Below are 55,321 nucleotides of genomic sequence, written 5' to 3'. Positions count from 1 at the left end.
CCACGTCACTTTGGCGGATTTCCAAATATATGTAGGAGGTGGGGACAGCCTGAGAAGGCAGTGTTTCAATATGTTTTAAAGGGATAGTTCACAGTTGGGTGCAGTTTGATGGAACATCCAAAAATTAAGCTATACTAGGGTAATGTCACCATCCAAAATACCTTCAAAATGCATGCAGACACCTAAAATACAAGAAGAAATTGCTCAGAAATGAATCCATCCCTCTGACCACTGGCTTAGTTTGCACCTCCAACCCTCACCTGCTTTGATGTGGATGCTGGGGCTACGAATCTTGCCCGCTTGGTTCTCCGCAGTGCAGAAGTACTCGTTGTCGTGAATAATGCTGTTATAGGCAGAGGGGGAGAACGGGTAGAGCTGAAGGGTGCCGTTGGCATGCACGTGGCGGATATGGGGCACGTCGTAAATGTCGTCTCCGGCGGCCAGGTACCAGCGCAGGACGGCATGGGGGGCGCCGCCCGCAGGGCAGGGCAGGGACACCCCCACCGAGCTGGAGAAGGTCACCCGCTGCAGGGAGGCGTTCACAAAGTACAGCCGCGTGGAGACAACATCCTCACTGTTGACTGTCAGGATAGAAAAGGAGACAGAGTCAGTCAGTTGGTCGGTGTCAGATCTACAGGTAACATTCACATATCAGACAAGTATGAGGAGCATAAGCACAAAGTGCATCGCTGAGGAACAACTGACATCGTCAACGTTTCAGCAACACTTCAAACTGATTCATTTGAACACTGAATGAAAAAGCATAGTGTAAAAAAAATGTATGAAAATCATTTAGAAGCTGTTAACGCATGTGTGTACATCCACTATACAAACAACTTACAACAAGTATTAACGAAGGATGTGCAAAAATGCAGCAATTACTCACTAAAAGCAGTGTTTGAAGTGCTTCTGTCTCTACTTAAAACATGTTGAAGCGACTGCTGAGGTAATAACATATGGGATCATGATATAAATGGTGCATATTTGCCAACTAGTTGGTTGCCAAAAAGCTTTAAAAATGGATAAATTGATTTTAGAAAAGCATATTTTTGGCCAAAAAACATGAACTTGCTTGAATTCCCCTTTTAAGACAGCTTCAAAATTAATCATTTGTTCAGTAATTTTTAATGAAATGCCTTGAAAATAGCTTACTATTTCATATAAAGCAGAGAATGCAAATATCAATTGCTAATTAAAAAAGAAAAACAAATTTCCCATTTTTCCATGTTCCATATTTGATCTGTCCTTCTAGTTATTTTTTAGGCACAGTGTGTTCTAGAGATTAATGTGCAACATTTTCCATGAGTCAAATCACTATTTCACTGGAAAAAGGCTATTTTAAGGTGGGCATGACTCACTTTGAAACATCACCGAAAACACCACCTGATCTAATACCAGCTCACACAGACATCCACAAACAGTATACGAGCTGGATCTGCAGGCATTCAGGTCACCTCAATCCCAACAACTCCCTCCCTGTGTGCCAAACTGGAGCCAACCATCCTATCCCATATGCATTATCCTAATATCTCTAATCTAATATATGTGTCCGGCGAGCCCTTTGGAAATCTGCCTGTCAATAGCAGGAAAAAATGGGACATGCGGCTCAACCCCTCCGCCACCCTCATCTTTCCTGTCGACATCTTCCGTCATTCAGGAAAACGAAGTATTCACACAGGCGCGATAGTGAAATGCTGCGCTCCTCAGGCGTGCTCAGGTCTGTCATTTTTACTGTAGGTAGTTCTCCATCTGCAGCCGTACAAGCCCGAGGAGCTGGATACTGTAGATGTTTGCTGTAAAACAATGGTACTGTGGCACAGATGAAGAGCTGCTGCCAGATAAGTTGTCCCAGGGGAGACAGACCACCATATATCCTCTCTCTCAAACGCCCTCTTCCCGTTTAGAACCAGGTAGCGAGGCGTCTTTTAAGATCTGCGTGTTTCTCTGTGCATTTGCTGTTGGGTGGGGGGTGGTGGTGGTGGTGGGTGTAGAGGAGTGTAAAGAAGTGCTGAGCTCAGCTTGGCTGGAGGCCAGGGGAAGACGCTTTGCCCCGAGCCAGAGAAGTTTCTGCTCAGACAATGATACTTAATTAATCCCTTTTCCCGGATTGTGTCAACAATGCCTGGATTAGCCCTATCTCTTAAACTCTCTCTGCGCTGTGAGGAAATGGGGTCTTGGTTTAGACACATCAATGGAGATAGAAAGACGCTATCAGATGTCATTTAGGCTCTAATTTCTACAGATCCCTCACATCAATGGATATCATTAGTAACTAGCTATTAAAGGAGATACAGAAGCCGACTGGATGTCTTTTTAAGATCTTAATACATGGTGAGATGGATGAATGCTTGATACAAAAGGGAATTTTTTTATATCTGTCTGGTATAAATGGTAACAGGCAATGACATAATGACATTAATAACATGACATGAATGGGATGAATCACATCAGAGGTAAAATGCAGGGATTAGGGATAAAACCCATACTGACATAAGGTGATTTTCACTCTCTCCTCCATTGTCTGCCACTTTATGCGTCTATCTGCATCCCTCTATCTTATCTTTCTTCTTCTTCTGAGTTTCCCATCTGCCACCATTCTTTCACCCTTAGCAGACACCCCTCCAAGACACAAGCACGCTTCCCTCTTTTCTTTTCCTGCCACACTAGAGACAGGCAATGTTATGCGATTGGAATTTGTATGCCAGACGCAGAGAGTTAAACCCACATAATCTCCCCTCGCATTTAACACACACGGTCTATCCACTCTGTAATCACACTGCTGTGGGAGGCCGATGTCCGACTTCCCCGGTTCTCATGTACGTGTGGGTGTGAAGCGGAAGGAGCGATATTGTAGACAGGACACGGGTGGCTGGTTTGGGGGGAAAGGTGCTCAGGTGCAAAGGTGTTTGGATACAAGCGAGCGAGCGGGTAAGCGTGCGCATGCGTGAGCGTCCGTGTGTGTGTGCGTGTGTGTGGTAAGGTCAGAAGGATAGAGGTTAATGTTAAACGACTGCCTCAGTTCTTGATGTCGACCTCAGCCAACAAGCAGAGGCTGAGGCGTGCGGGAGAGAGATGCAGCTCGGCAGAGATGCTGAAGAGGTAGAGAGTCATTGTTCTCCTGCCTGCCAGCAGAAAAAATGGAGCAGATCCTCTGTGTTTAAAAAAATCTGAATTCAGGTCAAGTTCAATCCACGCTACCGTTCGAATCCGTGTCAATCACCCTCACAGGTTGCTAGGCTGACTGATGTGCACTTTCAGCACCGCGGAGAGTGCCGCAATGTACAGCTGGGCGAGGAACACACGGGAAGAGTTTCCACGGCGAGCACACGATGAGGAAACTATGAGCAGATGATACCAGTGACAGTGACCTGCTTCTCTCTGATGACAAATGCTATTTTTAGAAGCTGAATATTTTCATGACAAAAACTATTTATTCAAACTGTAAAAGCCCTCGCAAAAGAAACATCACACCATGAGAACTTGTATTCAGAGCAACATCATCCTTTCACACACTGGCACTGTTCTCCTCGTCGGACGAGTGGTTTCCAACCTTTTTTTTTGGCCAATGCAGCCCTACAAAATGGTCTCAAGTACCCTTAAATTTCACACTGTTCAGAGATGAGACAGCCTTTGTGGTGTTTTGCATTTCGCCACAGAGAAAACGGTGGTTGCAGTGGATCTGTGGCTGCACATACAAGAACAAGTGATCCTGAAGATTTTTTCTTTTTTTAAAACAGGGTAGGTCAAGTTTCATACACACTATGAGATTTTGCCCCTTTAAAATGAAGCAACATCTTCTTACTACCCCTCTTCAAGCAGTTGTAACCAATTTAATAAAACAGGATTTTTTCCCTTGTCTTATCTGAACATTTGCAAAAGGCCAGAAGAGGTTAATTTATCCAGAAATAAAGAGATTAGAGGAAAATCTGAATGAATAAACATCAATTTGTGCAGGAGAAATATGCCTTTTCTCCTTTCCTAGACCTGTCAATCATCTCCCATCCCCTCAGATTTGTTCTGTGATCCCCGGTAGGGGTCCTGTTCCCCAGGTTGGGAAACCACTGCTTATTCAAAATATGCTCTAAAACCGGATAATCTGTTCAAAAACAAACAAACCTTAATCATCATGTGATATCATTAAAAATGGCCACAAACAACTTCAAATCATGCTCAGATGCAACAACTCAAACTCAGAGGGAAAACCTCTAAAAGGCAGCAGCTTATGATGCGATGGCTAATTGCTTTGTCCTATGCTATGAATTCAGGTCACTGAGTTCACACACACACACAGATGCACGCAAAGACACATGTGTACAAACACACGAAGCCGGCCCCACGCTGCACAGATTACCGCCTCCAGTGGTAAAGACCATCATGACGATGCCGACCATGTGTCTTATCGCAGTAACCGTTCAGAATTTGATGTCAGAACATCAAAATGGAATGAGGAAGGACGAGAGTGCGGAAGAACGGTTAAGATGATGAAGCCTCTGAGGGGTTCCCAGGCTGCAGCTGCAGGTCATGTGTGATATGATATAGACATAGGAGAGCTGTCATGTGCTGTTGGACAATAGCGGAGTTCCTATTTTCTTGACTTCCCTGGAGTCTTGGCCTCTTTACGATATCTGACAGTTGAGGTGTGCAAATGGGACAGCAATCACAGACATTATCTTCATCTGAGAACGCAGTAAGATGCATTAAGGAGCATGATTAGGGACATCGGCCAATTATCTGACCCAGACCTTGAGTGAAATTGGGATGAACTGTATAGATGACCACAGGGAAACTAAAGAAACGTTGCTATCGTTCAAATATCATAATCAACTGTAAACATCTCAAACAAACAACATCAAGCACAATAACTTAGTTTTTCCTCTGTTTGGGCAACATCTAACCTCAGATGGTTATCAGAGTCCTGTAGCCGCAGGCTCCCTTACCACCCTTTCCCCAGCAGAGAAAGAAGGAGCAGAGGAGCAGCACTCATCCGATCATGAACTGTATTTTGATTTCCTTCTTCAAGCTCGGATGCATTGATTAAAATGAGGAAGGTCAGAGTGATTTGGGGTGAAACACCCAGAAACATCTTTTCCTGTCGGCTGAGCCCTTCACAGTCTTTCTCTATATTTCTTCCTTTTTTCCTCCCTCTTTTTTTAACCTTCACTTTTCTTTCTGCTTGTGTTTCCTTTTCAGTTTTTCTTTTGACTCAAATCTTTTTTTTTTTTGCTGTTCACTCAAATACATTTGCACTTTCTTCCTGTTCTTGCAGTGGATATGAAAATGGAGTATGAATATGTATGCTGGAGAAGCAAGGATATTGCCTATGGTGAACCGCTATGCATAATGCAGCTTTTTCTGTCTCATCTACATTCATTCAGACACACACACACACACACACACACTGAGATTCATACCATCACGTGCATAGAAAAACAGGGCTATAAATCCCTCTCCTTCTCCCTCCCCAACACACACTCTCTCTCTCTCTCCTTCAAACACACACAAAGTCACATAAACACATTTCAGATTGCACATATACGTTCATAATAGCAAGTAGATTTTCTATGTGGTGAACCATGTAGTACTACAGATAACAGCACACAAAACACATTCAGGCCAAATAACAGCTGAAGCATTGAAGTCGGTGGCAATACAGCCTTTGCAGTGATGCTACAAAAAAAATGGCAGAACATAAAAGCCAAAAGATATGATCATGTTTGAAAGAGGGTGCTTCTCATTTACCATACAATGACTCCAGATTGAGATATGCATAACGGGTTGCATGACAATGTGTCTCTGCTTTTGTGCGCAGTCAGAAAGGAAATCATTTCTAACATGGTGCAATTTCACTGGGAGAAACTGTAGTCAAGACAGAAAAACTGCATGGCATGATACCAGGGATGTGAATACAGTATGCATGCAGAGGCACATACAGGGGAGGGGGGTAGGTGGTGGTAAATAAATCCTTTGCACAGTTTTATGCAGTGTCAGTAAAATATTAGGCAGCCATTTCAGCATTTGAAAATTGACATCTTCCACTTCAAAAGGATGATTTCCGCTGTTGAAGTGAGTGTTGGATTTGTAGAGGTGTTTTTTTCTCTTCCTATTCTCCCGCAGAGACAGCGCCATAAATTGCTTGATAATAAGCAGAGCAAGAGAGAGCGAGAGAAGGAGAAGCTGAGTGAAAGACAAGAGGTGATTGTGAGACGTTGAAGTTTGATTGTTGGATCCTTTTGTCATTCAAGAAATGACCGTCAATCTTTCTCCGTGCGTAATGGAGAGGGCACCGGGCTACCGGACACTACAGCTGTGCGTAAAACCTGTTGAGTGAGCGGTGAAAATCCACTTCTCTGGGTGCCAGTTTAATGCAGTTAACAATGCTGTTGCTATGGACTACTTTGTTGTTTGTTTTGAGTGTGTGTGGAAAGTGAATGGGCTGTGTATGATTATTCCAAAGCAAGACCTTCCGTGCACTACTGTTCATTTTTTCTTTTTCCTTAAGCGAAAATATAAACTCGCCAAATCATATTATGAGGAGAATTCCCTGTTTTGATTAGAGTGCAAAGATCTGCAGAAATGTTCGTACTGAATTTGTGAGACCGATGGTCGTGTTTGCGCCGCGTGGTTCAAACGCCAAAAGCAGAGCGCCAACACTTGACAATAAAAACAGGCTTTGCTCGCCGGAGCACAACGAGGGAGGCGAGTTAACCTAAAAGTGACATGTAGATATTACACCGTGGAGCTGTCGCTCCCCAAGAAAACTGACAGGTCGTGCAGGCGCAGCGGTTCTCGGAGCCGGAGAAATTAGACATGTAGTGGCCCCTTTCATGTTGTCACATCATGTGACTTTTTTGGAAACGATCGTGCGTTGTTGGGGATATGCGCAATGGGTAGATAGGGGGTGAATTCCATCCAAAATACCCATTCCTGTTTCCTATGACTGTGTGAGCTGATTGCAAACAAATCTTTATATGGAGGTTAATTATATAGGATAATTACGCTGAGCCACTTTATTGAATACGTGGAATTAAAAGAAAAAAAATCCTGCGCTCGGACACTCTGCACAAATCGCTTTTACTTTGCATCATCCATCCATCCATTATCTATACACCGCTGAATCCTTTACTTTGCATCAAATAGACCAAAATAGTAAATGTGGAAGTACGTGTCACACAGCACTCTTCACGGTCCCCAAATGAGAACAAATTCAGCAGGACTTTACACCGTGACAGATAAAGAGAGAGACAGAGAGAGAACTCCGAAGTTGTTGTCATACTACTTCCATCATCCACTGAAGCCTCGGTTGTCCAATCCAGACGCAACATCTCTGAGTGGATCGTGCGGGTGTAGCCTAGTAGCCACCAGACTCTGACTCATACCGCAATTACTGGGCTCCCCCTCCAAGCACTTCTCCTCTATTCGGTATCTGTTTTGATTCCAAATTTACACTCAGCCCGTGGTCTGCAACGCCGCAGATCGGCGGCTCAGGCCGGTCTCAGGAATACACAGGTGTCCCTTAGGGACGAGAAAAGACACCGTACAGGTGGTGTAACCGAGGATGAGATTGGCAAACTATCCCACTATCCATTCCCCCCTATTACACTTCATATGTGTGTAGAAATGCTCGTGAAACTTGGTGAATTATCCACTAAAATCAAGAAAAAAAAAGCAGTGACACTGAATTACATAGGTGGTAACATTTCATCTGATCACATAGTACACAGTATAAACAGGTCAGACTCAGGCACAGACACACACAGTCGAAATATATGAAAACAGGAGAAACGAGATGCTTAGTTCACCAAATGCACAAATAAAGTCATGCATAATATAGAAGGCAAAGTGCTTTACGTCTATGCAGGACGTCTCAACAATGTAACACAGTCAATATTCTGTTTAACGTCGAGTATGTGTTGCAGGGGGCCTGTCGACCGAAACTGGATAAAACCGGAATCACATTAATTGATGAAATAATTATAGCAAGAGCTCTCACTCCATCTCGGTCACTCCATGGCATTTTATCCCCCTCGAAATTCGTACAATTACTGATTGAGTCTCCTTAAATCCGCCACCAGAACCACTGTCGCTTTTCTGACTGATTTAAAAAAATAAATTAATTGTTTTATTATTTAAGCCTTGTCCAATTTCTCAGGCCCTGTTCTGGCCTATCAGGCCTAAAAGCAGATTCCCACACAGCCCTCAGCTGAGTTCGTCTCAATTTTATTTCCATAAAATGACAAGCAAGCTCCCAAATCATGACAAAGAAGAATGAATGTATCCTCTTCCCCTCCCCTCCTCTCCTCTCCCTCTATCCATCCATCTATCCATCCCTCTCTTCTCCCCCTCCTCTCCGCACTCATGGGTGCAGGTGTGCTGATATGCAGCCAAACCAAAGTAACAAACGGACAGTATTAACCTAATGAACGTCGAGTTAATGACAAGGAACGGCTAGAGAAAAAGACTAAATTCTCTTAAAAATTTGGAGTGGTGTGATCTGTAACGTGTTTTCACACTGGTGTAAAAATTTAAGAAAAATGAACAGATAATCGTGTGCCATTCTAGGAGGCGCGGCCAAGCCAGGAAAATACGCAGTACTAATGCATATGCATGTATGATAATAGACCTACCTTTCCCCCTAAAAATAAAGTTTATTAAAAAATCACACAGCCCTACAATAAACAGCGGCCACACGAGACAGCAAACCACAGCTGACTCGTGCAAAATGAGCGGAACATGGCGTTGAAAAACAACGGAAAATGGAAGTTTGTTTTCCACTGCGTTATCTACATCTCTCCCATCTCAAGCACTCTTTCCGCTCCAGTAGCTGTTTGCCTGCTCCCCCCCTCTCCTTCCCTCACCACACACACACACACACACACACACACACACACACACACACACACAGAGTACATCTCGTTCAGTCACGGGACAGGGGGGGTGTACAGTGTGTATAATCGAAATAGACCCTGTAATCCAATTACATACAACAAAAACAGCACAGAAGTCCTCGCCGCAGCTGCAGCCTGGCAGAGGGCACTGCCAAGGCCAGTGATGGAGACCAGGAGCGCGAAACACACCCACAAATCGAAACAAATGCTTAAGATGATGTCAGATGTGTTAACTGATAAGGTTTTTAATCAGGTATCTTCAGGTCCCCCGTGCGTAAAGAAAGCGCATGAAAACGAAGTGAAAATAAAACCTTGGCCATTTTTGCCATTTGTGTGGTTGTAATATAACTTATAGGAATTCATTTGCAGGCAAACAGGATCACTCTCTCCCGTCTGCAGCATTTACAGCGAAGCCAATCAGTGGAATCTGGTGCCACAGAAAATGGTGGATGAATAATTAGACCAGGGGTGATGATAACAACTGAGCCTGCACGCACCGATACTCCTACATTTTACCAAAGAAAATAAACTGTAATATATGGCCTGGGCTTTTAAATGTCCAACTGGGGCACATTATCTACAAATTAAAGGCCAGCGCTCAATACCCTCAGCATCAGTTCACACGTCTCTCATAAAATGTATTGACCCTTGCTGCCACACACACACACACACACACACACACAAACAGGCACATCTTATTTGTGCTGCTCCAGGACAGAAAGTCAGCATATACATTCAACTCTTCTGCCCCCTTGGACTTTTGCGAGTAAACAGCCGACAGCTGTGGCCAGCATCAGCGCTCGAGGTCGCCACGTCTATCCGTGCGCGCGCCTGCAGATCCTTATCAGCCTCTCCTTCTATTCAACAGTCTCCATATTCACGACACCTCCACATATTCATCATGCAAAATGCAAATGCCGTTGTCTCATCCTAACGCACGCAGCGTGCACTTCTGGGACCTCTGCGCCTTTTCCTCACTGTTCATCCAAACGAAGTGCGCACTGATTTTGATGCTTGTGATAAGCTTTTTTTTTACAAAAAAAATCCTTTTATCAGCTCATCATAGTGAGACAGAACGAACGAGAGATCCGGGCTCTCCGGGTAGGAGGGAAATGAACGGGATCAGGGAAGCATTATTTCAAAACATTAGGAAAAAAGTTACCGGTCATCTTCCAAAAGGTAATTTAGAGTTTGATTTGACATCTCTGCCCCTCCTTTGAGATTATCATCAATCCAGTCCAGCAACATTTATCAATCGGATAAGCTAATAAACACGCACAGCCAAGTTGAGCATTGCACTGGTGAGCGGACAGCATGCAGATAAGCAGCACTTGCAAGAGACGCATTTCCAACCTACCTTCTTGCAAAGAATACAGCAGAAGTAAAGTTACAAGCCACATGCCATTAAAAGCAGTTATATTTCACAGGAATGTTGTGCAGTCCCCCGAGAAGAGTGCACGGCGCAGCGGTCGGCCAGGCGAGGCTCCGTGCTGGACTGGATCTAGTGATGCTCCCCGGCGGTCTCTCCAGCCCTGGTCCCACACTCTTCCAGCGCCGAGAAACGAGCCGCGGAGAAAGTACCGCCTCTGCTCACTGTTCTCTCCTCCCCTTACCGGGACAGGCTGCTGTCGCCCCACCCCCGGTATCCTAATGATGCACCGTGATGGAGAGGTGAGCTCTGCGCGCTAACGTTAACCAGCGGGACCTCTTTTACGCGCACTGGATCGATACTTTTGTCCGGCAGCTTGATGCAGATCCACCGGCAAAGTTCAAAACGCACCGTCGTACAAGTCATTTAAATTTTGTTTTTATGAAAGGAAGTAAAAGGGGGAAAAAAGCCGTTGGAGGAGAATGCCTGTGCGTATTTCCCATGCAAATCAGCTCAAGCATTTCCATAAATCAGTTGTCATTGTCTTAGCAGCGGTGTGGGCAGAGGGTGAAATTGTTCGCACCAACAGACAACACTATTGTAAAGTTAGAACACCTGCAATTGGGAGTGTGAAGGAGGAGGAGGAGGAGGAGCAGCGCAGAGAAGCTGCAGCTCCCGATTCAGTCATGGGGAGAGTGGGGCTGCACTCTGCGCTGCGCACCTGCCGGTCACTGGCAACACTCGTGGCGCTCAAATCACTTTTCTTTAGAACAGACTTAGTAGTTTTGGTGTTGAAACACAACAAGAAGGAATTATCTAAAATCAGCTTCATTAAAAAAGGGTGTATCAGGGTTCCACTTTGATCGAGATGATCAATAAATTCGATCTGTGAATCTCGTCCATCGATTGTCTATCTCTCTCTCTCTCTCTCTCTCTCTCACACACACACACGGGTGACAAGTTAACTGAAAAGCCTGAATAAATGAGTGGAGACACATAATGAAGGCGGATGCTTCCACACAGCACTGCAAGGTACAATTAAGCAATTAACATTCAGTCATGCTCTGTGGCATGTAATACTGAGCAGACTCTGATTTTCTATGGCCAGAGGAGAGAAGTGACTTTGAAAGAGGGTTCATTGTTGGAGCTTCAGTCACAAAGGCTGCTCAACTGGCTACTGCTTCAACAGGACCAGTACAGGGAGATCTGCATTTAGATCTACGGGAAAGACGTCAGTAAATAGGGCCGAAAAATTGTGGTCAACAGCGATGCTTGTGCATTAGTGTGATGTAGTGAAAAACAGATGAGCAACTCTTCCTCAGGTGTCAATGCATGACCAGACCGAGATTTGGTCAGATGAGCCGTCCTGTACCATATTCTTGCCAAGTGGCTGTGTGTGGCTTACACCAAGAGAATAGGCCTGAATGCTTGACCCCTACAGAGGGGATCCGGTGGCTCTCTTATGCTGTGGGGGGAGCACTCTGCTGCCATGGTTTGGCTCCACTCAGAGTGAAGGGTCACTGCAAATCAATAGAAAGTTGTTCTGAGTGATCGCCGTTATCCTGTGATGAAACATCTCTATCCTCGCGGGAGTGGTTTCTTCCAGGTTGTCCCCATCCACAGGGCACGAGGGCTCTGCGAATGCTTTGATGAGCATGGAAATGACATGAATCACTTGCTGATTCACAGCCACCCGCTCTCAACCCAGTAGAACAACATGTGGGTCATTTTGGAACGATGCATCACACGCTCTCCGCCATCATCATCAACACCAAATGAGGGAAGATCTTTTGTTCCATCCTTCCAGTAGAGTTGCAGAGACATGCAGAATTGATGCCAAGGTGCACTGACACTGCAGCTTAGCACCTGACAAGGACGCAGTCTACGTGGGTATGGACGCTCCATCTGATGCAATGTCAGCACCGCTGTACACGCTGATCTACTTACATGTGGGTTTCATGTTTTGGACTCATCTTAAACTTGTTTAACACAATAATTTTCCTCACTGCGGCTCTAAAATCAATCAACCGAACCCCCCTGAGATCATTGATCATTCAGATAAACTCCTGAATGATCAAAACGCACGAAAATAAACAGCGAAGCACAGCTGATTGTTGCTGCCAGCAGCTGTGCTCGTCGTCCACTCAGTCGCGCTACTTATCTGACATCAAACACCTTCTACTTGACGCAACCTCCGTCATCGCTCCTCCTGTGTCTCTCTCTGTAATATAATGTGAGTGTCGTAACCAGAAGTAGTCCTGGTTGTGGAACAGAGGCAAGCTGTGGCCTCTCTCACTCCCACCGAAGAGCCGCTTGTAGTGTGGCAGGCAAGGCAGCACACTCTGCCTCCACTCTCTATTATGTAACAGGTGGAAACACACACACACACCCACGCACTCTCTCCGTCTCTCTCTCGAACAGACCCACAAACGTACGCACACAAACACCACAACGGTGACGGGGACGCGTTGAGAGTGAGCGCAGCACTCAGCATTACACATTCTGTAGATCTGGAAGTGTGCTTTAAAGTGATCTTTACTGATGAACACCTTCGCAGCTGCGCGCACTCTCCCAGCTGCAAACCACAGTCCAGGTTTAAAAGTGCAGCCTGAAGTGCACGGTGAGTGATATGGGCACTCTTGTTCAGAAACCTGACAGCCCTCTGGGAATATAATCTGTCTCGGCATCGTGTATTCTGCACCTAAACACTCTTCCTCTTCTCCCAATGACAAACTGGTCACATAACAGCACCCAACACCTTGACACTCCAAACCAAGCTCCACCCAGCAGCCCTGCACGGCAACGCATGAAGTCTCTGTCAGGACTTCAAAAGGCAGCGTGGCGAGCTGGTTAAGGGGCTGATGTGAGTCGGCCTGACAGCGCCAAGCAGGTTGTACTGTATGTCAGCCAGTGATCATCATGGGGGCTGACAGGCTGAGCTGGGCCAGCCAGGCCGGAGAAAAGGCAAGCAGCTCCCAGACAGCTCGAGCGACTTGTCACTGAGGACAGGACCCAGGACAAGCTGCCACCACACCACTAAAAAAACCCACAGCGCCATGTGACTCATCTCCATCACTCTCCCCGTCACTCTGCTCCGTCGTTGCCTGGAGATAGGGAAGGAGATAGGAAAGGAGGGGAGCGAGAGGGAGAGAGTTTGTTGACTGAGGAAGAGGAGCGGGTGAGCGGGGCAGCAGAGAAACAAAGCAGCGACAAGGGGGGTGAGGGGCAGAAAGAGAGAGTGATGAGGCGGATAAGTTAATGTGGATGTTAATGTTAATGCTCAGACAATCAAAACTCCCCTCAGGCCCTTACTACATGCTAGGATCATATTAGCGCTAATGTATCCAGTATTAATGCACAGCCCCCGGCCCAACGAAACCTCAGCAAGGTCAGAATCGGAAGAGGAAGAGGGCACATGGTGCTACGGCTTAGCTCTGTGCAAGGTCACAGGGATCCAGATGAGAACGGGGAGAGAGCTGCAGGAACGGGGACGGCAGTGGCACCCGGTGATGGGTCAAACGGGAGAGTTATGTTCCTTTAAAACCACATCATGGCGGCAGAGGCACGAAAAAAAACTGCATTTTGTGTCAAAACCAAGCAACGTTCCATCGAACTCCCCTCTCCTCAGTGGGGGCCGCCTAGCTAGCTCTGCATGCCGCCGTGTGCGAGCGAGCCTCTGCATTAGGCTAATATGAATCACACACCAACGTGCTGCAGTGCATTAAGAGGAAGGCGCCGACCAACGGAGTGTGTTTGCCTTTAACCAACCATGCGTGATTGTTGTGGCAGATGTGCGAGAGTGTATCAGCACATCAGAGGGTGTGTGTGTGTGTGTGTGTGTGTGTGTGTGTGTGTGTGTGTGTGTGTGTGTGTGTGTGTGTGTGTGTGTGAGCATGTGTCTGCATGGCGGCAAAGTGCAGGACATACATTTCTGGCTGCTCTCTCTAGCCCACAGTCAGCCGCGCATGCACGTGTAGTTGGGAGTTGTTTGCGCGAGTGTGTGGTTTTTTGCATGACGGTACGTGCGCGTGCACATGAGACATCAAGGGGTGTTAATTTATTCAAATGAGCTGGTGAGGATAACGAGTGGATGGGGTGAGGGGCGGATGTGGCATGTGCAGGGGGGGCACCTTCTTCTGCTGGAGGTGCGTCTCTCTCCCCCCTTGTTTTTTTTCACATTTGCAAATGAGACTATTTGCATGGCTGAGGAGGGAGGCAAGAGAGAGGAAGACGATGAGACTGAAAAAACGAAAGCAAAAAAAATAAAAAACTGGAGATGGGGGAACGGTGCGATTCTGAGGCAGACAGAACGCCCGCAGACAAAAACATACCGTGCCAGGGCGATACCACCACTTCCAAGATGGCTGCCGCTGGAGGCGTCCTCTGTGGGACCAATCTAGAGACCCGATGCTCTCGCTCCGCAGCGGGTGACACACAAACACACTTTCTGACTTCGGCTGCGCCCCGCAAGCGTAGCGAGGCGAGTGAAATTTGAACAGCTCAGTAAAGGATTAACATTCATCATCTGAATTTGAATATATTAAAGAGTGAGTCAGATGAATATGGCTGTGGCTTGAGCAGAGATATTGATCAGAGATATCTAGTGACACCCAGTGGTCGCAATTAAAGATGTTATCAGAAGATCTAATGCTGAATCTCCTGCATTGGCTGATCTTTGCTAAGTTTTCAGTGGGGCAAACTGAATGGAGACTCCATTCCAATACATCAGTAATAACAAAAGCCTCTCCTGCAGATCAAATGTGGCCTGAAAGAGAGTCTCAAATACTGAGGAGTGTTATTTGTAAAATATCTGTTTCATTTAGATTTAACGGAAAAAACTAAACCGCCAAATATCAGGAAAACTTTTAACCACTGTCATAGTAAATGATGCACAAAGTGTACTTGGTACTTCCTTCACCTGGGGTTCTCTGCACTCCACGATATTATTTCAAGATATTAGCCGTACTATCATGCTAACAACTCACTGGTCAGCCGAACTAGGTTACTTTTCATCTAGTCATTCAAATTAGAAATACTGTGCATGTTAAGTGTCGTACTTCAATCTCAGGCCATCTCCAGGGTGTGTAAATAAGGGATGAACAAGCAGAAATAAACCTGTTTACACTCAAATCTTCACAGTTCTGGTCTGTTACATCACATGAAGTCAACAATAAACTGATGTGAGAGAGAGAGAGAGAGAGGGTTGGCAGGTGTGAGAGGACGCTGCAGAGCTTAGCTGAGGGCAGACTTTCCATCTTGACCCTCTGTGCTTTGATCTTATCGCTTTCCCACGCTTTAACACTCCTGTGCCGCCGTCTTACTGGTGAACCTGCTCCACACACAAACGCAGAGCAAAACACACCCACAACAACAGAACGATGAGGCTGCACAGCAGAGAAAAGCTGATTTAAGCCTCATACCCTTCGACTTGTACGACTGCAAGAATATCAAACTGAACAGATGCATCACAAGAAACTGTGTACAAGTACGAACCAGGCGGCGACCAACTGAGAAGGGGTCACTGACGTTGATTTGAAGGACAAGGCCGGTCATATTCTATATTTATAATCAACAAAGGCCACGAAAAGACCATGTTCCTTCATTACCATCGTCATGGAGCGTGAGTGGATCCCTCGTATGAGTCCAGTCCAGGTTTTGTAAATACTCACTGGTTCATCAACTTTTTAACAGTTTGTCAAAACTTTTTAAAGTTTTAACAAAAGTTGTTTTTTTTTTTTATTTAAAAAGTATCGTGCCCAGTTGTTAATTAAAAGAAGCTAAACTCTGCATTCCTGAACTGTATTTAAAGATTTATGGCTTCAGGAGGAATCGATGGGCTTTGGGAAGGGAGTCACGGACAGGTTAGAGCGGCTGAAAAGCACCGAAAGAGGGATTAACACTGAGTTGGTTTTAGGGATTCACTGATCTGATGCTGATATCGAGCTGAAACCGCCTGAAACAGATGCATGTCTACAGGCGCAGATGTTATTTGTCATCGGCCTCAATCTGAAAGAGGAGCATAAAGCTTTCAGGCCGGGCTGGTCTCAGGACGGTACCAGAATCAGATCAGAACTGAATTAAGGTGGATCAGTGCATCTCTTTTGTTGACGAGGGTCCAGATTTTCACAAGATTTGTTGAATCCAAAAGTGGTTACAATTACAAATACATAGATAGAGAAATACAGATAATATATCAGATATGACAGAGGTCTGGCTGTCTGCACTTAGTGAGATTTCAACGGTGGTGACACGTAACTAAGTACATTTAATCAAGTACTGTACTTCGGTACAAATTTGAGGTACTTTTACCTGAGTATCTTCTTTTTATGCAGCTTTGTACTTCTGCTCCACTACATCTCAGAGGCAAGTATTGTACTTTTTATTCCACTACATTTGTCTGACAGCTTTAGTAACTAGTTACTTTTCTGATTACAATTTTTCATACCCTTCCTGCCCAGTAAAAACCACGTATCTCTACATATTTGTTGCTTATCATTTTGAATTTTGTCTGATAAATTGAAGACTTGAATGTTCCTTTACGGGTAGAGAGAAGCACAAGCTGAAAACAGGCTGTTTTTCTGAGATCATGAAAATATATAAATATATAAAAGGTACAGCAAATGATGCTTTGATGCAGATTAAACTACCCAACAGGGCAGAAAGTAGATCTTAAACATCCACAGACTCAAAATACAAACCACACATAAATGGAGCAGTAATATTAATCCATAAACACACTGCACTACGTTTATTTGTAGTGGAGTACTTTCACTGTGTGGCATTGGTACTTTTACTGAAGGATATGAACACTTCATGACCAGATTTCAAGCAGCATGAGATGACTAAGAATTGCAGAGATCATCTCACCTCAAACTGCAGGTGCATCATTAAAACTGCACAACTATATTAGTTTGTGAAAGGAGGAGGCCACGCCAGCAGACAGCAGCATGTAGTGACTTCGGCAGTTGACTTTGTCAACACATCGCCTTTGAATAGATTGTGTCAAAGCCACCCATGCAAGGAAGACACACTCCATCCACTCTCCACCTGTTTGAATGCCTCCGTCACGCTGACGCCCTTTGTCTCAACAGTTAAAACTCATCATGAATGCTTGTGTGAACAGCAACCCATCAGGCCTCTCACACCTGTCCAACATGGTGCGTTTCTCTCTTTCTGTGTGTGTGTGTGTGTGTGTGTGTGTGTGTGTGTGTGTGTGTGTGTGATGTTATCAGCTCCAGTGAACTGTGTGATAAACGCTTCTCATGCTTACCTCAACTGAAGCCCTCATGGAAAGCAGCTGACCTCAGGCCTGGAGGGCTCCAACCGGTACAACCGCCTGCTTTCAGCGCTAGGCCGCGGGCTGTGTTAACTTTCCCCGAACGGTCCTTCATTTTTCCACACATTCAGGAGGCTGAGAGAGAGAGAAAGGAGAGGAAGAGAGCAGGGGGTCCTGGGGACTCACCCAGCTGACAGCTCCTGTCTCTGCCTGTAACGACTTATTTATTCAGGGATAATTAATCAGGCGCACTTTCTGGCGGTATGATTAATGCGCTTTGTCATCTCTGCTGCAGCGGTGAAAATACAGTAGTCTGCCATGCCACTGTGGCCGTGGCTGCCTGTGATGTAGCGGAGCAGCAGGGACGTCAGTGGCGCATGAAGGAGACCATTTGCGCAAAACACTCAACTGCAACATGGACTGCTTTTGTCATGTCGGGACCACTGAGGGTGGTCTGCCGCTGCGCGCCTCATGTCTGTCAGGAAAAGGTTTTTATTTGGTGTGAATCTGCAGCATTGACAGTTTTCTTACTGTTATTTGATTTCTGACTCGTACTTTTCACCTACTTGTTTCTTCCCCTGCAGACAGCAGTTTTCACTTCTCCCCGGCCTGTGGAGGGAAGTTGTGGCCGGCCAAGCGCGCCTTCCTGCTGTCACGCTGGTCTTATGACGCCACCTCGTGATCGCTTATGTTACCACAAGTACAAGGAACTACATGGACATCCGCTTTTTAGATATGAAGCGGGCACCCTACTCTGTCACCGATAGAGTGAGCAGCGTGACTAAAGCATTTCATCATACAGCCTGAAAAAAAGTAAGAAAGCAGCTGAGGAAAGAGGCAACCAGCAAACTAACAGGCGGTACTATGACTGCGATATAAGCTGCAGCGCTGCAGGCTGGAGCGTCTGCGACAGACGAGGCGCGGTTCAAAGCTCGCAGAGCACTTTTATTTTCTGTTGGTTGGGGTTTTTTGGTGTTGGTTTAGTTTAACTTCTGCAGCAAATTTATAAACGCGCAAATCAAAAAGCGTGCCAGAAACCGTGTGCGGTGATTAAATTAAGATAACGAGAGGAGCCCGCTCGCAGGATGGACGCACACGCAGATGAGGGGAGCCGGAAGAGCTGACCGAATGAGGAAACAGGCCGTCAGGAAGGTTTAGGTGAGCACACCTGAAGAGGGGGCGTGTCCTGGCCAGACAGGAGCGCTTGTTTTGTTCCTGTTCTGCCAGAGGTATGATCAGGTGATTTCTGACTTCTGATTGGTATTTACAGCATATTGCACAGTATATGTGGTGTTTTCAAACGTGTTAAATCTATTACTTAACACTTTTATATTGTTATCTTACATTATATATTTTGCTACCTTCATACTGGTATCTGTTGCTTTACATTGTTAAATTTTCTCTCTAAATGACAAGCTAAAGCTGTCTTAAATCCTTCAATGCTTCACAAAGACGGCCTACAAAGCTTATTCATTGATGTGTTTGTATTGATTGATTGAATTCAAATCCTGATGGTCCAGAGCAAAGTAAACTCAAACACAGCAAGGATTATTTTTTTACACTTTATTAATACAAAAGCCTTGTATTCCTACACACATAACAGTTGACCGCATCATAGCACGTTCTGCCACTCTCCGGGTTCCTGGCCGGTTCTGATCAGTTCACTCCTCTTCAACACGTCTGGGCTGTGGACAATAAAACAGCAGTTGTCATATTTATCTACTAAGACATGTTTTATTAAATGTCATGTTAAGCTGTTAAGAACAATCTGCCACATTTTTTTCTGAAAGCATCAAATTTTGACCTTTTGGACTTTTTTAATTTGTTCATATGGCCAGCAGATGTCGCTATAAAACCATGTTCATTTCATTCCTCGGTTTCTTACCTTGGATTTGCCGCATCTGGTGAGCCTGTTGCCTTTAGAGAAAAATTAGATTGAGTGATTAGTTCTTCCCAGAGCTCAGAGCCATCGTGCAAGCTGCTCTGATAACAACAATGATAGAAACAGAGCTGTAAGATGGGAGGAACAGACACATTTCAGCCTCCTTTACTCAACGAAAATGGTTTCAGGGGCACTTTTGTTTGCACTCAGCCAGTTTTTTCCAGCAGCACACTGCGTGATAGCGTCTCACACACCTTCTGTTTCACACTGTTTCGTCCTCACTTTTTGTTTTCACTTCCTGTATCAAACTTTACTTTTCTCCTCAGCTGAAATGCATGTGAAAGCACACACACACACACACAATGTAGGTGTTGACTTACCTGCCAACAGAATGACAGACAGGAACACAATTATCCCAGCGAAGACCAGACCTCCAACACGTAGTGTATGGTAGTCTACAAGGGCACATGGGAGATTGTCACCACACCGTCGCTGTGATCTATGACAACTATTGCTGGAACCCTTCTCATGGTTTTCTCTTCCTCCATTTTCCATTTCACTCCCCACAATCTAGCTCCGGTTATTCCTCCATCTCTCTAAACGTGCCCATTCTGTTTGCTCATCTGCACGTGCTGGCAGAAACTCCTTTATCCCATGCATGCTTTCCCCAAAGGAGATTAATATTTAAAGTATTTCACCTGAGCTGACACACTTTCAAGTTGAAGTTACTAACCGTATACAAAGTCTGCGTCATAGTCGATCTCTGCACCTGCGGATGGACATGGGAAGACATGGTCTCAAGATAGATGCACACATTCAAACATTCAAAAAGTTCTTTTCTACACATTGTCGTCCATTTTCTGAGTGGTTCTGAGTGCTTTTTTAATCTCAAGGACTCCAAAATTGATACACATTTGATAAGATCTCAGTCCATATGTTAGGATTTAGTTATTCTATAACTGTCTGTACTGTTGATTGGCAGATTAACAGTGATGGGTGTGAAACCTTTGGACAAAATAGTCATTCTTCATTATCTCATTGTGTTAGCTTCTAATCTATGAAATAATAGTGACATTAAAATATTCCCTATTTTTCTTGGGACCCCCTGAAACCCCCTCAAGGACCCGTGGGGGTCACCCTGTTACCAAACAGCCATGTGTACTCAGTACCGCTGGCACTGGCAGTGCAGATTTTGTGAATATGGTTTGTTGTGGCAGATTGTGAGAAGGTAGGCCTGAGCTATGTGGCTGCACGACTCCCCTTGGCTTCTGTGCTCTCTGCATGACCTATTTTAAGCTTCATATTGTTCACCATTGATCAGCATATGTTACTTAGCACTTGATAAGTCATCCTTGTCAGCGGTCATGACTCAGAATCAGAAAGCAATGTTGGCTGTGGCCTTGCAAACACTATGTCACCCACATGGTGCCACATTAAAGTGGCTCTTTCATACATCCCCTGCTTGCAGATAATCAGCAGTTCAGCTGCAGTGTAACTCACCTTTGGAGGACATGATGCCTCGTCTGATTGTGTGTTCAGTGGACAAAACTGGAGGGACATAATACAAACAGTTAACAAAAGGCCGGTGATAACAGCAGCCGCCAGCTGGCGATCCGCTCACGTCTGCTGTTTCAAATAGTTCAAGCAGGAAAATCTTACAATAAAAGCATTCACCACCAGGTCTTCTGTCTTAAAACTGTTGTTTGCAGGGGAGAAAATTTGTGTGGATTTGGTTTCAATGGTCCCCCCGTTTTAATTAAAATGTGGGCTTATTGACTTTGGATGAGAGGTGGTTGAAAGGCTCTGAAACTCTATACGTCCTGTCAGACTGCCTCACTGGGCTCCCTGCTACGAACTTAAGAGCAAAATGATTGCCTTGATCTTCACTAAGAACTTCAAGAGGCTAATGGCAGTATTTATCCACTTCCCCCCACCCTTTCTTTCTCCATCCTTTACACACAAACACACACACCCCATACACAAGGTGCTCGTTTGATCTACATCTACCTCCTAATCATTAACTTACACAGACTAACAGAGTAAAAATTGCCTCGCTGTCTCCGTTTAGTTCAAGCATGACTTTGTGAATTGTGGACTTTGGTGCCTTCGTTTATAATGTGTCCGGGGCTCTTCAATGCACCACTGACCATAAAGGCACAGCGGACAGTTACTCATTAATATATTACAGCACCAATGTTCATTAACCTTGAACCTTGCTCGGCCTGATTGAGGTTATAGATGGGTGCAGGAGAGAGTAGCCGTGTTGACGCCTGCTTAATAATGCAGAATTGATAGCCAGTGTTTATGGCAGATTACCACACCACCCCTAAAGTGCAGCAATGCACCGCTGCCATCAGATTTCTTCAGTGGGGGTTTAGTTAACAAGAGCACTGACAACACAGTACTGTCTGTCCTCTAAACCCACTTTTACAACAAATTAACTGGAGCACATGTGCTTTTCTATTTTGCCTCATTAAATAATGGAGCAACTTAACTTTTTATGGTGAGAATGTCAATAATTTCTATTTTACAGAGAAATCAACATTCTAGACATCAACTAACCCCTCCAGAGCGTGGATTAACAGGGTACTCGTGAGGAAACGCGGTCCTATGATCCCACAATAACAGCTTATGCAAATGTTTAGGCTTCTGAAGCACACACAACTGATTGATTTTTATGACATGCACGTTTAATTTAACATTCGTTTAGGAAAGAAAGTTATCACCCACCTGAGCTGCTGGCGGTTCTGTATCACCTCTGTCCAGGTGTGTTTGTGTGTGTGTGTGTGTGTGTGTGTGTAAGGGGCAGGTGCAGACCGAACTCCCACCCCACAGATCCACCCTCTGACACCCACACGCACGAACCGCCTCTACACGCCCACAGCCATGTTTCAGCCAAGCAGCTCGCTCACATATTTACAGCCTCATCCTGTGAAGTTTGATCCCCGATGGCAATAAAGAGGGTATATCTGCCAACCTTTGGATTCATAGAACAACGTCCAGCATATTACTGGCTCTGCATTTTCTGACACATGTCCATAGCCCCAAGTAGCAGCTTGTAACCTTGACTGACATTGATAGGAAGTGATTTTAAATGCTGCTGGAGGGTTGCTTGTGAAATCTGATGTTCTCGGCTAAAAAGGCTCAATCATAAATACCCGGAAGACATCATTACGTGTGGTCAGACATACTTTTATTTATTTATGCCAAAAGCACAACAGGTTGCTACACAACACGGCCTCATGCGGAGAATGAACAGAGCGTTTACTTGTACAGCGGCCGTCTTTAAAACGGTTAAACTCAGACTTACGATTGGTGAAGATTAACAACAAGCGCTGTTGATTTGTTCTCTCGCTATGATTTGGCCTACAAGAGGCTGCTATTAATGTACAGAAATAATAGCAGTTTTAACTTCTATCAAACCCAGCACTCAAACTTTCCAGAAATGTACTACATTCAAAGCATCATCACATTAGAGAGACTGACTAAGCAATTTAATGAACAAACAAGGCCGAGAACAGAAAGAAACCCGGGCTTCACAGATTTGCAGCGCTAGTGAGTGTGCATGGAGAGACTAATCATAGCCTGCTGGAGACTAGTTAATCCTGGTGGAGCCGCTGACGGAGCGGCGGAGTAGATGTGTGGAGAAGAAGGCAGTGAGACAGCTGATGCAGGAGCCTCCTCCACTCTGGATGTTAAAACACTGCGTGTGTGTGGAGGAGGAGCTCGTGCAGATACCTGCAAACCATTCCTGTGCTCAGTCAGAGAGCTGTGGCGGTTGAGATTGTCTTATATAAGGCTCGTCACATTTACATGTAGAGATACACATGCACTTGTGATATACACACAATCATACTTACACAGGATATGCACACGCATATATACCCACATGTGCACGCAAACACGCCCAACCACTCAAACGTAGGCCTAAATGAAGGATATTTAACAGTATATCTTTTCTGTAAACTATCTGGATTTATATATATACTTATATATGTATACAGTATATATGCATTAGTTTATAATCCAAATATGACTAACATTATCCAGGACAACTGACAAAATAAACACAAATCCTAAAACCTAAAGGCAATAAAGAGAAGTACAAAACGAAGAACAGTGGACGACACGACATTAAAAACTCTTCTGGGGCTTCAAAGACAATCATGTGTCAAAGGTGCTACTGGCTAAGACAAAGAGCTGGAGTGAGTCACAGAAAGGCACAGGAACGGACACTGAGGGACAGCCACGATCACAAGGGACACAACAGGCTAAAGGTTTGTCTTCAGGGCACAAGGTTTATGTACATATTACACCTCTAAACGTATACCTCCCCTCTCACGCTGTCACATAACCAGGTGTCATAATCATCAATTTCTCCACTGTCACAGTGATCGTGTGAAGTCAAACTGATCATCATTTCAGAAGGCACTCGGTCCGGTGGAGCTGCCTCAGTTCTCTGCCGCAGTCTCTGCAACCACCGTAGCTGAAAGAGGTCAAGGATGAGTGATTTAGTTGAAGCACAAGTGCAAAACATTAAACTTGCCGACAGTCATTTCTTTCCAAATATTTCTCTGCTTCTGTGCTGGTAGTTCTGATACTCTCTCAGGGTTGGTGAGCACATGCAGTGCTTAAGATTGTGTATTGCTGACTTTTTCTAAAGGACAACATGAGTAATATTGTGCTTTTTACTCCACTACTTTTTTATGCAAGGCATATAAAAGCCTTATCAAATGTGATGCATACAATAAATACCCTTACAGCAAGTAAGAATTACTTCAGATTAGCTGCAAAAACAAAACTTTTGCTCGTAGTGGAGGATGTTTTTACTGCGTTTTGCTGCATTTATGTGGGCAAAGGATCTGAATTCTTCTTCCACCAGTGCCTTTCAGACCCTTCAGGCATGAATGAAACCACGTTATGAAAATCAACTTGCGCAGATTTGAAACATAAATGAGGCCAATAACGCAGATTCTAGACATTTCACAAGCTTTAGCTTAACGCAGCAGCAAGAAGTAGCTGTTATAAAACTTGTTTCTTTGGTGGTGCGTTCAAGGATATCTGAGCATCCTTGAACTGCTCTGAGAGCACCATATGAATGAGCATTGCTGCTAACTTGATGAATTCTACTTTTGACTTTTAAAACCGTGCTGGTTAACATCCTAAAATGAACTTCAAACCCGGGAATGAAGCATGGATGCTGCAAAACTGAACGAGCAGTTGGTCGTTCTTTTCATTTAAAAGGACGTTGGCAGTGAAATGAAACTCTTCAAATGAAACCACAGGGCGGGTTAAGGTGGCAAACTGTGACAAATTACCCATCACAGGTTGCCAGCTGGATTTTATACTTTATATTGAAGGCTTGCTCTCTCTCTCTGTCTGTCTGTCTGACTCACACAGGACAGTTCAACATGTGTGAGCAGGAATCGTCCACCTCCTCCCCTGCGCTATGGGCACTCCCAAATGGAAACTCAATTATGGATTTGTGTCAGGGGGTTAGGCAGAGGTGAGAGGAGCTGACAGAGAGTTTAAAATGTTCATCTTACCCATGGGGACAATCAGGTTCTCCTCCTGTTTCTCCTCGTCGCCGGGGGCCCTGAGGAGGGGATCGTGGTAAGCAAATCATGTGGTATAACAAAAAATAAAAGCCCTGAAAAGTTTCTTTAAATCAGAGAGGGACGCTGACATACCTGGTCTTCTGGTTGATACTGCAGCGGCATCGTCGACCTAGAAACAGAAGAAATAATTAGTCGTGTTGACGAGAGGTCTAATTAGTTAGATGTGGTATCCGTGTCACCGCTACCTGAAAACGTAACAGGGTAGACGTGCAGTAAAGACTCACAAATTTCTCATTAATTATTTTTAATGTGATTGCAACACTCAATTACGTGAATGCATGTGCACATAATAAAACGATACACAAGCACACACACACACACACACACACAGGTTAACTTACTGAGGATGAGAAGAATGCCCAGTGTGAAGAGCACCACAGCGAATGCCAATCCCCCAATCCTCAGGCTCTCGTAGTCTGCAAAGGAAGTTTATGCCAGAATGCCACAGAGGAGCAGGAGAGAGACATCAATCAGTGTGACATTTATTGCAAGAGGTGTTTTATGTGTGGACACTGTCTCCATGTCCTGACAATGTCTTCTAAACTTACCATAAACAAATTGGTTTTCAACTTCCTCTTTGCCATCTGTGAAAATATGAGCGAAACCACACATTTAGAATTAAGGTGTTCACATTGTATCAGAGTTGTAATTAGAGTACATTTTCTGTGTCCCTGTGTTAATTGTTAATTCATCTCTCTTCTCTAGTGCTTTTCTATACTTCTATAAATTCTTGCATTTCCGATGAATGTGGCTGAGGTCTCATTTGTTCATTGAAGCCTTAGCCTTCACCTCCTGGTCTAGCGACACAGGTGAGCGACGTATCGTATGGATGACGTACACTTTGATTCAAATCCCACTGGTAACTAAACCCCACACACATGCTCTATTTCACTTGCAAAATATGTCACAATACAGAAACAAGAGACACTCTCAAGTTCAGTTTCCACTATGTGTGGTAAAGAAGCATGCATCACTGTCTGTGTTTTTACCACTCAGTAAATTGTCAAGTGCTTCAACAGCTGGCGTAAAGATATTTTGGACAAGTCTGCACCTCACGATTGATGTTCATGGCTGTGTGTTACCCCGCAGCAGACTTGTAATCAGTGTGATCATTTACTCAACCACTGTATTTCAACACAAATTCAAGGCTCTTGTACTTTTTAAGCCACTACATGAAAGGTTGCCTTTATAGAGATACGTGGTTCTCACAGGACTCATCTACAGCAGTAAAATGCAACATTCACATTAATGCAACAGTAATATTGCCCCAAAATCACCAGATATAATAGCAAACACTGACACCCGACGTGCACTTTGCTACTAATTCATACTTACTTTTACTTAAGAAAGACTTTGAATGCAGGGCTTTTGCTCATGTGGAGTACTAAGTTACCAAACTTAATCATAGTTTAGAAGCCATATAAACCAACTGTAACTATTCTGTATTTGGATAGGATTTGGAAAAGTAATCTACACACATCTCATACAGATACATCATCTCTCTTTCCTACCCAACCAACACTCTCATCTCTTTAGGGCTGATTTCACTCTATATATATAAAAAAATCTATTTCTAATGAGCATTGGGATCTGCTCATGTTGTAACTTAATCTGTACATCTGCCACTGTTCGCTGCAGTGGGGCATTCCATGAGGGTCTGATCTGACCCGGAAACCAGTAGGCCCATCTATGTGGCTGTGTGACCCCCCCATTAGAGATTAAACCAATTGTACTCACCCTGTGCACTGGGGTCTGCTGCAGCTGAGAGGGGAAGTGGTTTGAGTCAGAGAGTGAAAGGAAAAAGGACAGGGCAGGAGACCATGAGTGAAAAATACTTTAACACTATCTATCTATTTATCTATCTATCTATCTATCTATCTATCTATCTTTCTGTTTTACCTAGCACAATCTCCAGAGTGCCACAAAAAACAGTTTGCAGCACAGCACCACGTCATCTGTTTGCAGTGTATGAATGTGTGAGCATGTGTTTACGTGTCTTACATTTAATCACATACTACAAACAAACCTCACACACACACACACACACAAACAGTCAATGACTAGCCGGTCCACGAAACCCACACACAAAGCCCTGAAGTGGTAACTGATGTTTTGCTACAAGCCCACACCCAGCGAGTGCCTTTTCATGTAGCATCACTCGCTGCCCCAACACTGCCTCCCTATGGACGACTAGTGTGCACATGTATGCGTGCATGTATACACAGGTGTGTGCGCGTGTGCGTGTGTTTCATGACAAGGGGGGCACTTACCAGCCACACACACCAGGAGCGAAGAGAGGAAGAGCAAAATAGTTTCCATGGCAACTGTTGACATAGAGTAATAATGAGGGAGGGTGAGAGAGAGAATGAAAAACAAAAAAATTACAGTGAGAGAGGTCTGTTTCAGTAAGCTGCGCTGCTCCAGCTCATATATGACCCTGCAATTTGGGATACAGACAGTAACAACTAACACATGTACACATACAGCTTATAAACAGCACACAGACTATAAGCACATAAGCGCTCGCAGTGAGCGGTGGTGAAAGTGGGAATCACGTCACACAGCACTTAGCTGTATCCAAACCCCTGAAGTTTGACTGATGTAAAAGGCCTAGGGATGTAGTTTTATCTGGCGAAACGATCCATGATCACAGCCTGCTTACATGTTCCCTTTTCCTGGCAGAGATTACTCCTTCCTCCCTGCGGACATCACACAACCTTGGCCTATTTTCATGCAGGCCATTCAATGCTCACACGCCGACTGTGTCTCCTACAAAATGTTTTCATGTGATTTTGCAGTGGGAAATACATTTTTCAGGAGATGGAACGTCGCCCAGATTTTTTAGTTTTAAACATGCTGGCTGCATGGCTCCAGGGGTGGCGGTGACGGTCTCCATCAGTCCCCCACTTTCCTCCAGACTGACGACTGTTGGATATATTACCATGACATTTAGTACATATTTCTATGGTTCACCGATGATGGACCAGAAAGACTGTGGTGATCACATGACTTTTCCTCTAGCACTTGATTTATGACATAGACCTCCACGCTGTATACAGTCCGCGAGACTGTTTGAGCCAGCCCACGAGGCGATTCATTAAAAGGACAAAAGAACAAAACAGCAACCTGAACGCACCACACATGAAGTGGTTGATATCACATCAATTAATCATGACGCCTGTCGACCGATTTCCGAGAGAAATGTGCAGACGGTTATTTTTTGTTGAAGTAAAAGGCAAACCAGTGTGTCAGAGTTAGTTTGTGTGTCCTTGCAATGATGAGAAATGTCCGTTTGGAGAGTCATGCAGCAACAAACATGCTAAATTAAATGAGCTGTGAGGACAAACGTGCTTGAGTAAAGTTTACTGTCTTTTGTGGAGTCTGGATGTCCAACATGAAGCTTTCAAAAGACCACATTCTGACAGAGACAGCGTTATGCAGGCAAGTTTTGAGGGGAGCGAGCTAATCGCTAAAAAGCTGAAACCTCATTCAGAAGCATCATTTGTGTAGGAGAGCCTTGTTGCTGCTGTGGAACTGCCAATACCAGACAAAGTAAAATTGCTGTGCAGTGTCAGTTTGTCTGGAATAATTTGTAGAAATGAGGGGAAACTTGATGTGGAAACTTAGTGATAGCAAGTGTCTGTGTGATTTGGCCTTCATGGTGGACATGACCACGTAGCTCCCAGAGCTGAACCTCAAGCTCCAGCAGCTTCTCAGCTCTCTGCTTTCAAATGTGAAATCATCTGAGGTGAAGTTAAAGCTGCGGCAAGTGCAAACACTGAGCATGTTCCTACTCTGCAAGAATTAAAGCCTGCTATGACATCTGGATGTGCTGCTGAGTGTGAAAACTCCTTCAGGCATTTGGTGAGAAGTTTCAGGACATGATAAGTAGACGAAAGAATCATCATCATCATCATCACTAACATCTGACATCAGACACAGTGCCAACTTCCAGAGATTAGTATGATACATGTCTTCAATAATTTAATGTGGCCAGGGATGGCACCAGGGAGCGGGGCAGAGAGTAGATGTAGTCCATCTACCCGTCTGTTTGTCTGTCTTGAACCATATCAGTGGTAGCGGACATGGTGCACTTAAATGAACACAGTCCATTAAGGTCATTAGCTGAGGTATCGACTGCAGCATCCCTGCCCAGTTGCATATTTGATCTGTGAGCCCTCATTCAGATCTGAACAACACACTGGTAACTCTGACATTTATGAAATCACGTGACACAAGATGACAGCTGCGGAACTGAAGGCCAAGCATCTATTAGATTAATGGCATCTACAACCTGCCTTCATCTTGGAACAAAAGTAGGTTGTGAATGTGGGAGTGCAGTGGCTGAGTTTTGACACTGGCATTGTTGTACTTTTGATTTCAATAAGACGCTCTTCTTCGTACATGAATACATACAAACCGGAGACGACAGAGAATTTTCATTTCACTTGTGACTACACAGTCGAGACTGAAACCTCTGAATAGTTTTCTCAGCATCTCTTTAACCACCACAGTGTAACATGTTGTGAAAAAGACGGCGCACTCATAGCGGAGCTTTTCAAAAAAAAGCAAAGCCAGATATGACTGATGAGAGGTGACAATATGGTGTTTGAAGGCACATCTGTCGCATCTTGAAAGAAACATCTTCTTTTTCACATCAAAGGTGATGATTGATGGCTGGCCCCAAACTGTACATCACTTACATTCAGCTCAGACATGTTAATAAACACTAATCCAGCTGAAGTACAGCAGGCAGGGAGATCATCATTATTATTATAGCCATCAACCACCACCACCAGAGTCTAGCGGCAGTCTAAGCACCAAAGACTTCCCGATAATTATCACAATTATCTTTACTTCATTCACTTGTCTCTCCCGATTGAAATATCTATATGGGTTATCTGTATTTCAGGATGTCTACCTGCTTGGTTGCTCCATTTCCACACATATAGTGTTACATATTTAACTGGTAACCATGGTAAACGTTGCCTGTAGCTGTGAACAGACTTTTTTTTGCCTACAGTCTCTCATTTTTTTCTTGAATCATCCATTAGAATTTTCTAGTTGTAACAACATACCATGAGATGTTGATTTTGTGAAATAACAACCAAGTTTTGTGATAAAATGATATGCTGTTACAAGAAGCATTCTAATTTGCTATGTACAAAGAAAATGCCAGAATAACATGAAAAATATCTTGTTATGGTGTGAAACTCATTATAACAAGAAACTGAGCTTCTTTTTTGTCATAGTGGCAACAACACACTGCTCTACCTTTAACATCTGAGTCTACAGAACTAAACCTTCTCTTTGCCACTTAATATCATCCTCCACTACCTTTTTAAAAGTGGAAATCAATTAAACACACTATAATTTGCCTCTGACAGAGCATTCAGTACAGTTAGAGCAAGCAATCAATAACCTTCTGTTTATTCTATCAAACAGTACGCTTAATTGGATAAACACAGACGACTTGTTCACAGTTCACAAGAATCTGCACTGCCTCACAGTGCTGCAAGCCAAAACTCTCAGTGACTGATTCCTCGCCACTGAAAATTTGACACATCTCGAATACAAGAAGGTACTGTGCTTTGCATAATTAGTAAACCCTATCAGTGCTTTGCATCCATGTCTTGCACCTTGTTTACCCATTTTTTTTAGACCTTTAATGGTTCATCTTTAGGGTTAGGCTAAATTTCGCATCACTGGGCTATTTGAAGAGATACTGCCACCTGGATTCCCCAATAACCCCTTTCTCTCTCTTCACAACCCTCTTCCTCCTCCTCCTCTTTCACACATCGCGTGTTGCCCAACTGGTGTGAAAACCTTGACATATCTGACAGTATAAGGGACAAATGGATGGGTGGGATTATCTCTTCCCTGTGTTGCTGTTTTCAATGAGGAACAACAAGAGTTCAACCAACAGTAAAAAGCTTTATACTAATAACAGACAACCTCATTTGGAAATATAAATTGTGCATGACGCAGCCATTTGCTAAATGTTCCTAGATAACCTGCTCCAATCCCCTGTGTGTGTTCAGCCCGATGCTCTCCTGTACCGCCAGTGTAAAGTCAGGTCTGTCAATGTGAGACTAATGGAAAGGCAGAACGTTGGAGGGGAAGATAAGGCTTAGCTGGTGGATGGAGAGGGGCGTCGTGTCTCTTTTCACTCAGAGACTTGTTAATGGGAAGATATGACAGCAAGTGTTCAGGCTTAAGTGGCCTGTTGGACAACCTCCACCGATTCTGGAGGAACCAAAGATAGTCTGGAGTTAAAGGGGGCAAGCAGTCAGTCAGACTCAGAATACGAGACATAAATCACACCACAAAACCTGTCCCTAGTTTCAAGAACAAAGGAGGCAAAACCTTCATGCAATACAATAAGACTCAAAGTGAAAGAGGCTCTGCAGTGATTATTGACAGTAGTTATTATTTTAGAAGAGAATCTCATCAATATTGACAACAAAATACCTTGAGATGCATTTGTGATAGGTCTGTCTACCTTGATTTTATACTGAAGCCCAACCAATTTTTGAGCATTGTGACCAAGTGTGGGCATTTTACAGAAGAAAAATAAAGTTATCACTGTTCTCTGGTTGATAAGCTATTTAAGCTACATTAGATTCATTAGACATTCAGTATCTTTTGGCAGTTCTGCCTTGCAGTTTCTTCCAATGCACTGCTGCACCTATAAGCCTGATTTACCAGCCTAGCTCTGTTCTGTTTCATATTTGTTAAAAGACACTTTTCTGAGCAATAATTTCAACCCTCACATGACTGAGGTAAATGGTGAGATCACAGTTAAGAACATAAACTTTTGTTAGGCTGCGTATTAATCTCTTCTGAGTATTTTTAACCATTAGTGGGTCAGTGTCACATTTCCCATGAGAATCCTTTAGGGTGTTTGGCAGCATGGCACGGCCCAGTGTGGTGCATCATGCAACTAATCAGCAGCAGCCGCTCTCTCCCTTGGTGTGATACATAGCACCTGATCTTTCCTTAACCTACCTTATCTGCACTATTGTTTCGCAATATTTAGTTCCACTGCCAGGCTCCCCTTTGTCTGAGAAGGTCAGGCAGGGTGACTGTATCTGTTTGGGGAGGACAAGGAAAAAGCAGGCTGTTTTCTGTAATTTGGGGACAAGGAAAGGGCAGGCTGAAAGACAGTGAGGATGGCCAGCGAGCAGACAGGGACATTAGCAGGAGAGTACAAGGCGAAGGGCATGCAGAGGAGGCACTGTCTGAGGACAGAGGGCAGGGGAAGGATGCTCTGTTTTATGTCAGCGGCATTTCCAGAAAAAAATACGCAAAGCATTAAAAAAGTAAGGTCAGGAAATGTGATGAGGGAGAGGAAGAAACAGGGAGGCGATCAAGGAGACGATGTAACCAAAAGCAACAGGAGCAGTGAGAGGGTAAAGCAGAGTAAAGCGGCAGAATGATCAACAATCACCGACACATAAAGACATGATCTAACCTTTTGGCATCGTGCTATCTGACAAATGTGTGAGTCGCAGACAAGCTTAAGATCAGTGTGACACCAACTTTTCTAAAGCAAACATCCAAAACTGCCGTTCAACTGATGAATTATTGAAAATGTGGACAAGGTCATGAAGTATGGCTACAGTGTCCCTCTGGATATCTGTGTGTATTTATGTGCAGTTTTCTAAAGGTAAGGTTGTTTGGCATCAGTGTGCCAGATCTCACGATATTCACTCTCTGCTTTTTCAGAGAGGACGTCTGTTTGATGACTAGTGGGGCTCAAAGCGTTGAAACAAATTAAATCTAACAAAAGGAGACAGGAAATAAAAAGGTTCCCTGTTTTTCAACATTTTTAAAAAATGTAGGGCAGCTAAATGGGTCACGCCACAGGTCTCCATAATCTTGAAGAAAAAAAAATTGCCCCCTATATTTGCCATCATAATGATGTTACATCACCATGACAACAATGTGCGTCGGTCCATAGTATCCAGTTATCTCCATGGCAACTGGGTTAAGATGGCATTTCATATCAAACCACAAGGACGACTGGAGTCTCCACATTAACAGGAGGAAGGGCTGTGGCACGCAGCTTTAAAGTCTTTATCGGAGCCGGAGTTCACTCGGTTTCATCCGCAGCTATAACGGACAGTGAATTCAGCTGCTGGTCGTTACCTGTGCGCGCGACGACAGTAACGCGCCGACCACCTCTGCTATCATGTCTGTGGACGCACAGCCCGCTGGCACTGCCGGGCATCACCGACACGAGAAAAATAAACATCTGGCACCATACAGTTCAACATGCGTCCTGTGTCGGCGCATTCATCCACTGTTGCGCCCCTCAACCTGTGGATCATCTGATGGAGCCGCCACCCGCCTTGTGATTTTCCTTTTCAGTGATGCAACTATATGAGCGTTTATAACAACAGCAGTGACATCATACACGACATGTGATACTTGCTTTTCAACGGACCGAAAAGCAATACGATAACATAAAAAATGAATGGCTCGCGCTCGTTTGAAAGGCATTGATCGGTATTTGAATATATATATATGTATTTTTTTTAATCAGTGAAGGTTGGATTGATCAGTGCCAGACACACCCTCTTCCTATAGCGCCGATTAACAACAAGACGCGTTGTTAATGGAATAACTGCAAGTTAACGAGAGCATGTTCAGCAACGTGCCATCACTGCAAACCGCACACATGTTGCGTTAAATAATGTCATTCAGAAATTTGCGTGACTCGCTGGAAATCCAACTAAGTGCACGATTTATCCACAATGACCGTGCGCTCACGAGCTTTTGAATATCCTGAATAGTGCTAAAAATCTTTCATGGCTGTCATGACCCGTCCTCACTCTCATTTGCCGGAAAAAAACAATTGACAATAGCATCATCTCTGAGATTAAATGTGCGCGCTTATCAACTTACCTCTGGTTTCTCCAGCGGACCGTTGGCCGACAAACTGAAATCTACCCACAGAAATCAATCAGCTCGTCTCACGAGGCTTTTGTTGCAAATATTCTAAGCTGTCAGTATGTGCACGATGCACACATTTACGCGTCCTGGAAAAAATAGATGTGATGGATAAGAACGCGACTCCTGGAGGGACTGCTCATCCAGCGCGTTGAACCCTCACTCTCTCTCTCCCCCTCTCTCTCTCACACACACCCATCATAGACTCCCAGCATTTTGCCAGCCTCATGTGTAATTGATAGCTTGTGATGGTTTCTTGGTCACTCCCTCATAACCATTTTCCTTGATCTTTATTTTACGTATGCTCAGTGTATAAAGCTCAGTGATCCCACACATTAGACAAATAGAAAACTCTGTAAGAAAACATGGCAAATGCACATAAATATGACACACAGAGAACACACACATTGGCATACAGTGTAAGAAGAACAATCTCTGAACAACTTCACAGTGTGAGTATAAGGGGAGGTTTCAGTGTGCAGACAGAGTGCCAGCTCAGCAAGGGAGTCACAGAGTGAATGCATAAAGTGTCCTTTCTTCATTTTACTACAGTAAACAAGAATCAACATTCAAAAGCCTGAGATGTGTCCCTGAGAAAAAAAACACACCTCTACAATCATGAATCATTTTTAACGAGCATCATTCTCTACCCAGTTAAGGAGATCACAGTGGAGTGGACTGTGTTTCATTGGCACAGAACACATGAGAGAAGGGCCAGCCGTCTTTAAAGCATGCTGAACAAGTAGGTAAACGCAAGTGTACTGTGCGGCTGAGACACCAAGAGACAGAGGAATAAAATCAAGAATGCAAGACTGAAGTCAGTGCATCGATTAGTGCGCATCCGTAATCAGGTTCAGGTAATACACATAACCGCCGCGCGGCAGAGGGTGAGTATGGGTGATGCCAAACACCGAGACGGAAGTCCTGTGTTCAAGTTGTGTATTTCGTGCTGCCTCTCCCCTAAAACCAGCTTTCATCCGCCTGTCTTTCCACCAACAGTGCCACCTCATCAGGTGTAACTGTAAATGTGCAAACCCATCCAGAGCTCTGAGAAGACTTCATAGTGCAGGGTTCGTTGGGGAGGTGGGGAAAGTGGACCACCAGCAGCCGACAAAGGGACATCACGGCCTCTCTCGCTGTAGGAGGCACAGGGAGAGTTGAAATTGTGAAAAACACGTAAATCTGAAAGCATCCTAATGAATTGGATGCCCTCCGATGCCATTTATTCATTCATTGCTCCATCTGTTCTCACCTGCATTCTGCTGTAGATCCAGGGCAAAACACTGCTGACTTTGGCGTAAACCCCAGGCTTGTTTCTTCTCCCGCAGCCAGCTCCCCAGCTCGTGATCCCCACCAGGTACCAACGGCTCTCCCCCTGACACACCAGAGGTCCACCGCTGTCCCCCTGAAAATACAGTTCATACTCAGTTGACGTAAGTGTTACTCTAAAGTTTGCTGGACATTAAAAGCGCAGTGAATATTCATCTGATAGCTGTGAACGTGTCGCTTGATGGCAAGTGCTCACCTGACAGGAGTCTCTGCCTCCGTCCAGGTTCCCAGCACAGAGCATGTTCCTGGTCACGGAGCCTCCGTACACGCTGGGGCTGTTACACACTTCTCTGCTGATGATGTCCACAGTCACCTCCATCAGATCCTTGGAGACTGTGTCTGCATTGCAGGAAACAATATCTCATTCACTTTTCTATCAAGGCTTTACAATATGTCACAATAGCAGTGAGACTGCTCATCAGCCATCACTACTGAGTCTTACATCCGCCTTGCTCATTCGCCATCAGCCGCAGTACAGAGAGGACAGATGTTAGTCACTGATAGATCATCCATGTCCCCTTAGGGGTCCAGGCTTTATTCTGTTCTAGTCAGCCTGCCTGTACTTCTTCTGATGGCTATCTGCCTGCTTTTTGACTACTGCCTGACCTCTCTGGAGTTGTTTGTGGCTCTTGTTCCCGGGTACTGTGTGATGCAGTGTGATATGCATTCATTCCTTATTGCATCCTGGTAAACTGGCAACTGTTAAACTACATCACCAAAGGGATGCTTAAAACATAATTTCCTTATCTACACAGAAAGACCCGGTTTTTGAATGGCCAAAGGGAATAAAATATGAATCTGTGTGTGATCCAATTGATCTTATATATATATATATAGATAGATAGATAGATAGATAGATAGATAGATAGATAGATAGATAGATAGATAGATAGATAGATAGATAGATGGATATGTATACTGTTTTCGTAAGAAAACTATTTTTTAGAGGTAGCTGAGCACAACAGTAGTAGATCAACCAGGACTCACACAAGAAAAACAGTCAGATTTATCAAAAGCAGATTACATGACCAAGATACGTGTCTTTCTGCCACACTGTTGTTACATTTTTAGTATACTACTGCAGATGGCTCCATATCCCAGTTTACCTGATCCAGCCTCTGTGGTGCCAAAACCAGAGGTCCAGCATTTGGTTCCTTGGGGAAATCGCTGGTCAGTTGTTGGCAGACAAGCTGGCTGAACTTTATCTGGACGACACAAAAAGACATTTTTAACTTCTGCAAACAGACCAGCACCCTTGTGTGTTCAAAAGCACAGTACTGTAGACAGATGCACACACACACACACACACACACACACACACACACACTGGGCTGGGCAAATACGATTACCAGTATGACTGTGGACTCAACACAGACTTTAAAAGCTCAGCCTCAACAGCGAGAGGAAAACAATTCCATGGTAATCTATGCCCCTGCATATTTGCTACAAATCATTTATCAACGAGTCAAAGTCTGTTTTAATTGTAGATTAATGTGACAATACAGGAACCAGTGAATGACTGTAAAAGGTATTCTAGTCTATTCTGTATAAACTCATGCAAAAGACCCATTTGAAGTGTACGGCAGTGTATTCTTCTTCTTTCTTCTTATTTTGCTGTAGTCTGGATGTTTCTGGGCTCCAACCTTTGGACAGTTGGTATGTAGCCCCCAGACAATAACAGCACGCAGGCGAGGTCAGGACTGTTTAAAAAGGTAGCGACCACCTGCCAGACTGTAAGCAGCACACATCCACAAGGAAGCTATGAAAATGGAGGCCACAGCACCAAAAAACGCAACTGTAGTGAGGTGAAACACCAAAAGGAGGGTCACTCTGGGGTTGGCTTGTGTTGAGTTGAGCCACGCCAAGTTGATTGTCAGAGACTCCCTGCTAGCAGTACTTTTTCAAAATTTGTACATTTCTATTTGTAACCGTAAAGCTGGTGCTGCAAGCTTGCACATACATACTCGCAGCTTGAATATTTCAGTGTCTGCCTGCAAATTGAGCCGACAGGTGAAAGGGGGGCACGTTTAAATGTTGTGTTGTCAAACAGTAAGCAACTATTCCTGCATGGCATACCTTCTATAGCAAAACATTACTGATTTCCACCATAACAGTTAGCCAGGCGCTGACCGCAGCATCAGGTGTTACAAAGAAGTTCAAAAAGGGAGGCTGTGACTGACCATTGAAAGCAACCCGAGATGTAAGTTTGAGCAGAGCGACGTCCTGGTCATTGGTTTGGCTGTTGTAGTTCTCGTTCAGCAGGATCTTCTTCACCAGGTAGGGCTGAGGTAGTCTGTCCAGAGACACCACTCCACCGTACACTTTCCAGTTATCTGCAGAGAGGGCTAAAGAGTTGCCTCTGCAACACAAAAAGAAACTGTTCAGTGGACAGCATTCAAGACTTAGTAGTGTATTTACTTACTGAGTATTTGCATCACAACTTGCAAATGAGTTCAGCATTGCGGACTGCAGCTGAACAATACACATTTCTACAGTTACAATGTACGGATTTGGTTCCAAGATTAAACAAGATTATTTCAGTATGCCAGTCACCTTGGGAAGCAGTGGGCAGCGGTGAGCACAAAATCCGGAGAGATCATGACTCCTCCGCAGACGTGGGATCCTCTGAAGTGGACCGACAACTGCCAAGGCCACTGACCCTCCTTAGCTTTGCTGCCCCCAATGATCCGGGATGTAGACTGCTGCCGACCACAGTCTGGAAACGGAAGACAATGTGAAACACCTTAAAATAACAAAGAAGCTGCTAAAACATCCTTTATATGTGCTATCAAAATAAGTTGCAAGTGTTTTGTTTACACGTGATGAGTTTTATTTGATGTAAAACCTGCAACTGAAATAAAGGCCATTGCACTTCACATCAATGCATTTATTTTACATATAGAATTTTGCATAGTTCAGTCTGCCAGCTCTCATCAAATGATTATGTGCATGTAGCATGTGTGCAGCGTTGATGTTTGCCATCTAGGCTCTGACCACATCACTCCCCATACGGAAACACCAAGCTGAAACACAGCAGGGAGTGGAGAGGGATCACAACTGCAGCAGGTTTCCAGGTAAGCAAGCAGGCAGGGCAGCAAAAGAATGAACTAAGCGCTGGTGGCTTAGTAAACATGACTGGAAGGGTGTGTTGCAGTGCCAGGACTATCCAGGTACAATAAGTGCAGCAGCAGGTTCGCTGACTCAAGGACTAGCTTGCATGCCACCCCTCATACCTGCCACATTGCGACACACATTGCTATTGAAATTCAGCCTCATCGCCTCAACTCTTATATAATATGGTCTGTAAAATGGCGGCAAATGGCTGGCTGTACAGTCGTAGGTACTGTGTGTGTGAGATAGAGAGCGGGAGAGCTTGTGTGTCACTGTGTGTGACACATGACTTCAGGAACAGATGGAGGCTCCTTACCCATACACTGCAGGGAGACGGTCTCCTGGTCCGGACAGGAAGAACTACGTAATGCCACAATGAGAAAAACACGTCAGTCAACATGGATACACACAGGAAAGGAACAAGCACACAGCTTTTTGTAGTATTATAGGAGCATAAAAAATCAGGAAATGAGTAAGGGTTGATGTTTTTGAATAGCTTTCACATGATGAGAAGGATTTCATAATAAATTGAGAATGGAAGGATTGTAGATCAAGTCTGGGCTGTACATACCTGACGTTTACCAAACCCTGGATCGGCAAAGATGATCTGCTGGTCACTGTTAAACCCACGGACGCCTGGGACTGAATTGCTTTGGTAAAATAGGACCTGGAGACAGAAAGACGGGCAGTTCAGAAAGCTGAAAAAGATCAACTCGCACACGCAGAGGCCTTTTTGTTGAAAACAATGCCTGATTGGGTCTGAAAGCTCATTCTGGCTCTGTCACACTGAGACACCCCAGAGAGACCCGTGGAGAATCAATTCAACCTTAAACGCACAGCAGCAGGTGAGGAGAAATTAGACGGATCTCAGTGGGTAAATTATAGGTTGGAGAGAGAAGCCCACATGCTCACTAGCTGCTGTTGAAATTGGGTCTGGCAAAATGACTGGCTAAATCGCTCCTGCATGCAGCATGAGATAGCTCTGAATGATGATGGGGTATGGTAATAACTATTCTGATGCTGGAGTGCCAATCCAGAATGGTTTTAAGCATTCAGCGCTGCTGCTCCGACACCTTTTTGCGTGCTATTTAGTGCACTTCAGGTCAGGTTCACTTTGGCAAAAATTAGAGCGGAGTTAAAATGGTGATTCTTTACTGTCTTAATCCGAGCTGAGCGCAGGTCTGGTCGGCGTAGCTCTGGTCCCAGCCTTTGTAGCACACTGGCAGGAAGCGGCCATCTTGGGATGTCTTGACCTGCAGACTGCCGTCCCTGCCGAACCTCACTGGGGACGACACGGAGGGAGACGAGAGAAAGAAGACAGCTTAGATGGTGTCTCTTCAGGGGGTTAGGCTTAACGCTGTGTGACAGTAATGTGGCGTCTTTAGCTTGTGGGCTGCTGCTGTTGCAGCTACAAACAACTGCAGCGAAAGCACAAAATCAAATATGAAATGAATTAGCATTACTCTGAAGGACTTGATGAATGCAAGCATGCTGCTGTGCAAACATAATTCCCTGATATTGATGTGCAATATTTTCACCAAATTAAATCACTTGCAGTCTGCTGAATTGTACTTCTTGCCTTAAAAGTATTACATAAATCAAACTGCTGATAATCTTATGAGTGATTTAACTTTCTTTGACACGAAATGCCTGTCATGGACTATTACACCCATGAACAGGAAGCTCCTCTCGCCTGCTTTTCATTTTGAGGGTATCCTTTTGGCTGTCAAGCGTCTGTCCGTCCTTCTTCACCATCTGTCCCTGTTTTCGTCTGCTGCTGGTAAGGTCCATGTGTGTGCTCGTGTGTGCGCCTCACTCACCACAGTTTGTCTCGTCGGTGCCCAGTTGGCAGTCGCTTATTGCATCACATTGGACAGTATTGTTGGGGCAGGTGTCATACTCTGGCAGAGGCTGATTTTCACTGATGGGATCATCGTCGTCACCATGGAGGATCGCTACTGTTGCCACTCGGGTGCCATAACGAACTGTTGTTAGTGTAGAGGGGGACACTGATAAGTATCAGCAAGTAGAGGTCAAGTGTGCTATTATAGTTATAGTTAATCAAAATAAATCTTGATATGAAATTGAACAGTAAAATGCAACTTAAATTAATTCATCATCTGATGTACATCACCTAAAATATTCAGTGTTTTACCATTAACTTCACTGATTTTTGTAAATGTCTGCTTATTGTGAATTTGATGTAGCAACACATTTCAAACAAGTTGAGACAGGAGCAACTAAAGACTGGGAAAGTTGTTGAATGCTCCAAAAACACCTGTTTGGAACATCCCACAAGTAAACAGGTTGATTGGTAACAGGTGATAGTATCATGATTGGGTATGAAAGGAGCATCCTGGAAAGGCTCAGTCGTTCACAAGCGAAGATGGAGCGAGGTTCACCACTTTGCGAACACATGATTGGATAAAGGATGTTACTACATGGACTCAGGACCATTTTGTAAAACTGTTGTCAGTAAACACAGCAAATGGTTTCATTCTGTTTATATTGATGTTTTACACAATTATTTTATCTATTTAATACTGAACATATTCAACAGCTTTAACCAAAACCATAAACTAGATAGAAATATTTTTTTTTAAACTTAAAAATGTTTACAACTCAATTTAATCTACCTTTTGTGAATACGAAATTAGCTGAAGAGCTCAGTGGAAATGGGAAAAAATCAATCCTTTATAAAAACACGCATTATCAAAAAAAACATCTAAATAACCACTAGGACACAAGAGACATTGTGACTAACATATACTTAGCATTCACTTACAATAGGCCTAAATAGGGGCAGCAAATGAATATTAATGACAATGTCCAGTGATCTGTATGAATAAACACAGTGTACCTCCAAGCCAGATGGCCAGTGCCAGCAGAGCGAGCACCAGCAACACTCCCCCTGACCCTCCATAACACTGGGAATTATTCTCGCAGCATCTCCTCCTCTTACCTCTGGGGGCTGGACACAGACAGTACATGATATAACAAACACACATTAATAATCCTCGAAGCGACTCCGTTTGTTTCAGATGCATCCATCGCGTTCACAGGGAAAGCTGCGGACAACACTCACGTATGCTTGACTGCGTGACTTGGGGAACGACCACAGGTGGGGGATACTGGGGGATGTAATGCGGACGGGTGGGGGGTGTCAGGCCTGGACCAACGCCATACACCACCTCCTCGTGGGGTTTGAGGGGGGGCTGGGTGTGCACGGCAACAGAGTAGTACGGAGGAGGGGCCTCGTTCTGTGAGGAAAAGACAGAAAAGACAAAAAGGGAAGTAAATAACCGCTGAGATGCCAAAGATAAAATCCTGTATTGTAATAAGACACAATGTGGTGTCTTTGTCCATTACTGTGTCATCTATTACCCTTGGAAACAAGGCACCATGCCATATTTAATAGGTAAAATTATATCATTAGATTGACCATAGATAGGCAGCTAAATCACCTGCATGTTTCTGTTTGCCAAGACTGAGCACATAGCCCATTGTCCTCCATGCACTCCAAACACTATTATCAAGCCTATGTTTAAATCCACACCTGGGTAACAATCTTGCACACAAAGACACAAGTGGTGTATCCTGGCAACAGTGTCTAAAAGATCCGACTTTAACAGTTCATTTCCTATTTTTTTTCCTATTCGCTCTATCTCCCCTGCCCTCTTTGAGTGGCAGCTCCCAGTAGCCATATCAGATACTTCAGACACTTTCATCAGCATTTGGATTTTGGGACAGGCAGGTTACCGTCTGCTCACAATGAGACATAACAGAGCGAAGCAAGGCGGCTGAGGCTGAGAACGAGGTTTTGATGTGCTTTTAACCAACTGGCCACGGCTCTTATCATGAGCTCACTGTGACTCACTCATAATAAACAGATACTTGGGTTAGTCAAACGCTTTCCGTGGTTAAACAATAGCCTGTGAGTGACACTTCAGCGATATCCCTCCTTCTCTCTTTATCTCTTTCTACAGTGTTTGGAAATTTTTTTCCACGCTGTTCCGTTGTTCAAACAGTTTCCTGTTTCCCTCGATATGGTTGAAGTTTAACTCCTGCAAACTAGGATGTTGTGACAGAACATGCATTGATGGGAAGGGTCAAGAAGAGCCACTGCTGAATTAGCTTCCACTGTTTTTATGTTTGTGCTGTACCTGGGAAAATAATAAATAAGTTGGTGGAATATTTTTGAGAAATATGTGGATTTTCTTTTTTGACGACAGTTAGATGAGATGGTTGATACCACTCTTGTGTCTTTATGCTAACTATGTAGCTGGGCCAGCTGCTGGTTGGCCTAGCTTGGCACAAAGACTAGAATGATGGGGAAACGGCTGGCATAGCTCTTTACAAAGCTAACAAAGTCTGCATACGTGCACATCTAAAGCTCATTTGTTTTAGTACAACTTAGCTAATACATTCATGCACAGTTGCAACGTGCACTTATCACAGTGTTTCACTGAGGGAAGGGAGAGATATGAATGTTCCCAAATGCAGAATGTTATGTGACAAAACTTGTTTGAGCACCATGTGGCCTGATCACCCGATCACAGAGAGAGATGTTTGTCTTGATTAGGTGTCCCTTTACCCTGCTGTCCCTGTCTCCAGGCCCTCGTCTCGTCGGCCCTGCTTCCCCGGCCTGGACACACAATAAATACTTTGTTTCTATCTTATCCCTGCCTCCTCTCCTTGGGTTCACCTGCTCTGTCCCACCTGACAAGTTTGTGATGGGGCATCACTTTCACGGTTATTCTTGCAAGTTAAACGAGAAATAGAACAAGGTTATATACAGTGGGTTCACCTCTTGTACTTAAGGAGCATTTTTAATGAGTTAATACAGTCAAAAGCTCCACAGCACAGCTGCTGCTTGGCATGCACATCACATTGCACTAAGAAATTTGTATGCAGCTACAAAAATTCTGAAATCTGTCTTGATTAGTGTAGCCTTGAACAGTATTCCCACCATATCTGTCCGTTATGCAGAAAAAAAGCTCAAAATGGGTGGACTTACTACAAAAGGTGTTTCATAAGACCATTTCTATTGCATGCTTATCAAGTTTCAAGATGCACCTATAGGCAGCATTCACCTAGCCTAATTGAAGTAAAACGGCCATGCTGAAGTAGGTAGAGAAGCAGGCTCATCATATTTCCCAATAGAGTACACTTGTATCATCTTGCATAGTTTGCCTGTCGGCCATTATCATGGAAAAATACTGGAAACATTAAAAGATTAAGGGTTCACATGGCATTTAACTGGTGAATATTTAGTTACAAAGCTACACGGCATGAAATGGGAAACTAAAGGGTCCCTTTATGATTAGTTGTCCAGTCTGTCAGGGCCTAAAAAAATCTAGGCAGGTACAAATCAGGCCTCTGCATCTTAAAGAACAGATACTGATCTGAGCTTGACTGCAACCAAAACATATCTAAAATATTCCTCTTTCAGCCGCATACTTACTGACATGCGTCACCCTGTATTCTTAGACTCTTGATCTGGATAAGGAAACACTAGCAATACATGCCTTGAGTGCAGCTACTGTATATAGGTGATCTCCACATTTGGCAATACATCCAAAATCCACATTTTAATTTTCTTAACTTAATCCAACCATTTAAAACCACACTGGCCATCAGAAAAATGCAGTCACAAAGCTGAAAGCATGGATTTTTAAAGCTAATGCTGTAGAGATACATGACACACTATGAAAAAAAAACGGAAATACAATACCAGCTAAATAAAGTGTTATAATCTAAAGAATTTCAAGCAAAGTGTAAAGAATTACACTGTAGAATCTAAAGACAGAAACCATTTAACAGTCTGTCAGGTAAAACTCCCTTCTTACCAGCTTTCTGGCAGGTAAATAAACAAGTTAAACCTCTGTCGGCCTATAATCCTGCAACGAACAGACCTCTCCAAGCTAATGCCGGACACTCAGTTTTCCAGAGCAAATCAACACACTGAAACTCAAACAGAGCAAACAAAGACTCAAAACAAGAACCACCATTCAGAGTTTGAGTGACAGGTGAATATTGATTTAGGAGGAAGTTCAACTATTGATTGGAGGAAGGTTGAAGCCAGAGGGGAAGCCAAGAGACACGCTACAGCAAGAAGAAGGAGTTTTTTTGTCACAGGATACAAATACAAAGGAGGAACCTACCGGGTCATGCTTTGCCATCGGACTCAGGTCAGCAGAGAGTGGAGAGTGGAGGTGAGAGCTGGTGGGTGGAGCTTTTTCACATCCAGGCGTTCACTCAGTCACGGAGCAGCGGTTAGAGCATGGTGGCGCCACATTAAACACCTCTCCTGTCTCTTTTCTTCTCCTCTCCTTTCTCCTCTACTGTGCGTTCGTCACTGACCTTCATCCAGGCAGTAACAGGTAGGTCTGCCTTCCCCCTCTCTGCCTAACACCTCCCACCTCCAGCCTCCATCATTCTTTCAATCCTTCATTCTTCTCCTCACAGAGACGGGCGTGCCCAGTGCACCAGTTTCCCACCTGTCAGACCGGTTTCAGGCGAGCCAGAGACTGTCAAAGCTTGTTTCACCGTATGAAGCTCCATTACGGCTCAAATGACGCCAGCTGAGCTGTCAGGGCCCTGAACCAAAATGTCCTCCTGTCCACAGAGAATGACAGGAACTTTTTTTTTTTAAACCTGAGGCTTAATGGTTTTCGTATGCAATTAAATTAAATGCAAATGCACAATTTGTTATCTGTAAACCTTACATCACAGTAGGTTCATAGGCAGTATAAGGAAGTGCCGGACAAGAAAAGAGTGGGTGACTGAATCCAGAATTTAAGCTAATGATTAATGTGTGTGCACATTTATTTTCAAATGCTCCCTCACTCACTCATATGGGGGGTTGGTAGCCTGTATGAGTGTTTTCATCAACCTCTGCCTGTGACTTTCAGGCGTCCACAAAACATTTAGCTGCTCCCCAGCAGTAATTTTCAGACCTCAGACGTTGTTTTTGGAAACTTTTGGAGCTACCTTTCATGTTCACTTTTAAATTCCCTTTCCAAATGACCTCCAGTTCCTCTCTCAGTCCCTGACGTTTCTCCAGTTTCGCCCCCCCCCCACCCCCTCTTTTTTCAGTTTGTGTCACTTTAGACCCTCTATCCATCACCACCGTCGTTTTCTGTTCCCAGTTTGTTTTTAGGACTTGTCAGGGTTGGGATCTCACACAGCTGATCCTTTGCTGTGTCTGCCTTTGTAAGCTTCTCACTGCTCATAGTGCTTCTCAGGGCAGGCATTTCCTGCATCTTAAATCACCTTAACTTAGCTTGCGGGTGTGATGAGGAGGACCCCTGCCTCTACTGACTAGGTGCTGAGTGACTGTTAACATACACCATACTAAACAACACATAACTCTGAATATAGGGCATTGTGGTGGCCTCAAGGCCTAAGACGCATACCACATGACCACAATAACCCAGTTTTGAACCTGGCTGAGGATCTTTGTGGCATCTCCCCAAGTTTCCTCTTTGTCACAACTCTGTACTTTTACATAGATGAAGGTAATACAGCTACATGAAAAGGTTTTGACACCCCTGGTCCAAAGAAGATGAACTGATCTCAAAAATGCAGAAAGTGAAGCTTTCTCTTCAACATTTTAAGCAAGATTAATGCATTGTTGTTGTCTTGTGCAAGACTTTAATTAGCTTGTTAGGGCTGGGCTCCTCTAAACAGTTGCCTAGCGCTCTGAAAATTAAAATATTTGGTGCCCATAAAAGCACTTTCCTCAGCTTGTGATGTTATTGAGAAATAGCAGTTAACAGGAAGAGTGGAGGCGAAGCTGAGGTCTGGAAGCGCAAGAAGTCTTTCAGAGAGAACTGCTAGAATGTTAAATCGAACCCCCTGTTCGACTGCAAAATACCTCCATGAAGATTTTGCAGACTCTGATGTGGTGGTGCACTGTTCTACTGTGCGGCGACACCTGCACAAATATGCATGCTCGCCACAAAATTCTGCATCAGACATTTGCAAAAGGAACACCTGAACAAGCCTGATGCATTTTAGAAACAGGTCCTGTGGACTGATGAAGTTAAAATATTTTGGATGCAATGAGCAAAGATACGTTTGGACAAAGAAGGGTGCAGAACTTCATGAAAAGGACACCTCTCCAACTGTTAAGCATGGGGGTGGATCGATCCTGCTTTGGGCTTGTGTTGCAGCCAGTAACACAGGGAACATTTCACTGGTGGAGGGAAGAACGAATTCAATTAAATACCAACACATTCTGGACGCAAACATCACACCATCCGTAAAAACTCTGAAGATGAAAAGAGGACGGCTTCTATAACAGCATAATTATCACAAACACAAACAAACAAACACATCTCAAAATCCACAATGGACTTCCTCATCAGGTACAAACTGAAGGTTTTGCGGTGGCCCAACCTAAAATCTAAAACCTGTGAACAGACCTCAAAAGAGAAGTGCATGCAAGGCAGCCCGAGCATCTCACACAACTAGAAGCCTTTTGCAGGAAGAACGAGCGAGATTCTCCCAAACAAGAACTGAAAGACTCTTAGCTGGCAACAAAAAGCCTTTACACGCTGTGATAGTTGCCAAAGAGGGTGTTACCAAGTATTGACTATGCAGGGTGCCCAAACCTTTGCTTCAGGCCCTATTCCTATTGTTATTTTGTGTAAAACATAGAAATAAAAAGGAGTCTTGCTTAAAATATGTCATCTGTAACTTTATGTGGTAAATCATGTCATCTTTTCCTCACTTAGCTACACACAGTAACAGAAACTTTGACCAGTGGTATCCAAACGTTTGCATGCCCCTGAATGTGCCCAGAATATATCAACATGAATGTTAAGCAGATGGAGTTCATCAAATGTCGGAGTGCTGAAATAAAGGTCTAGATTGCAAGACCTTTGATATTCAGTGAGGGTACAAATCAAAATTGTATCAGTACTGAGGCATCGCAAGACATTCAGTGTGAAGATGTGTTCACCTTGAACAACTAGAGGGTGATATTAAGCACAGTCTCTTTGTGTGTGTATGTGGCCACTGGCCACTCCGCATGTGCTTAGTAAACTGTGAGGAAAGTCCCCCTTCTGAACAGAAGCAGATGATCTCTGGCATTTAAGTGGAACTCCCACAGCTCAGATTCGTTCAGTTTCTGTCCACCTACAAGTCAGAAACCATGCAGTGTCACTAACATACAGGTCCATTTACCAGGAACTAAAACTTTGACAGTCACATGTTAAATGGTGTGAAATCGAAGGGGAAACTCAGATCACACATTTTCCCGTGACAAAAAAGTGCTTTCTCAGAACTGAAAGCATGTTTTTAAAAGTCGAGGCATGACGAGTTGATAAGAGTTTGGGTAAAGAAAAACAAAAAATCCATCGACATCTCTTACGGAACATTCTGACACATTCTTATTATAGTTGTACAAGTATTTAGGGCTGCATCACATGCGGGCTAACAACTTATCAATGCAGTTTCAGTGGGACTCATTATAAACACTGAGTTAGTGTGCAGGCAGCAAGGGTTTGCTGTTTTCATTATAAAACAAATGTCCCGTGAAGGATGTAAACATTGTATTTAGCTACCAAACAAGGTAGCAAGGGTATTGACTGGGACTGTTGTAGTATAAACAGAACAGACAAGAGAGATAGTCAGGTTAATTCAACAGTAAACATCCCTTTAGTTTGAGGAGCAACGTCTTGTTATTAATATTACAAAGGAAGCTCAGACATATGCACCCACAAGATCCGTTAGATTACAGATTTCCTTTTGAAATCTGCAGAGAAGCACGATGGTTTGTTTTTAAGAAAAGATGAGGTGTAGAGATACACCTCCACGTTCGCTGTGGTTTGTCAGGACCGCAGATGGAAACAGATATTTCATGCAGCTGATAAGTTTTTGTAAAGGTCATAGCTCTCCAAATGTCTCTTCAGTTTACGTGCCTATAACTTACTTATCAGACATTTTTAGACACAGCATAGAAGAAAGTCTTATCTCCAGCCTCATAACCTGCATACTATACTCATAATGCATGGGGATTACATATCTATGATGCAATACATGAAGTAATGCCTTAAACTTTTATGCGTTTTATTCATGTTTCTTTGTGTTTCATTCAAATTACCTCACAATTAATGACTATTTTTAGCGCATCCTTCTCACAATAATCTCACCATTGCTTTTTGCAAAAGCCACCTGCAATGCAGCCGACCACAACTGAGGTTTCAAAGACACAGACTATGACAGGAAAAGATACAAATACATGTGCCGTAGTCAAACAAAGACAAGATGTGTCTGCTGCCGGCCCCAGTTGTCGATTTTTCATTATGTAAACTAGGAATTAAAAAAATCTCTTTAAAAACACCAGAATTCCTCTTTCATCTAACTACAGCCTGCAATGAAGGAAAGTGAAAGGGGAATCCATGAACACTTCTCTTTTCTACTCTCCGAGCCGTTTACAGTGGAACAGGGTTTTTTTTTTTTTTTTGACAGCCCTCACTAGCAGCTCACTGGCAAATCATGAACCTGCTGGGATTGTGGAAAGGGGAAAAGAAAAAGCTAAAGAGGAAGGAAAGGGTACGAGACAGAGAGACAAAACTAGTGGCGTCACTGATGAGTTGTGGCAGGAAACACATCATCTGAGAGGGAGGGGAGTTGAGCAAGAGAGGAAGGTATCTGGGGAGAACCATGTATGTTAAATCATTAAGCGAGTAAAACAAGATGCCTCTTCTCATTTCGTCCACAGAGAGCGGCTGCTTCGCTTTTGTCAACACTTTTATATTGATCTGAAGAGAAAAGATGGTTCTACAGCCTAATTTTCCTCGCTGATGATTGGAATAAGGGACTTTATTGGTGGCTAATGTGTGGATTACGACCTAACGGTGACACCTCTCCAGACAAGAGAAATGGATACGAGTAATAAGACTCTGATTGTTGCCTTCCTGATTATCTATATAAACTGCATGTCAGGTAATTAACAACTTTTATTACGCTGTAACTCGTCTAATTGCTTGATCTGTTTTACAATCTGTTTTTTGATCATGTTTTGTAATACACTTCATGGTTATCCAGACCGCGATCGTCATGGAACTGTTACTGCAGGTTAAATACAGAACACCTGGAAAATGTCTATATGCTGCTATGATGAAACCTGGTTTTTAAAAGCTTTATTTGCAATATGGTTTCCACCATGAAGGCACCTGGGGAAGAACAGAGAATTTACAGAACATCGTTCACACACTTTCCTGTTCCACTCGATCCCACAGTTAGAGTGGAAATTGTTAAAAACATGCTGCCTTCTTGAAAAACCCACAATGTCATTTTATGATCAGAGATCCCATAAATGATTTGCAACATCTTCATTTTGAGAGCCAGACTTCCTTTTCTCCTCCTGACCACAGCTTTGTTTAGCATGTGTAAACAATGGTGGAATGTAACTAAGTACATTTACTCAGGAACTGTAGTAGCACTGTAGCACTTAAGTACAAACTTGGGGCACTTGTACTTCACCTGAGTTTTTTTTCTTTTCATTCTACTTTCTACTTCAACTCTGCTACATTTCACAGGGAAATATTGTACTTTTTACTTCACTACAGCTTTAGTTACAAGTTACTTTACAAATTAAGATTTTTACATACAGAGCATATCAGACAGAACAATTAGTCGACTAATCAATAAGTCCATTAACAGAAAATTAATTAGTAAGTATTCTGATCATCAGTTAAGTCATTTTTTCGTGCAAAACTTAAGTTAATAGTTCCATCTTCACCAATGTGAGGGTGCTGATTGTTTTTAAGCTATTTTGACTGTTCATATTTATTTTTGATCATTTTGAATGTTGCTGGAGAAAACAAACATAGTGAAACTATGACTTTAGGTTTGGGTCTAATTTCTCACTATTAGCAGAATTTTGACAAACCAATCGAATTGATTAATCAAGAAAAATATAAGCAGATGAATCCGTATTAAAAAATGATCTTTAGCTGCAGACTGATACAAAGTAAACACCTTAGGTACATTTTCATGATTACATTTTAATGCTTTTACTTAAGTTACATTTTCAATGGAAGATTTTTACTTGGAGTCTTTTTACGGTGAGGTATTAGGACCTGAATACTTCCTCCACCATTCTGTGTTGACCACATGATTTTACATGACAGTTTGAAATAAAAAAAAAAACAGCACAAGTGTCTCCTCTTTCAGACAGGTATAATATACTGTGCTTTATTTGGAGTATTTTAATTGATCTTCTATACAATGAGCAGTGAATCTGTGTCATGATTACTGTATTTTTATTTTATTTAATGTCTTTTCTGTGGCAGGAGTGGTCGTCCTTCGGCCTGACAAACTGGTGGTGGATATTTTGGATGGGGAGGTAATGGTGCATTGGAATCAGCCAGCGGACGCCCCCTCAAACTCCCAGTACAATGTGCAAATGGCAAAGTATGTTTAAGTTTTACATCAGCGTCACTGTACCCTGTTCACCAACTTCGTGTTATTTAGCAATTCATATTTCCCAGCATTCTCTATTTCTCTACTTACCTGTACACTCATTTGTTTGCCTCTTAACTGAGTCAGACAGAAATGCTAGATTTTATTTAACTTCTTATACCACCCCTTCCATTTGGTGACTGGTGTGTTTATTGCCCTCAGTTACAACGGCAATTGGACCATGGTGGCCAGCTGCACAGGGATCACAAAGACCTACTGTGACCTAAGCAGCCTTATTCATGACTATCACGGTATCTACAAGGTCAAAATTGGGCTGGTCACAGGAGATGTCACGTCTTGGTCGATACCCAAGAAATTCGTCCTAAGTACAAGTAAGCATATCGTTGTAAGCGTAGCGTGGTTGAAACACTGGGTTTTGGCTGGTTAAGTAATCAATTAGGCACACTACAGGGTTGTTTTCTTACCTTTCTCTGTTCCTACAGGTAAATTGCGGCCTCCCTCCTTCACTTTGTGGCCTACATCCAGCAGTCTAACAGTTTCTGTTCACCAAAAACCCATTCTGAGAAAACTCTTTTCTTACGGGCCCACCTACACCATCTACCTGGAAGAGAGAGGACAAGACAACAAGGTGGGCATCAGAATTAGGTTTGATGACACAATTTGTGAAACATTGTGAGTCAGCATCACCCTTTCCACCAATTACTCATTAAAACACTACTCAGAACACAAGATGGGAGCTAATTGTAACAGGCTTTAATTGATTGGCAGGGCTTTTAAAACACAGACAAACACACTAGACGACAGCTAAATCTGTGCTAAAGAAGTCAAAAAGTGTATTTAAATCAATCTCTGCAATTGTGTATGTGGTTGTACTTGGATGCAACAAATGCTGGTTGGGCCATCGTTAGGTGATTGATCCAATAAGAAATTACAATATTTCATACTTATCCACCTGAATCAATATCTGATTCATACTCATCTCGGACTATATTGGTCTAATATGGTCTAAACTGTACATTTTTTTTACATCACAGAACACCACAGCATACATGAAAGATGACATGGAGGAGGAGGATCTGAGGACTAAGACTTTCAGTTCTCTCCGTCGAGGGAGAGAGTACTGTGTCAGCATGAAGGTGGAAGGCACAGGAGAGATCCTCTCCAGCAGCGTGTCCCCGAAACAGTGCGTGCGGCTACCGGAGCACGGTAAGAAACTCAACTTCTTTTTTTTTAAATGGCCAACAATAGAAAAATATGAGACATATAATGTATGTCAGTTGCATACATGCGTGACAAAGAAGACACAAGGAGGACAAAAAGCCACAACATGCACGATAAAAAGTTTTTAAAAAGTACTTTCTTTTGTCTGATCCTTGAAGGAACAGTTTGACAGTTTGAGAAATATACTTTTCGCTTTCCTGCCTTGAATTTGATGAGAAGATCAATACCACTTTCATGGCTGTGTGCTAGACAAAAGGCTACAGCCACCAGCTGTTTAGCTTAGCTTAGCATAAAGACTGGAAGCAGAGGCGAACAACTAGCCTGGTTCCGATCAAAGGGAGCAAAATCTGCTTGCCAGCACCTCTAAGGTTCAGTAATTAACACGTCATATTTCGTTGCTTCCAGTCCCTGCGTTAAGCGAAGTTAACAAGCCGCTGGTGGTAGCTTCATAATTACCATATTTATGAGATATTCTGCAATCTTCTTATCTAAATCCTGGCAAGAAAGCCCAAAAGTCTAAGATTGTGTTGCAATATGATACAGGCTTTGTGAAAAGTCTTGCACCTATTACGCCCTCGCTCCAATGTAACGTTTTCTTGTTTTTGTTCCCTCCAGAATGGTTCATAATTGCTGTGACATTCCTATCTATTCTGGGTATGCTGGCCTGCGCTGCTGTCATGGCTGCCATCCTCCTATGTTACCTGAGACGTCCAGAGAAAACACCTGCTGTGTTGGTAAGTATATAAAATTGCAGAATACTGGGAGGAATGATTGTTATGTAATCTTGTACTGTCAGCTATGTGGAAAGCAAAAGAGGATCGCAAACGAGGTCGCCCTTGCATCACATTAGCCTTGCTAGCTCAGTTTGTCATAACTAACTTTGGTCCTAAAAGTGACTTTACGGTGAATAACACAACACCCTTCTCTTCTTTTCTCCCCTAGAAATCCCCTGTAACTGGCTGGCTTCCAGTCTCTGTTGTAGAAGAGAATATGGAGGTTGTGACAGACAAAGGATGGTTCCTGTCCAGTCACAGAACAGAAGTGAAAAACTGTGTCAAAGACTCACTGGCCCCTGTTACGACAACAGAGGACAAAGGGGAGGAGGACAGGAGGACAAGTATGGACAGCGGGGTCAGCATTGAGTCCAACTCTACTACAAATCCTCCAATGAGACAAGAGGACAGCGGCTGTGGGAGCTTGGGAGGACCAGAGAGCTCCACTAGCGGTCAGACAGATTATCCCCTGCAGGAAGAGAGGACTGACACCCACATAGCGAGGAAGATGGAGGACAGTGGGGTGGTGGTGGGGCTGGGCTGCCAGCTTCTTTCTTCTTCCATTAATCTGGATGGACAGGACGGCGGGTCTCTAAAGGAGGCTGTTGCTGGAGGTAACTATCGCAGCCAGAGGCCCTCCGCCGTGCAGATTCACGTCTGCGATGATGAGGAGGTGCTCCCTGGCTCCGCTTTGGCCGAAGTGGTCACAGGCTACAGGGTTGGGCCTCAGTCGTGTATCTGCTCAGGAGCAGGTCAGTGCACTTGGTGCCATAAACAAGGCATTTACGAAACAGAAGTTATCAAACAATACAGAGCTATGCGTATTGACAATGGACTGCTGAGCAGCAAATGCAATTTTGTGGACTCTTACAAAAGGGGGATTACATTTTCAAGTTATTCTAAAAAAACACAAATAGACACTGTCGTGACAGATGACTTGGAAACAACTTTTATACAACTGGGGGAGACTTTCCCCTTGCTAACAGCTTTAACGCCGCTGCCCCTAGTGGAGGGGAGACAGGACTTCAATATGAACAATGTGTCCCTCTCTCTGTGTGACGTACAGCTGACGGCTGACTGAACTGTGAAATGCAACACAGCGCTGTTGATGAAGTCATGCTGACGTGACACAAGTTTTACCTCCTCCCAAGAGCTATTTTGGAGCAACACACTCCCTTTTTCCACATGACACACTGCTGGAAACATGCAATAGAAGCATGAGTTGATGTTTGTTTCGAGGAGAAATTCTCAAAAAAGGGAAAACAGAGCAGGCAACAGGCTGTTATTGAACATAGGGAGGAAATAGAGGTTAGACCACACAGCTGCTGAATGCTAAACAGTTGGTTGAAGTCTCAGGGGCCTCAGGAGATGGAGAACATAACATCAATGAGCGTATTCAAGCATCTCACTGGCTGTATTTACAACTAACTAAAATGCAGTATACCGGAAGTGAAACTGGTGTGAGCAATGCAGAGAGACGGTTTGAGAGTTACGTTTTTTTTGGACGTTTTACCACTTCTCGCTGCTTCTCACCTCTGCCAGCAATGATACCAAATGGCAGCAATGCAGCCTTAAAGTTTCTGAGACGTTTTTGCCACTGTTTAAGTATTAGACACTTGTGAGCCACTTCAAAGCAGATGAATTCCTCACTTCTCTCATCAATACCGTCAGATCATTTCTTAATATATTACCATTTCTTTTGCAACATCGAGAGGTGTCAAACACAGTCAGAAATAAGCAGCAAATGTTTCTTTACTCATTTTTAAATGATGTGCAGGACAATTTGTCACTGATTCTTGTTCACGTTGTCTGACTCTGTAAGTGGCGCTTAGATCTTGAGGCCTAAAACCCACGTCACTTTGGTTGTTTAATACATTTACCACATGTGATGAAAAAAATCTATTTATTTATTGTGTATTACTGTGAATACGTGTTGCTCTGCTCTTCTACCTGTGATTAAAAGAAACTGTCTCCCTGGAATGTCCTGTAAATTTCTTCACAGGAAAACCCAATCGCTGAACAAATGCCGATGTTGATTTCAGAAACCGTGACTCAAAGAAACACAAGGAAAACCCTGAAACAACTAAGCAATACCTGCTGGAAAATAAACATTAAATGTCAGTTAGCTATACTGGGAACCCCATATGTAAATTCTGTACAGGAACCAGAGCGGTGGTTTCAAACTATGAACTAAAGTTAAACTAAGAAACAAACACTTCCTCTTGACTCGGTTTTAAAAAGTCCTACTTCACACCGAGCGCAAAACTTTGGGGTCTTTATGGGGATGAAAAAGATCCCTGACAATGTAAAAAATAAAAAAAATCATGTGACCTGCTTATCTAAGTGCAGCATAAGGCACAGGGGAAGTGAGACAGCTTTTGGTTAATCCCAAAGGATGAAAAAAAAGATTTGTTTTTGAAAGCATCACATGATACTGGTCTTGCAGTACGTGTCCACTGATGAT

At 43.7% G+C, this 55,321-nt stretch overlaps 4 protein-coding genes across 5 annotated transcripts in view; 1 reads left to right on the top strand and 3 right to left on the bottom strand.

The window, feature by feature from the left end:
* Positions 1 to 10,373, bottom strand: part of LOC121608830 (Down syndrome cell adhesion molecule-like protein 1 homolog) — a 97,223-nt gene extending 86,850 nt beyond the window's left edge. For both annotated transcript variants that reach the window (XM_041940218.1, XM_041940220.1), the window contains exons 1-2: positions 10,243 to 10,373; positions 261 to 581 (exon numbers count right to left, since the gene is read on the bottom strand). In XM_041940218.1, the coding sequence (XP_041796152.1) occupies positions 261 to 581; positions 10,243 to 10,285 (364 nt within the window). In that variant the 5' untranslated portion in view covers positions 10,286 to 10,373. The remainder of the gene's footprint in view (positions 1 to 260; positions 582 to 10,242) is intronic.
* Positions 10,374 to 22,597: 12,224 nt separating this feature from the next.
* fxyd6 (FXYD domain containing ion transport regulator 6) lies at positions 22,598 to 34,169 on the bottom strand. The gene is made up of 8 exons (XM_041940138.1): positions 33,941 to 34,169; positions 27,301 to 27,354; positions 26,768 to 26,791; positions 25,579 to 25,614; positions 25,372 to 25,446; positions 25,103 to 25,139; positions 24,959 to 25,008; positions 22,598 to 23,898 (listed from the first exon to the last, which is right to left on the bottom strand). Exons 2-8 carry the CDS (start codon positions 27,347 to 27,349, stop codon positions 23,864 to 23,866), a joined length of 306 nt encoding a protein of 101 aa, XP_041796072.1. The 5' UTR covers positions 27,350 to 27,354; positions 33,941 to 34,169; the 3' UTR covers positions 22,598 to 23,863.
* Positions 34,170 to 34,258: 89 nt separating this feature from the next.
* Positions 34,259 to 44,788, bottom strand: tmprss13a (transmembrane serine protease 13a). Its single transcript, XM_041940137.1, has 13 exons — positions 44,590 to 44,788; positions 41,511 to 41,685; positions 41,286 to 41,396; positions 40,246 to 40,410; positions 39,581 to 39,707; positions 38,997 to 39,092; positions 38,742 to 38,785; positions 37,868 to 38,030; positions 37,495 to 37,673; positions 36,421 to 36,519; positions 35,511 to 35,653; positions 35,238 to 35,390; positions 34,259 to 35,121 (listed from the first exon to the last, which is right to left on the bottom strand). Exons 1-13 carry the CDS (start codon positions 44,605 to 44,607, stop codon positions 35,107 to 35,109), a joined length of 1,488 nt encoding a protein of 495 aa, XP_041796071.1. The 5' UTR covers positions 44,608 to 44,788; the 3' UTR covers positions 34,259 to 35,106.
* A 4,318-nt stretch (positions 44,789 to 49,106) lies between these two features.
* il10ra (interleukin 10 receptor, alpha) lies at positions 49,107 to 54,387 on the top strand. The gene is made up of 7 exons (XM_041940982.1): positions 49,107 to 49,381; positions 50,734 to 50,854; positions 51,065 to 51,234; positions 51,346 to 51,491; positions 51,898 to 52,069; positions 52,700 to 52,818; positions 53,027 to 54,387. The coding sequence occupies exons 1-7, from the start codon at positions 49,318 to 49,320 to the stop codon at positions 53,936 to 53,938; spliced, it is 1,704 nt and encodes a 567-aa protein (XP_041796916.1). The 5' UTR covers positions 49,107 to 49,317; the 3' UTR covers positions 53,939 to 54,387.
* The last annotated feature ends 934 nt before the right edge of the window (positions 54,388 to 55,321 follow it).

The sequence above is a fragment of the Chelmon rostratus genome, chromosome 7 (assembly GCF_017976325.1).
Source record: "Chelmon rostratus isolate fCheRos1 chromosome 7, fCheRos1.pri, whole genome shotgun sequence".
In the NCBI taxonomy this organism is placed as follows: Eukaryota; Metazoa; Chordata; class Actinopteri; order Chaetodontiformes; family Chaetodontidae; genus Chelmon; species Chelmon rostratus.
Note: the sequence above shows the minus strand (reverse complement) of the source record. Positions and strands in the feature narration are given on the sequence as shown.

Excerpts from the sequence above, each read along its gene's own strand:
- il10ra (XM_041940982.1), top strand. The coding sequence starts at position 49,318 with ATGGATACGAGTAATAAGACTCTGATTGTTGCCTTCCTGATTATCTAT. Across the intron at positions 50,855-51,064 it reads TACAATGTGCAAATGGCAAA|TTACAACGGCAATTGGACCA; the intron begins GTATGTTTAAGT and ends TATTGCCCTCAG. Across the intron at positions 51,492-51,897 it reads AGAGAGGACAAGACAACAAG|AACACCACAGCATACATGAA; the intron begins GTGGGCATCAGA and ends TTTACATCACAG.
- tmprss13a (XM_041940137.1), bottom strand. Across the intron at positions 40,411-41,285 it reads ACTGGCCATCTGGCTTGGAG|TTCGTTATGGCACCCGAGTG; the intron begins GTACACTGTGTT and ends CACTAACAACAG. Across the intron at positions 37,674-37,867 it reads GCTGCCCACTGCTTCCCAAG|AGGCAACTCTTTAGCCCTCT; the intron begins GTGACTGGCATA and ends TTTGTGTTGCAG.
- fxyd6 (XM_041940138.1), bottom strand. The coding sequence starts at position 27,349 with ATGGAAACTATTTTGCTCTTCCTCTCTTCGCTCCTGGTGTGTGTGGCT. Across the intron at positions 25,615-26,767 it reads AGCAGACCCCAGTGCACAGG|ATGGCAAAGAGGAAGTTGAA; the intron begins GTGAGTACAATT and ends ATATTTTCACAG. Across the intron at positions 23,899-24,958 it reads GAACCTGATTGTCCCCATGG|CTACGGTGGTTGCAGAGACT; the intron begins GTAAGATGAACA and ends GACCTCTTTCAG.